This window comes from Phalaenopsis equestris, unplaced genomic scaffold, assembly GCF_001263595.1.
Source record: "Phalaenopsis equestris unplaced genomic scaffold, ASM126359v1 Scaffold000002, whole genome shotgun sequence".
NCBI lineage: Eukaryota > Viridiplantae > Streptophyta > Magnoliopsida > Asparagales > Orchidaceae > Phalaenopsis > Phalaenopsis equestris.
Genome location: NW_018164444.1, coordinates 74,658,346 through 74,730,434, shown reverse-complemented (window position 1 = coordinate 74,730,434; position 72,089 = coordinate 74,658,346). Strand labels below are relative to the sequence as shown.

At 33.3% G+C, this 72,089-nt stretch overlaps 3 protein-coding genes across 3 annotated transcripts in view; all 3 read right to left on the bottom strand.

The window, feature by feature from the left end:
* Positions 1 to 2,777: 2,777 nt before the first annotated feature.
* On the bottom strand, positions 2,778 to 7,500 carry LOC110018901 (glutamic acid-rich protein-like). The gene is made up of 3 exons (XM_020716381.1): positions 7,187 to 7,500; positions 3,339 to 3,397; positions 2,778 to 3,245 (listed from the first exon to the last, which is right to left on the bottom strand). The coding sequence occupies exons 1-3, from the start codon at positions 7,313 to 7,315 to the stop codon at positions 2,894 to 2,896; spliced, it is 540 nt and encodes a 179-aa protein (XP_020572040.1). The 5' UTR covers positions 7,316 to 7,500; the 3' UTR covers positions 2,778 to 2,893.
* Positions 7,501 to 14,347: 6,847 nt separating this feature from the next.
* Positions 14,348 to 57,181, bottom strand: LOC110022779 (probable ATP synthase 24 kDa subunit, mitochondrial). The gene is made up of 7 exons (XM_020721923.1): positions 57,050 to 57,181; positions 54,253 to 54,355; positions 32,851 to 32,995; positions 32,129 to 32,239; positions 24,699 to 24,845; positions 24,080 to 24,202; positions 14,348 to 14,703 (listed from the first exon to the last, which is right to left on the bottom strand). Exons 1-7 carry the CDS (start codon positions 57,086 to 57,088, stop codon positions 14,640 to 14,642), a joined length of 732 nt encoding a protein of 243 aa, XP_020577582.1. The 5' UTR covers positions 57,089 to 57,181; the 3' UTR covers positions 14,348 to 14,639.
* A 9,606-nt stretch (positions 57,182 to 66,787) lies between these two features.
* LOC110017990 (calcium uptake protein, mitochondrial) overlaps positions 66,788 to 72,089 on the bottom strand; it is a 14,851-nt gene continuing 9,549 nt past the window's right edge. Inside the window, exons 3-9 of the mRNA XM_020715191.1 lie at positions 69,653 to 69,876; positions 69,444 to 69,527; positions 68,317 to 68,530; positions 67,813 to 67,989; positions 67,611 to 67,730; positions 67,208 to 67,519; positions 66,788 to 67,129 (exon numbers count right to left, since the gene is read on the bottom strand). Of these exons, the coding sequence (XP_020570850.1) occupies positions 67,343 to 67,519; positions 67,611 to 67,730; positions 67,813 to 67,989; positions 68,317 to 68,530; positions 69,444 to 69,527; positions 69,653 to 69,876 (996 nt within the window). The 3' untranslated portion in view covers positions 66,788 to 67,129; positions 67,208 to 67,342. The remainder of the gene's footprint in view (positions 67,130 to 67,207; positions 67,520 to 67,610; positions 67,731 to 67,812; positions 67,990 to 68,316; positions 68,531 to 69,443; positions 69,528 to 69,652; positions 69,877 to 72,089) is intronic.

Here is a 72,089-nt window from a genome sequence, read left to right as displayed (position 1 = left end):
AGGCTGTCCAAAAAACTTTTAATCTGGCTCATCTTAACTTTTAACACTGCTAAATCCCTCTGTCTCTTTGTATGTGTTCTAAAATAAATAAGAACTCTGTTGCATCATAGAGAGATTAACATAATTGTTTTTCTTGTGTTGGTATATATATGAAAATGTGATATTTGTTTGGTCTTCACTGATCTTTAGCTGGATTCTGTTCACCTTCAATTACTGTGATAATTGCATTATAGGGTGAGCTTTATTTTTTATGAGTATGAATCATGTATGACCTTCTAAGTTGTTTGTTTGCATCACCAACATGTTACATTGATGCAACTATTTTCTTATTTATGAAAACCAAATCTATAACCATTTGAATTTTATTTTCAATGAAGTTAAAGTTAAAATTGTATCCATTGGTCAACTAAAATGATCACCCATTGGTCAACTAATATTTCAAATGTTATCTCATAATTTTCAAAAATATATTTCAATTTTTTAGAATTATTTATTTCAATAAATATAAAATTACAAAGAAAATTTATTTAAGTAACTAAAATATCTTTTCTACTCATGAGAAAATCACAGAGTTCACATGGCCAAGAAGTTCAATCAGATATGATTTCATTTTATTTTGATTTTTTTATTTTGAATTTTATGAATTATCGTTGCTTTAATGGTTTAGAAATTATTTAAAATTTATTTGATGTTAATATATTCTGATTTTATTTCATTAACTATTCTTAGTTTCCTGAATCCAACACATTTTATTTTATATTTTGATCATTTTCTTTAATTTCCTATGTTTTTTTGAAGTTCTTTATTATTTTATATTTTCTTTAATTTCATATGACTCTTGTAAACATCAATGCTCTTCATTATTGTCAAGATTAACGCTCAACTTCTTATGGGCGTGCCTTTCAGGAGTATGATTAGAAACTTTGTGCGTCACTTGCTCTCAAAGAGTCTTTTGAGTGATGATTATATCCATTATTAGTTTCCATGGAGCATATCTCTTAGGGTGCGCCTTTTAGGAGTATTATAAAATGTAATAATTCATAGCATGTAATAGCATAATAAATAGTCACATGTGTCAACAATGTATATTTGTGAATTTGAGTGTTAATGGCATGCATTAGTTGTACGAATGTGTAGAACTAGCAATGTCTAAGAGATTAGCTTCTTGGCCTAGTTGTGGATGAACTCCAGATGAGGAGGGGAGGTTGGAGGAGCATTCTCTAATTAGCATCTCTGATTGGTATTTATTTATTGGGTCAAAAAAAAATATCTATGTGCACTAAAACTTGTTCTCAATCTTCATGTATAAACTAAAGAATCTCATTTTCCTCTATTTTATGCATGCGGCCTTCAAGGGACAAAAAAGAGACACGTTCACCAATAAGATGATGTATGTCATGAGAACAAAGTAGAGGCTTGGCGTCCTTGAATTTTAGATTATTTCCTATAATGGTGAGCATTGGAATAGGATATTGTATTGTTGGAGCATTACACTTATTAGTCATTTTATTCATACTTCTACAAATGTAAGATTTTTTTTTCTTATAGACCGCGCCAAATTGCTGCGTATTAGAAATTTCTCAGCAGTAGAGAAATCTTATGTCTTAATTCAATATAATTTTACTCCACACACAGATAGAGATATAAGAGAACTATATTTTTTATGAGAAAAAAACTTGGAAAAGAAAACCACATGATCTTAAAATTAAATGATTTCAGGCTCATTGGATTTCTCTCGTCGAGACACTCAATTTGACTATAAAAATGAAATAAGTTTAGAAATTATTTAGCCTTCTGATTGATTATTTGATAACATTGTATGTGTTTGGTCGGGACTTAATTAGCCTTAGATATGATTACTTTTAGTGTTATTGGGCCGTATTCTCGAGACAATCAGTGTAATTATAAACTTCTTGAAATAGGATCTTGGATAATTTGAATTTGATATGCTTCTTGCTCAAAATACATGTAGATTCACCCCTATAGATAATTATTTTATGACAAACTAATAGTTATATTTTTTATGTAATATTAAATATTTAAATGTTATATATATATATATATATAATATCGACTGTCAGATATATAAATAAATAGTGAATTGTGTTGCATGCATGTAAATGCCTCAATTTACTGCAAGAGAATAAGCTCTTAATTTTGGGTTATTTATAGATGCATACATTAAAAGTTATATGCTTAACAAACCTCTTTTAAGTAAATATCTTACATGTGATAATTTTGTACATTCCAATCAAAGTCCTCATAAAAAAATATCATATACTAAAATAAAATAAAATGTACAGACTTGCCACATAATTCTCATGTATTTACATATCAAATATATAATGTTTGATACTTACATTAATAACCCTATGTTGCCATAAACTTATGTATATATTTCACTTTTAAAATTTAATAATAATAACATTTTTTATGTGATTTAAAATTTGTATTTTATTTACTCAAATATAAAAATAAAAAAAAATCATAAAAAATGTAAAAAATATATAAATATATATATAAATTTCAAAATTAAATAGATAAATAATTAAGAATTATGTGAAATGTATGTAAGCGCAGCTAAAATAGAACACATTTACTTATATTCTAACAAGTCACATGCATGCATCACCCAACAGTACTATAAATTCATCAAGATAAACTTGAAAAAAGGGCAAAAACTACCCAAAAAATAAAAAAAAAAAGAGTCAGATAATGAAAGCAAAGTCAGATAGATAATAAAAGGATCTCCCAAAATGCCAATCTCTTTTCTTAATCTAAGGAAATACCCAAAAAAAAAATAAAAAACTTAATTTAAAATCAACCACAATGACACAATCCTTGCACATTGGGAAAACCAATGACAATGAAAACATTTAACATGAACAACAGATCACTTCCTCCTCTTAGGAGGTGGTTGGTCTTCTTCATCCTCTTCATCCTCGTCCTCATCTTCCCCATCCTCATCATCATCCTCATCATCATCCTCCTCCTCCTCATCATCATCATCATCATCGCTTCCACCTCCAGCACCTCCACCATTTGCCTCAAGCTCATCCTCTTCATCATCCTCTTCGTTCCCTTCATCCCCCGAGTAATCTTCTTCGCCTTTATCATCATCTTGCTCGCCTCCATCATCATCATCATCCTCATCCTCCTCATCATCATCCTCGTCAGAGCCGCCATCATCCTTGTTCTCGGGCATGGATTCACCTCTGGTCATCCTTAGAGATGATAGAAGAAACCTACAAAGCAGAGAAACAGAATAAAAGTATCAGACGAGCATAGGAACGTTGATTTACCTCTCAACAATATAATTTGGCATCGGAAAAGCTTACTGTTTAATTATCTCACAGTTTTCAGTTAAAAAATCTGTTCCACTAGGTGCAGATCCAATCTGCATCAAGAAAAAAACTAAGCTTATTGATAAAGTTTAGAATAATTAACAACATAATTCAATTGAAATACATGCAACATTATGTAATTGAGAGGAAAAAGGTGTTGCTAAACAAAGCTGAACAAAACCAAACCAAACCAAAAAAAAAAAGAAGCAAAACTAGACAGACGCAATGGACAATAAAATAGTAGGTTTCAACAATCATGAAAACAATATAAAAAATAAAATATTCACCCATTTACTCATTTAGAGATCAATGACTCCAAGAAATAGTTCTACAGTAAATAATTTTCTTGCAGGCTCGCAATCCCCTCTCTCCACTTTATTTCATTAACATTTTACTAATGGATTCCCTGTTCATGTTTATGGTTAAGATGAACAAGCTATTAAACCTTCATTTTGCTGTGCAAAACAAGTCCTCGCTACACCCACAGAGGCCATTGAGCTTCTCCGCAATTACTTAATGTGAAACCATGGTGTAGTTGTTCAAGCAATATATCACAATTCATATTAAATCAAAAGTGTGAAATGTAGAATTCTTAGAACCAATAACAAAAGAAATCCCTAGTAAAGATCATAATATCAGTTAGCTCAAATGACAATAACTACATACGATTAATGTATTTCTTTAAATGTTGCGCTATCTATATTTATAAATAGGGAAAAATAAAGCCTGCAAGGCATTACATTACCATCTATTTACTTCACCAATCGATTTCGGGAAATGAAAAACAATGATAACAGTTTATAATTACAAAATGCTGCTCAATTTACAAGAGAGCAAGATCTCAGCGCTTCATTTTATATGAGAACTTTTAATGTTATAGGTTTTTTTCAAGTTGCTTAGGTCTTTTGGAGGCGGCAATATTTTTTAAGAAAATCAAGGAAAATCGTTTCCTCCATGAAGTTGGTTTGGTTATCTAATCATATATTTATTTTTACTTTTCTAACGATGTGTTTGGGGCACGCAATAAGGTGTCTGTTTCATCACACCATGGTTTTTCCTATTTAGCAAAACTGCATTTTGCCTGCGTTTTCAAAAAGCTATATTTTGCCCCGGTGGCTGCTAGAAACCTGTTGTCTGACTTTTTAAGAAAAAAGATTTGTAATAACCACCACAGGTTTTTGAACAGCAGCTTCTTATGCAGCAACTTCACAACTTCTTCAAACAGTTGCAGCCCCCCCAAACATATCCTAAGTTGATGATTTTCTTGCAAGTGGCATTTTAGTAGTTCTTTCTCCTTCAATAACCATTATTCCTTTTCTTTAAATCTACCTCCAATATTGTACATTTTTTAAAAGCATGAAAAATATTTTTTGGTTCAATTCTTTATGATTTCTATCATGTGCTCGCAAAAGTAATTGAAATCATTAAAAAAGAGGTTTCACATAAGTTTAGAAAGCTCAGCTTGCATTCATTTTATTTTTTTAACTAGTTATGTAGTTTATCAATTCCATTAATCTGGATTTTATATGCCTTGTAACGCTTAAAGTTCCATGCAAGTTGAACACCCTTATGTTCTCTGTTGTTATGTCAATTTGGTTTTCAAAACATGTTTTCTAGAATATTATTTCAATGTAAAAATTTCATCATAATTTTAAATTTGTACTTTCATAAAAAACTACCGGCTATGGGCCACAAGCCAGCCATACATCACTAGTAAAAAAATCCTTAAGACATAAAGTACATTCGCCATTAACAGAAGCCAGCCTTCATATCTACATGGATAGAAAAGCTAAAGGACCTATCAAGGGATTGCAAAACCAAAAAACCAAGCTGAACATAGTAGGAAAATTAATGTAGCAAACAAAGTAATTACCCAAAAATATAAATAACTAATTGCATTTAATTTTACATTTTTTGCTTTAGTTTTTTTTTTTTTTCTGTTTTGAAATTCTTATAAGTGACATGTGAAGAAATCAAAGACAAAGTTCTGGAGCAATCCAATAGAAGAGTTGTTATTTACATAAACAGCAGCTCAAAAAGAATGAGCTTGCTTAACTTCTCTTTCACGGACTAAAAATTATATAAAAATATATATTTTACCTAAACAATTATTTAAAAAAAAGGATTTTAGACAATTCACCCCAATCTTCATCATTCCAATAATTAACATTATCACATTTCAATTAAGAGGCTCGGTTTGAAAACAAAAACAACTGCTTTTCAATCTGGCATTCATAGAATTGAATGCCCCCAATGTTTATCTAAAACAGCACAACACTACAAAGTTGCCCAGTATGATCATAGGTTAGAAAGTAACTCGAGCTTTAGATATGCCTTAAACTTAAGCAAGTACATTTCAGAATACCTAATAACAAAAAAAATTCTATTATATAAATACTACTAGGTTAAAAATTAAACAAATTTTTATGTGTTTAATAACATTTATAGACAGCTTTCGAAGTAATTAAGTAATTTCATGTTCTGAATGAAAAATAATCATGATACACAATCCATTACATGGAGAATTACAAATGAGTACAAAACTTTCTGATATCCTACATTGAGAACAATTGGATTTTAAAAAATATACATATAAGGAATAAAATAGGAAAATTTTAAGCAAGTTTAAACATATTTAATAGAAAAGGCAGAAACATAACAAAATCAAAGAGAACACATGCTACTATCTTAAAATCTATTCATGAGATGAACACTAAAAATATGTACAATTAAGACAATCTTAAATTAGTTTGAAGTACTCAAGTGGCAAACCATGATTTCCAGATGTTCTATTACAAGAACAAGGCAATAAACCTTGTCTAGTTACAGGAATCCATAGCACGCCATTCAGTGTCAAAGTAGCCAGATTTCTAATTTTCTAATTGGAAAGTGGTTAATAGCTTGTCATAGATGTTTTAACCAGTACTAAAATGTAAAATCTGCAGCTGCTTTACTGCAGCGAGCCAAATGTATACGCACATTCATCATGAGCTTTAGTATAAAATGCATTTTCAATGCCCCTTCAACAATAAAATGGTCAAAAAACTGACTTGAGACAATTTTGCACCCCAAGAAGCAGTAAACTACAGGCTATACCAGATTTACAGCTTGAAATAAGGGAGAATACAATCAGTTTTCCATAACCCAACTATCCAAGAATCCAACCAATAGTTCCCAAGGTTTTTGCACTATATTAAAAATGAGCACCAATGTTGCTACAGTTATGTGAAATTAAACGCATTAGGGGAAAAAAATCCGTAACTGGTAAACAAGATAGGCAGGAGAAGTGGAACCTCAAAGTAAAAACATTAGAATTTTTTTTTTTCCAACCCAAACATATGGTAGGATTCAAGCCTACAAAAGTGAAGATACAACATATGAGAAGTCAAATGGGCAATCTTTTGATCCATAACTAAAATGAAGAAAAGGAAGTCATAAAAATGTATAAGAAAATATCAAAATATGTAAATCTTACACCCTAAATACAAGCCCTATCATCTATTAATAGAAAGTTAAACCATACATTTTAGAAGGCAATGATACATCCATCAGGTCCACAATCAAAACCAGTAAAGAAAAAGAAACATTAAATTTCTCACGTCGCATTCATATTGATCTTTATATTTTCGTAAGTTAGTTAACGCTACCATAAACAGGGAATCCTAGAATTCATTGACAACCAAAAAAAAAAAAAGAGACAACTTGCAGAGAGAAACTTATTTAAACACAAAAACTATGCATCTAACCTCGATTTATCAAAAGATTACAACTTTAATCTAACTTCAAAACAGTGCGCAAATTCTCCAAACAACCAGAGAAAAAAGAAAGACAGAAACTGATACCACGCATAGAAGCCAAAAAAGAGACTTCCCAGCATCCAAAATCACTTCCAGCGCAGCAGATTCCATCAGACGCATCAAAACTAAATCAAGAGCAGCTCTGTTGCTCTCGTGGCTGCAGACGGTTTCCATTTCTGGAAGCTATGGAGAGAGAGAAAGAAAAAGGGAAAACTAGAGAAGAAGAAGAAGAAGAAGAGAAGGAAACCCTAAATTACGGTCACCCAACAAATCGAATGCCCAAACAAACGGGATCTGTCGGAACGACTCGGGAGGGTTTTACGGGAAATGTTAGGGTTTTGAAAGAATGGGATCTTCTCCCATCACCTCGGTACTCATCAGAGCCATGTATGCTGCTTTGGATGGATAGGATTAAGCTCATGCTTTTTGGAGCGATCATAACCCTCCAAAGCAAACCTTGTTCAAGATACCACAAAAAAAGGCTATATTGGAACCTTTTGTTTCACCAAATGCTTCTTAGTCCTTAGTTAAAAAGGTTGTATTAGATGGGGTTTCTCTTAAAGACCATTTTGATGATTTTATTTTTATGAGGTTTAATTTTCCTCTTAATATGAAAGTTGAAGATATTATTCATTATACCAGTCGGAGTTACCCCAAAATTTTAATAGTCTTGATTTTTGTATTGAAGCTATTTGTAAGATATATATATATTACCAATGGCTTTATATGTCCTTGAAATAAGAGTTTTATTTTTTCTCATAAATTTTTAATATTTTTCTTTAACTCTTATCCTTCTGTTAATTGGTTTAATTTGATTTGATTTAAAGAGCTTTCTTTGAAGTATGTTCTTTATATGTGGAAAATTATTATAAAGGGCCTCAAAACTCGTGATATTACCTCTTTAAGAGGGATGGATGTTAATTCTATTCGTGTTTTGTGTTCAAATGATTTTGAAATTATTCGGTATGAGAGGAATTCTAGGATTTCTAGAAATAAATATATATCTCTTGAATCTAATATTTGTTATATTCTTTGGATGTTATTATTAAGAGTTGGTAATAAAAATTTAAAAATTATATTCTCAACTCTATCAGAAATTTCTACAATTTTTAACAACTTTCTCTGTTTTTTTATTATTATTTTGCTCGCTAGATTTGGTTTTGGGGCTCTATTTTATTTTTTTCTCTGTTTAGCTTGGGAGTTTTCATTTTTTTTTCTTTTTGAAATCTCGCTCGTTCAATTATGTATATTTAGTTTCTAAATATATATTTATTGTTCTTGGTTAGAGATTTTCTTTATGATAAATACTATATGGATTTTAATCTTTTTCATTTTTTTTTTTGTCTTGATTGATTGATGATTACTTTACTTAGATCTTATGACAGATTTGATACACCCATATGGTTTTTGCTTAAAGATTTGGTTTTCGCAGTATGATGATAGCCAACCTTACTTTAAAGCTTAACTGTTTTTTTTACATTTATTGATTTTTTTTTTAATTTATATACCTTGTTCTTGAATGGAGGTTAAAGTTTTACTTTGGGCAAGTAAAGTTTGAGCTCTTTTATTTTTTTCCCCCTTACTTCCATTTCTTTATCTATTTTAATTATTTGTTTTCTCCTTTGTTGGGTTTCCTTTCTTTCCCATGTTTATCTTTATTTACAGGTGACTTTGATGATCATGTAATTGTTTGGGGAGTTTGGCTTGGCTGATACTGCATACTTATTGTCTTCTTCCCTTTTTTTTTTTTGTTTCTTAGCTAGTTTATAATCTCTTTTCTTGGTCTTCTGTCAGATTAGATACTGCATCTGGTTTTTGGTCGAGATTTGGCTTTTGTGATATGATGATAGTCTGCCTTGCATTAAAATTTAATTGTTCTTTTGTATATATTGATTTTTTTTATTTATATACATTGTTCATGGATAGAGGTTTAATGTATTACTTTGGGTGTGTGATGTTTGAGCTCATTTATTTCGTCCTTCCCTCTCCTTTTTCTCAATCTGTTTCAAGACCTTTATTTCTTTATGTTGCTGATCTCTTAACTTCCATTTTTTCCTGCTTTGTTCTTGTTTCTTATTTCCTTTTGGTTGATATATGTTTTATCCTTTGATGGGAATCCTTTTCAGGTGACTTAGATGATCTTATAGCTGTTTGTGGAGTTTGGCTTAGCTGGTACTGTACACTTATAAAGACTCTTCACTTCCTAGTTGGTGTTCTTACAAATATTTTGGAGTTTTATATTGGTTGTTGCTTTGCTTGCTTGCTGATGTTGGGGAAATTTCGCTTATTTATGTGCTCTACTTTGTTAGATTGTTGTGTTTGTTATTCTTAAGTGTGTGTAGTTGCTTTAGTGTTGTAGGTGTTGTTGTCGTTATTTCTTAGTAGTTTATTTATTTTGTGTTCGTTGTAATTTCTTTCTTTGTATTTTACCTTTTTTTTTTTAATAAAGCTGGGCGTAGCTAGTCATTTGAGATTGTTTTTGTATTAAATTTTATTTTTTTTACATTTAATTTAAAATAAAAAAATGTTTGGCTTATTTGATTATGATGTGATTGTTTTAAAAAAAACTTAACACACCTAAACTTTATTTTGAGTATTTTCAAAAACATATTAATTTATTTTTTAACATAAAAAAATAAAAATACATTAAATAATTATGTTTAAAAAATAAAAAAAACAAAAAAAAAATTAATCCCAAATAACTCTTTAAAGAGCAATATCCTTCTTTCAATTTCAAATTTAACCCAAGATGCTCTTTCATATAATTTTAATTTAATCATCCATTCAAATAAGAAAAGTTAATCAAAAGTGCATCAACATTTGACTAATTTTAGAATAAGCATCAAAATAAAAAATATCAATAGATCAATCCAAAAATTAGATTGATTGTTGGTAATGTTCCGGCAACCTGTAAAACAGTCTCTGCAAAGTGGAAGTATGTAAGCTTGATTGGCATATAAAAAAGGTAGAAATTAACTTTCTATTTCAAATTTAGATATCATACCACGAACTCCATAAAATACATATCCCGAGTGGCAATCAAAATCTATATCCATGAGAGATATGGCTGTTTATTTTTGCTCCAAATGATCTCCATGATTCACATCATGTGTAGACTGGAGTAGTAGAACCTGCAAATGATCCATTAGGTATAGTATAAAATTGAATGAAAAATTGAAATTACTATACTATAAAAAAGAAAGTTGACTTATGAATCACCCTCCGACTCAATATAGACTTTGTTGGCAGTGTAAGCCATCTCAGGTGTTGGACTCATGGGACCTGGCTCATCGGATGAGGATGGTGGACCGAAATAAGCTAGAGTGAGACGTGGTGCCTGCGAGGGACCCGAAGCAGGAAGAGGAGCAATAAAAGGGATCATCAGAGTGGTCGCATGAGTGTCATACTTATCAGCGAAAATAACAGCTATCTTCAGCGTCTGATACGTGTTCTCCAAAATACTCTAAATGTTGGGCCTCTCGGGAGGCTGAGAACCTGTCATCTACAATAGAAAAAAAAATAGAGTTAATAAACATGGTTAGTATGTAATATAAGATAGAAAATTAAAAGCACAAAAGTGAAACATGTCGTGTTCATGCATAAAATCAAGAAAATTAAGCACGACAACTACAGTGTAAGAAGCAAAAATAATGACAAAAAGATGCAAAAAAGTAATCATCTAAGTATACATACCATTTTTAATATGTCTCTTTCGATGATCTCGATGTTGAAGAACTTAATTTTTTTTGTCAATTTCATCATCATTTCCATCCATATATGGAAGGACGTCTTCATAAATTCTCAATGTATCCTCTAAGGGTAATTCCTCATTGATTGAGCTAAGCTGAACACAAAAATTAAACACAACTTACTCTTTGTGAATAGGTTCGATAGCATTCAACATCTCAAAAAATTTGTGGTCTATTGATCAATACAATGGCCCAATCAAGTTTATCCCTTGCTCATCTAAGATATCGAACATAATAAACCGGACTCGCCTGACTTGCCAGAATTAATGGGTCATACTTTGCATATGTTCAACTCATCTTAACTTTGGTAATATCATACGGGTCGAGTGTTTGAGTTCCTCGATCAGGAACGTGATCAAACTACTCACAGTTGAACATGTAGACAGTATGTTCAACATGGATATTGTAATTGAACTACTTCATTTATTATGTTGTAATAGTTGATCTCGTTATCTGTGTGTGTTGTTTTCTCTAACATAACACCATAGTTATGAGTTTGTTTTCCTTCATACTAGTAGCTCATATGAAATTTGTAGCCAATAACTTCAAATCTACTTCATGTCTTCACACTATGATTAGACCCCCAAGCAAGATCTAATAAACCTTAGAATATGACTCTACTACTTGTATCACAGACCTAGTAGAACAACCATGACATAAGTAAATTAACATCGTATAGTATAATTACACAACATACTGGTGAATTTAAAAGTTATTTCAATGTACGTGTAATTTGAAACATTTTGGAAATTCTTTTTTCGATTTTCTTGCTTACAAGAGAGTCATCATCTACGTTCAAAATCTTCGTAACTAACCTGCAGAAATCATTGTAAATTATATGTCTGAATGGTAAAGCATCATGTAAAAAATATTTGATTACGTTTAATCTTACTGTAGAAAGGTTGTACTCCATCGTTGGTCAGTAAAACATACAAAGTAGCTTCTTGAAGCTCTACATCTTTTATGTAGCGCGTACTATGTCTGCCTAATGGTTCGTTAGATATTTCGAATACCGATAATTTTGTTTGCAAGGGCATCAGACCAACAGTTTCATACTTATGTTGCCCTTGATCGAAGTAATAAGAAAAGAAAGTGATTGTCTCTTATAATATGTATGTCTCACACATCAGACTCTCAAAACTTTATTCTTAACAATATTTTTTTTTATTTTATTCATAAATTTGCAGAGTTTAGTCATTTTAAAAAAATAAGACAATATTTCACTTCAAAAATAAAAGACGTATCTCTCAAAGGGATACATCCATCTATACTACATCGGTCCCCTCAATATTGTCTTATGACAAAGATGAATAGGCAGATGCTCTGTAGAGTAAAAAACGCAGGGAGGAAAAATCTGTTCAAACTTACATAACACTAATGGAATACTTGCATCAAAACTTCACAAAGAATGAACATCCAAAGTGCCTGCGCGCAACTCTTTGAAGAATGAACTGAGTTTGATCAATGGATCTAGCATCGACTTTAACAAAGAATTTAATACAATTGATAATAAACACTGCATGAAAATATGACAATCGTGACTCTTCATGTCAAATACTTTCCCCGTTACCCAAATCAACACATCGGTCTATGTTAAAGGCACAACCACTTGGAAACTTCAAGGAATGCAACCACTCAAATATTGCTTTGCATTGATCTGATGTGAGACAATATGTTACTTTGGGCTTATTACTTTACCTACATTTATCTCTTGTAGTTCTAACCCCCTCCTCTTGCAATACTCTTTAATTTTCATTCTTGCTTTGACATTGTCCTTTGTTTTTCTCTTGATATCAAGAATAGTGTTAAATATATTATAAAAAAAAAAATTCAATATGAATAACATCCAGATAATGCCTACACGGATTGGTTTTCCAGTGTGGAAGATACCAAAAAATAGTTTGTTTCATCCAATTATGTGTAACACAATAATCTACAAGATGACTTGAGGCTAATTATGTTCTCTCATTGATCTTTGGCACTTCACTGATTAACTGCAATATATCACTTCCACTAATCCTTGGGGTGGACTTGATCTTCACTCTATTTCTGAAAAATGTATCTTTATCTCTCGGGTTTCTTGTCGTTGAACAGTCAAATGAACTACATGTAAAATTCTTGATCTTTGCCTAACTTTTCCTTCATAAAAATTTCTGTTAAAAATATCACAATCAGTAATGATAAATATGCAACAGAATTTATTATTATTATTATTATTTAATTCACTTATCTCATTCAATAATGCTCTCACCCAATCACCATTACAATCTCTTAGGAACACAATACAACAATGGTTTTCTAATAAACTCATCATTGTAGTAAATACTGAAATTATTTTTTTTTTATAAAAAATAAACTCATCATTGTAGTAAATACTGAAATTATTATTTTTTTTTTTAAAGTACTTAATGATAATGTTAACAATAATTTTTAAAGCTTATTACGATAATCCGCCTCCACGCATTTTCCAAAAGCTTCGAGAGGTGTTTTCAAAACTCAATGCACCTATTAAGCTGCCCCAAACAGGCCCCCTAACTGTACAAAAATTTAATATGATGAGCATCTCGTGCAAATATGTATTGATTGCAGCACAGGAACATGCTGCAGAACAACCTCCAAAATGTTTTTTTTTTTTTTTTTTCACACAAGAAACATTATTGGATGCAAATGTATTAAATATATATTTATTTGAAAATGAGGTGAGGACACAAAATGTTTCAAATAAAATAAAATGCGTTACCATGCTACCCCTCAATTTTGATGTTGGAAGAATAGCCATCTAGGAACAATTGAATCTTTCAAAGGGGTAGAATGATATGGCGCAACATAATAGGAGAAAATATTATGTATGGATATTATAATTACAGATTGGTGGTATTATCGTGAATTCGAACACAATACCTTTCTTCCACAGAGAGGCATGATATGCTTTAATCATTCGTTCAACATCACATCGACGAGCAAATATTACAACCAGATTCCGGACGCAATTTACATCCGGGCATCACGTGTTAAGTGGGCCCGCCGCAATATATTGAGATTAGTCAGTGTTAAAATTTATGAGGCACACGTGACACATGACTCCCCACCATTGAACTCCGAATGCATCCGTCATGCCCGCATAGCATAACTCTAAACAATCAAAAAAAATTTTGAGGCCACGACCAAATGTATGACAGAATCATCTTCTTAGATGTAATCAACTGTAAATGACACAAAATTAGGAAGGACTCTCATGTTAATGAACTGCATCCACTTTATCACCAATTCATAGTTGTCGATCTTCACATTCCTAATTCAGTGGAGAATCAGAAAGGTATTAAAACAACCATGGAATTTTATTCAAATATCTTACATATTTTACCTACTCTGCCTTAAAATCATGCATTCCCAAAGCTTACGAGCAAAGCTAAAAATGATGAAAATCATTGGCAAACATCAAACCAAAGGAATAAAATGGAAGGACAAAAGTTTTGACTAATCTCGGCGATAATTTTAGAACCTTTTGGCAGTCTCCAAGATTCAATTAAATTTTCCCTCTGTAGAACTGTATAATAGACTCAACAAGTGAGAAATGTTTCACACAAACATTGTATTAGAAACATTTGTTTGGACACATTATTTTCAGGAATTTGACCAGAAACATTAAAATCCGTGCCTGCTGTTCAAGAGACAAGGTGAGAGACGTTGATGCAGCAAAGAGAACCACGTTCATGGCAACATGCAAAAATTTAGGTAAACTCAATTCTTCAGAGGAAGTTTCTGATATCCAATGATCTAACATCAGGCATCTTCTCGTCCTTAAATTCTGCCCTGAACAAACCAAAAAAAAAAAAAATGTACATTTCATTAGATATATATTCTGAAAAGTTTGCAGTGTGAAAAAGACATGATGCATGATCGTGTTCGTATGCCCGGCGAAATTCAAATGCCAATGAGAAATTTTGATGAAAAAACAATTGGTTAGTTTAAAGCATCTTTGATATATATATGTTTAAATCAACAAGGTATTTGGATTTATGAAGCAGAGATATGAAGCATACGAAAACATTAAGTAAACCTGAGTTCGCGAAAACTGTAACAGTTTGTTTTACCATATTTAAAGTATACTGCATCAGTCAGTTATTCTTCAAAGTTTGATATAAAACCCTGCACCAAATGCCTCAAGCCTGTTACGAGAATGGTTCAAGGTTGATATTTGTTAAATTCATGTCATAATTAATGAACAAAAATCATTTTGGTTTGGGTGCTCCCCCTATAAGCTATGACTGTGATCTAACCCGATTATGGTAAGAGTTTACTTGGTACATCACCTCTAAGTGACATCCTATAATTTAAACTGATTGCAGTGAAAAATAGGTAATGGTTGGCTAAGATGTCACAGCTAAGGGATGTGCCACACCTTAACCCAACTATGATGAGAAGAAACAAGCCTTATGTAGATCTAAATATATGATAAGATTATTAAATCTTGATATTTAGAGATTTTGAATGAGAAGAAAGAACAATTGGTGTATAGATTAATTTCAACATGAATAAATATTGCTTGAGAAAAATATCAAGAATATTAGATAAAAGTTATTGTATCTTGGCAAGGTTAAATGGGGGTAGTGATAGGTAGACATTTAAAAAATAAAATTATCAAAGAAAATATGGACAGTAATAAGATGAATCTTATTGAAATATTAATAAATGAGGCTAATATAAATATGGCTACTTTATACTGCAAAAAATAGTTTAAAAATCAATTTTATGAGAGATGATAAACTATTACAATATATAAAGTAATAAAAAAAGATATTCAATGCATGACTAAGTAGGTATATGTCCTAGTAAAATAGGCTCTGCGGTTCACAATATGAATGAAAAAAAATAGAAATTTGGTCCGAAAGTATATTTTGTTTGTTGTTGTTTATGATTAGATCTAAATGTATGATTATATTTTTTTTTAGGATTTAGAATACACTAGCTCAATTTCATTGATAGGAGGTAGGGTATTTACATTAGGCATAATTAAAAAAAGCAATAAAAACAAAATAAAATAACTAGGAAATAAATAAAAATAAAATAAATCAAAAAGAGAAATACATAATCAGGGATTAAAATCAAATAATAAGTAATAATGACATAGGGATAGCTGTTATAATCTAATACTCCCCCTCAAGTTGAGGCGTAGATGTAAATCAAGTTTTACTTGGATTTGAAGTCATCGAACAAAAGGCGAGACAAAATCTTGGTGAGGATGCTCGCTAGTTGACCATTGGATGACACATATAGAACACAAATATCCCCACTCAATCTTTTCCTTGATGATGATCTAATGCTCCCACTCAAGTTGAAGTGTCTATCGATCTCCACGTGGTTGGTATGATCATGCAGGACTGGGTTATAAGCAATGCTGATTATGGTCTTATTATCACAGAATAGTTGCGGTGGAACAGATATTGGCATACGGAGTTCACGGAGCAAGATGCGTAACCCGAGAGCTTCACAGATTCCTAAGGACATGGAACAAAATTCAGTTTCAACACTGCTTCGGGCAATCACTGACTATTTTTTGCTTTTCCACTTGACAAGATTGCCCCATACAAATGAATAATACCGCGATGTGGAATGCCGATCATGAACTGATCCAACCCAATCAGCATCTGTGTACACAACAATAGACTCGGGTGTGACAGGAAAAAAAATACATAAGCTTGGTGTATCTTTTAAGTAATGAAGAATTTAGTGGACAGCTTGGAGGTGGTGCTCATAGGGATGATGCATGAATTGACTCACTATATCAACCGCGCGACATACGTAGGGGCGAGTATGGGCAATGTAGATGAATTTCCCCAAAGGCGTTGATAGTGAGTCTTATTGACAAACACAGTCATAGGAATGTCAGATATTTTTTCATTCAGATCCATAGAGACAACCACTGGTTTGCACAGAAGAAGGTTGTTCTTTTTCAAGAGGTTAATCACATATTTGCGTTGAAATAGGCTCAAGATGACCAAGCCACATTCATGCCTAAAAAGTACAAGAGAGATCTGAAATCCTTCATTTTAAAGGATTTCGAGAGTGTCTTTCAAGGACTCCAGTGTTGGGAGATCATTACTTATAAAACAATAGTGTCAACATAGACAATAAAGATAGCTACATGGCCATTGAAGGAATGTCAAAAGAAGAGATTGTGATCCGATTGAGCCTGAGTAAAATCATGGCCCACAACCACCTTTAAGAACTTGTCAAACTAGGCCCTTAGGGACTACTTTGGTCCATAAAGGGACTTTCGTAACCTGCATACTTGTCCATTGTAGGCAATAGAATCAAAACTCGGAGGGAGAGACATGTACACGTCTTCTATCAGCTCACCATTTAAGAATGTACTTTTGACATGTAGTTAGAATAAAGACCAATTCATATTCACTGCAAGTGACAACAGGACCCAAATAGTGTTGAACTTAGCAACTAGAGCAAATATCTCTTCATAGTCAACTCAGTAGATCTGTAAATATCCTTTGGCGACCAATTTTGTCTTATTGCGTTCAAAGAACCCGTCAGAGTTGAACTTGGTGCTAAAACTCCATCGACACCCTACAGTTGTCTTACCCCGAGGAGGGTCCACGATGTCCCACATATGATTCTGCTGAAGGGCACTCATCTTCTCCATTATTGTCGTTTTCCATGCTGGATCAACAAGAGCAACCTCAAAAGTAGCAGGGATTTGATGGTCCGTCAGAGCAGTAGCAAATACTTTGTACGTCAGCGATACACTGTGAAAAGACACATTTTTTTTCATAAAATAGAGGAAGCACGTCTGATTGCAGACCTTACTTAAAGAGCTCATCTCCTCATTCGGAGGAGGGGTTGTGCTGAGAATGTCGCCCAGAGTGGAGTCAATATCCTGTAAGACAGTAGCGGACTCCTAAGTTGGAGCATTGGGACAGGTGTGTCGAGTGTACACACGGACAGTAGGAGGAGATGATGGAGCACTGAACGGGACAGTGGACTCTTCAGTAGTGGGAACAATGAGAGGACAATCCATAAGAGTAGAATAAGTGATAGTGACTCCCTCACTTGGGGCCGAGCTAGAAAAGTAAGGAACCCTTTCAAAGAAAAAGACATCAGCACTCACATAGATTTTGTTAGTAGTAGAATCAAGGCACTAAAACCCTTTTGAGCGGTGAAGTACCCAAGAAAGATACATTTTATGGATCTATGATTAAGTTTACTCCGATTGGGGGCATTGTATCCAAAAATCTTGGGGTCTAATGTGGAGAAAATCATATTGGCAGAAAAACATGACATCATAACAGCTAAGGAGGATCAGAACTTGTGCATTTTGGACGGGATTCTATTTATAAGATAGGTGGTAGTTAGAATGACATCGTTTCAAAAATGTTTCAAGATATTGGATGGAAACATAATAGAGCGAGCAACGTCGAGGAGGTGATATTTTTTCTCTCGGTTATCCCATTTTGTTGAAGAGTGCCCGTGCAAGAGATATGGTGGAGATGTCTTTACTTACCAAGAATTCACTCAAAACAGAATTGAAAAACTCACGGTCATTGTCAGTCTGAAGGATCTGATTATAAGTTTTGAATTGAGTTAAGACAAAGGTGTAGAAGTTTTGGATGGTCACAACGACTTCCGATTTGTCTTTCAAAATGTAGAACTGCGTCATTCGAGAGTTGTCATGAATTAAGGTCAAGAACCACCGTTTATTGGTGTAGCTCGGAGTGAAAAAAAGTCTCCATATGTCACTGTGAATAAGGGAGAAAGAAGCGGAAGGTGTGTATGAGTGAGGTACGTAAAGGGATGTTTAGCTAACTGAAAAGTCTCACAAATGAAATTATAAAGATTTTTATTAGAAAACATCAGAGGATACAAAGTTTTCAAATATTGAAAGCTAAGTTGACCTAAACGAAAATATAATAACATAATGGGATATTCAATGGCTCGAGATACGCTGCAACTTTTGAGTATCATGTTTTCACTCTCCGTGTTGTCCTCTTGGAAGTAGTAGAGTCCAGCCACCCACCTAACAATTCCAATAATCCTTCCTGAACGACAATCCTAAAAAACACAACTATCAAAAGAGAAACTAACGACGTAATCAATATCATTTGTCAACTTGTTGGCTGATAATAAGTTACATTGCAATCGAGAAATATGTAAAACAGACTCCAGAGTTAAATCAGTCATTAGTAGAATCAACCCTTTACCAGTAATGGAGCTACAAGATCCATTGACAATTATGATGGTATTCTTTCCAGAACATGGGTAGTAAATCGAGGAAGTTTGTGAGCAGCGAGTCATGTGATTCATGACACTTGAATCAATAATTCATAGGAAGGATACCTTATCAGACATGGAAGATCGATAGATCCGCAGAGACTTATTGGCTCCAAAAAACTTGATCAATTGCTCCATCTGACTCTTTAGGGATTCAGAGGAATCTGGAATGTTCTAGGAAGAAGTCAGTTGAGCCGTGTCATGTCCGATTGTTGTCATGAGTCCCTTGACAACAAAGGATTTGGCTAAAGGTTTGTATATTGTCTTACTGTGAAATTTCCAACACTTATCTCGAGTGTGGTTGGGTTGGGTTTGTGACAGTATTCACAAGTGGGGTGACCGTTCCGAGGTGGTATGGAAGAGGGCTGACCAATATTTGAGGTTAAGGTGGACAACTCAGTTGAAGAAGTAGAAGTGTCGAACATGAGAAGCCTTCTACTTTCTTCCCGATAAATGTAAAAGCAGCTCAAGTGGAAGAAAGAGGGTCCCGATCAAGAATACAACCCCGGACTTCATCAAGTCTTCGTTAAGACCAACAAGGAATTAGAACATACGATCATTTTCTACGATATTCTAGAAGAGGGATAAGTTGGTCGGAGAAGTATAGTCGTAGTACAAGTCGAATTTTATCCATTATGCAACCAGGTCATTATAATACTGGGTCACGGTCCTTAACTACTGTTTTGCCTCCCAGGTCTTCTTAAATACCTCATAGAGTTGGCCAAAATTTCCTACATCTTAGCAGATATCACGGACAACCGTCTAAACATCACTAGCTAAAGGAACATGCATGAACGACCAATTGGAGTCTCCATGGAGTTGATCAGCCAAGACATGACCATGGAGTTCTCCACTTCCCAATCTTCATATGACGGGTCAGTCTTTGGAGGCTCATGAATCATACCTGTGAGATGACCAAACTTCCTATATCCTTTCATGAATAACGATTCCACTTAGAATCATTGGAGGAAGTTACTGTTATTCAATTTATGAGATGAGATTAAGAAATTCATATTGACATCCAGTCCTCCGGTCTGCAAGAAAGTGAAGGTTGGAGTCAATCCTCCGGTGGAGTCAAGAACGCCTTCTAAGGGTGATTCATTGAAAGAATCAGTCATAAATTCGACTGAGCCAAAGGATATTTTCTTGTAGTTCTAAGCCATCGAATTTTTTTAGAATCACAACAAATGGATACGGCTGTAGGAATTCTTTCTGCAGAAAAGCGGAGGTATCTGACAAACAAGAGCCTGCGGGAGGAGCGACAGAGGAGAAATTTTGCGGACAGGAACAATCTGCCCTGCTGCAAGTAGAAGACAATGACTGGGAAAGCTCCTTGGCTTCCCACGAGAACTGGAATCTCACTGGAACAGGGAATTGGAAGCCGGCTGGGATGATTGGAATCTCAAAAGCGCTAGAGGTTCTCACGGCTAGGAAAGCTCCTTGGATTCACAATAGGATTCCCAACACTGATGGTTTCTCACGGGAGACAGAAAAAATACTGCTTTCACACTGGAGGTTTCTCACGGGATTTCTGCAGGGAAAGGAAATCAGGTGGAGGCAGCAGCAGCTGCTGGAACTGATAGAACAGGTCATGAGCTGCTGGATCTAGGTTTGGCTCTGATACCATGTTAAAATTTGGAATAGACCAGCTCAATTTTATTGATAGGAGGTGGGGTATTTAAACTCAATAATAATAGACATAAAAATGGAAAGTAATAAAAATAGAATAAAATAACTATGAAGGAAATAAAAACAAAATAAAGAAAAAAGGGGAAATACATAATCAGGGAATAAAATAAAAAAATAAGTAATAATGGCATAGGAATAGTCATTATACTCTAATATTTTTATTATATGAAATTTAGGAATTTTTAATGAGAAGAAAAAACAATTGACGTATAGAATGATTAAAACATGAATAAACATTGTTTGTGAAAAATATTAAGAAAAATAGAGAAAAGCTATTGTGTCTTCGCAAGATTAACATTGGGGTAGTGATAGAAATTTAAAAAATAAAATTGTCAAAGAAAATATGGACGGTAATAAGATTAATCTTTAAAATATTAATCAATGAGGCTAATATAACTATGGCTATTTTATACAGTAAAATTTTTTTTAAAAATCAATTTATGAGAGAAAGATAAAGAATTACAATATAAAAATTAGGGGAAAAAAGGATATTCAATGCATATGACTAAATAGGCACATGTCCTAGTAAAATAGGCTCTGCGATCCACAATATGAATAAGAAAAGAAATATAGAAATTCAATCCGAAGGTATACTTTGTTAGTAGTTGTTTATGATATTACAATAATAAATACATAGTTCAAGAAACGGGAAAAATAAATTACATACAGTGGTGGACTAACTAAATCATAAATAGAAACAGTGGTCATTTTACAAAGAATTATAGTGACTTCATGAGTTTTATTATTATTATTATTATTATTATTATTATTATTATTATTATTTATTTATGGTGACTTCATGAGTTGGAATTCCACAATATATAGCAGTTACGAATGTGTATTTTAGAAGTACAAAGATACCAATATAAAGTCTAAAATTTACATGCATGCCACTCAATTCTTATGTATTTACATATCTACCACCTAAACTTCAATTTATGCATACATGACATCTTACCCATGCAGGAAAAGGTATATTTCATTATTTAAAAGTAAAAAATGGTGGTTTTTTTTTTGTGATTTGAAAGATTTTGGTTATATTAATGTAAAAGTAAAGATTTGGTGTTTGATATATAAATACAGAGTAACTGGACGGTCTGTATGTAAATACTCCAAAATTTAATTTTCTTGATATAAAGTGATAGAATTTAAAAGGCGATAAGCTTACTGAGAGATACAAATTAAACAGATACCACTAAATTGACTGTGGATTGAGGATGTAAAAATTTTACTGAAAAAAGAAAATGTACTTTAAAGAGTGAAAAAAAATACTAATGAAACTTATAATGATATTAAAATTGCACATCTCATAGAGAATGTAGTGAGCACAACTAAACCTATATCTTTCTAAAATTTATATAATAGACTTGGCACTAAAAATAACAAAGAAGATACATAGAAGGACAATGGCAATTAGATATAAAAGACCTAGAAACTTCAACCAAGTTAGATGCAAAGAGTAAGAATAATAAAATTTTGGTTAAAGAAGAAAGCATCTCAGAAAAATGAAAATACAAATAATTAAATGAGAGTTTTAAGAAATGAATTATTTTGAAAGAGCATAATGAACAAAACATATCCAAAAAAATTGAGTGGAGCTCTAAAAAAGCTGTAAAGCTGAAGTTATAGATCTAAATGAAACACTAATTGAGATTTATAGTCATAAAAAATAACGTAACAATTAGTTAACAGAGAGGATGCCAATGTTTACAGGCAAAAGAAATGCTCATAGTTTTCATATAAATATATAATAAAGAATGAAAGAGCGTGATGGAATATAAATCTGCTAAAATTACACTAATTTTAGAAGATTAATATGATTGCATGCTAAAAATATATTATGAATATTAAAACAATTACTAGAAAAGTAGAAAGAGAAGAAAAGAATCTTCATAAGATTTCATATTGATAATGAGAAGGGATATAATAGAGCACGACAAGTTATTTGAAGTGTGCATTAAGGATAAAAAGTGCGAGTTAAATGTATGTTAAATTACTAAGGATATAATGCTGGAACATTGACTGGTACTAACAATTATATAATGATAAAAAGAATTCTAAATACAATAGAATACGTTCAAGAACAGTATCAACCCTATTTACTTTTGTATCAAAAAATATATTCAAAATGAGGCAAATTGGTGTGTTTAAGGAAATAAAAATAGTGTTTAAGAAGCAGAAGGCATAAAATTAGTAATGCAAGTATATAATATGCACTTTTAGTAGTGTGAAATAAACAATTATCAATCAAATTGGTTATACATGGTAAAAAAAGGTGAAAACTGAGTACAATAGTTTTAAGATTGATGGGTATTAGTAAAAAAAGTATTTAAATAAGATTATTAAATTTAGAGTAGAAGCTGGGTAATTAAAATAGAAATTGCTTCAAGAGCATCAAATGATAAGAGGATATTATACTTAAAAGGTAAAGTTTATAAAACTAAAAATAAGAAGGCAAGATATGAATTTGAGTATTAGGCAATTACAAAGGTCAGTAATAGCAAACTTAAAACAGACAGAAGTGAAAATATTAAGCTATAACTGTGACAAAATTGAGGATGAATTATATTATATGATCTCTTAGAGTGAGAACTATTGAAAATAAATATATGGAAATAAATGTAAATGAATAATGAAGAATAAAAAATACACCTATCAGACAGATATATAAAATTAGAGTTGAAGAATTAGGAAGAAGTGGTAAACTCACAGTAACATGAATAGAAGTTGTTAAAAATTATTTATAAAAATTAAGTATTGTATCCCAGGTAACACTCAACAAAATGAATCGAACAAGAGAACTCATAAACTCAATAAGAGTAAGAATGAAGATGATGACATCAAATTTGCAGTGTCTACGATACATGTCTCTTCTATTTTTTGTGAATTCAGATGTCCAATAGAATTGTTGACTTATTTCCCCTTCTCAGGAAAATCATCCAAAAATTACATTTAAGAAAATGGACATGATTATTCCTCACCATGCCTATAAATATTCCATACAGAAGAAACTAAACACAACAATAATCAGGCCCAATTTGGCATTAAAGATGGCAAAGACATTGTCCTAATGACATAGCAGATGCAACGCTATTACTGCTAACTGAGATAGAAGAAAAAAAAACAAATTTAAAAATTCTCAAAACTAACAATCATGTGATTAAAACAGAAAATGAGCACCTAAAAGGATTAATTAAAATGTTTAAAATTCACAAACCTCTTTAACTGGGTTTCCATTGCCTCTACTGCATCCTTCTTTATTTCTTGCAATTCCGCTTTGGCAATCTTGAGTTCCAGGTCTGCCTCATATTTAGGTAGATCTTCCTTTCTAATCCCAAGCCTGGAGAAGTATTCAGTAAAAGAGACAAAAGAGGATAGATTTCATTTACGTCATGCTTGTTGTCAACCAGAAGAATGCAAAGATTAAGCTGTGTTTAATTAAAGTATGGTAAAATCTAATGGCTAGCACAAATGTGCAAATGACGTTGGAGACATGAATAACAAAAGATACATTATATTAACCTGCAGCCGTATTAAATTATTATTGTAAACATATGATGAACAACAAGCTTGATTTATGAAACTTTTGCTGGTAACAATGAAAGTATTTGGCATAATGCTGTTAAAAGAAACAGTTTCCAATAAGATTGTAAGGTGGTTCCATGAATAGTTAAATTCAAGCAATGTAGATAAAGGCATCCCATATGTCTAGGAGAAAAACAAATGTTTATTTCGGATTTAAAATAGAAAAGAACTAAAAATAAAATTATATGCAAGAATAAAGTAGCATAAATGCAAATGATGACATGGTTTAATGTCGAATTGGTAACCCATACTTTTTGTTCACTTTGTCAAACTCTGCTTGGAGAAGAGCCATGTTCTTTTTGTCAGACCTTAGAAGAGGCTTCTTAATCTCATTTTCAACCTTATCCAATGCTTCCATCATCATTGCCTCAGCACCCACTTCATCAACGAGATCACTCCTAAAGACCATAAAAAGGTTAAAATTACGAGAAATAGTATCTATAAGAAAAAAAAGGCCTAAAAAGATTGGTTTAAAGGCTTAAAATTCTCAACAGAAGGTATTATACTAGACTGAATCTACATGGGGCGATTGCATAAAAATTATTAAATCACAAGAACAAGGATCAAATAAGAAGACACCTTCAAAGCCAAAATTAGATGAACATCAAAGTAAACAAACCAAATCAATCAGTGGATTTTAATTGGTTTTGGCATTTTAGTTCAACCAGCATTTTTCCCTGCCCTAACCATTAAACCTACCCACTTATCCATCTTTTCAAGCACTGAATCCTACAATACTAACGGTATGTATAAGAATCTTGATTTGCCTTCAAGCCAAAAACTTCTTCAGAACACCTAACCAAGTAAAGCTTGTAAACACAAGATAATCCTGCTAGGCAAAAGAAATTTTATTGAAATAATAAAATATTGTAAGGGGCTGTTTGTATGCAAGTATTATTAATTTTGTCAAAAGCAATACATGAGTTTTAAAATTTTCATTGTTTGGCCAATACATAAAATAAATGCAATGTAAATTTTCAACATTTTTTTTAATTCTTTTGAGTTATTTTCAATATATTTGGAATTTTCCTGATTTGAACAAATTTCAAATACACCGCATGTGTGAGGTGTGACCCCTGCCGTAAAAATTGCCGCCCACCCTCGCCGCTGCAGCTAGGGTTGCAAAAGAGCTGAGTATTAGACAAATTATTCATGGCTCAACTCAATAAGAGCTCATTAACACTTTTAGAAATGCTCAATTGTTAAATGAACAAGCTTGAATAACTTATTGCTCGATTTCATTTATGATCATAAACAAAATTGATTATTACACCTAAATATGATTGTTTAAAAGCTCGATATACAGGTCAATTGAGGCAAGACTAGATGCTAGAACGTCCTCTTTTATTTGGGCATTAAATCCCACAACATTTAAATATTTTACAATATGTTTATATGTTATAAATGCTTTTTTAAATTTCTAAGCTTATTAATATTAAAATTGCTTTTTAAGCTTATAAGATTTGTTCATTAACCTCAATAGGCTTAAGCTTGACAAGACTCATTTTTATTTTCAAGCAAGATGCTCTTTTAAAGCTGATTAATTACAAAATGAATTAAGCTCAAGCATAGCTCAAACAAAACTCAAAAGAATATAAATTTAAATGAACCGGGCTCAAACACTATCACAAATGCACAAATCTAGCTCAAGCATATCTTGAACATGCTTTTGATAAACAAATTCAAGCTCGAACGACCTCTCTCAAGCAGTTCCACTAGCCACCACCTCCATTGCCAGCACCAAAATCGTTGACTCCAATCATCCTCCACCAGCGTTTGTTGCCTCTTGCCTTTGCCGCAATTAATTGAAATACTTTACAAGCTACTAAACATAGAAAGTAAACTTCTAAATATGTTTACAAAAAAACAAAAACCAACAAGTATTTCAAATACATTATTTTGAGTTAATTGCATTTAGAGTTACTTTAGAATTCAAAATACTTGCAAAGATAAAACCCCGAAGTAAAAAACCACCATGATAAGAGTATCTTTAAACAACATATATGACCATTTTTAATGTATATTACATTAGGTGGGACTATAGAGGTAAAAGATTTCCTCTTCAACAACTAATTGCACCAAAAACAATGGATGAACCAGCTAACCAAAATAATCAGTTATTTATGCTTGGTCTGAGTCAGAACCAAGAAATATGGGTGAACTCTCAGTTTAAGGAGTACGGTAAAATAAACAAAACCACATTTGGATGTGTATGCATAAAAATATAGAACTTAATATGACAAAATATACTAAGTAATACAATTTAAATTATGGTTTAGAAATTACGATCAAATTGGCTGCCTGGGCCTACAACTGTGGATTGTTCCCAATCAGTTCTATTCACAGCAAAAATATTGGTTTGAACCGACGATCTAATAGTCAAACCAATAAATCAGTTATAAATTGGTTGAACTGCCCAATTTATTCAACGATCAACTTATCACCATTCATTTTAATCAATTGATTAGAAGACAATCTGAAAAAAAATTTTAAACCTAAATTTAATAAATAGGAATCCTAGCCCCTCAAATGTCTTTTTTTAGATCTATGCCATCAAGAAATGAACATATAAAAGTGATCGAGCTCCACAAACCATTCGGCCACTTGATTGCCCTAGTGATTGAGGATTTTGCTCTTCTTCATAAGGGCACAAATTCAAAACCATATGATGGTGAATTCTTCATAAAATATTCCCCCAAAAAAAGCTCCACAAACCTTCAATAAAATGTTGCTCTAGGGCTAATAGAGCTAGGCTATTCATAATAATAGACACTAAAAATTTGTTCACCCCTCAAACTTTCTTATGCAGTTGGTTTTCACTGAAAAATAAACTCAAGCAAACTATTATTTTTTAGGCGTGGGGGTTCCACTCCTCCATGCAAGTAAAATGTTTTATGAGTATTGCCTAAAGTTTGAGAACATTATTTTTTTCATTTATTGAGTTTTTCAATTAATTCCAACAGGCGTTCAAAAAAAAACATTAAACATACTTAAAATTTTATCACATCTAATCAATAAAAATACTAAAAATACTGCATTGAAATTACTCACATCTAATCAATAAAAATACTAAAAATACAATTACTAGCATATTGGAAATAATAAAATTGCTTGAATACTGCATATAATAGAACTACTAGAATACTGCATTAAACAAAAAAGTACTTCAGCAAAAGAAAAACTATAAACTTATCAATGACACTTTTTAAAATTCAAATATTCCAAATATTTAAAAACAATTTAGCATAATGGCTAGAAGAATTTCATCGCATTGCCGAGAGCGGTTATAAAACATGACTGGTAGTTGTGCACCTATGCATCCCTGGCAAGCACCTCAGGCATTGTCCAGAAAGTTAAATTTCATGAGCTCTTGATGGCAGTGGAAGACAAGGATGCCAAATGTCACCCACGTGGTGCAGAATTACACATTGTCCTAGATTCATGTTATCAACACCCAAGTATTTGAGCAAAAAACTAGAGCATTCGAGCCATAATAAGAGAGGATTGAATCCTCTCGCCGAGTAGACCAATTGGGTTTAAGCCAGCCAAATACTAGAAAGAGTATTCAAATGGTTTAAACCCAAGTCAATCCAACACAACCACAAAATAGCTAGAAAATAGGAACAATGATCCCAGAAATGGTGGTTTTGAATTGAAAGTAGACTAATAATTCTGCATAGAAAATGCAATTGAATGGTACGCACAATCTTGATAAGAGCTGCATAACAGCTTCATGGAAATCCTATCAACTTCAAGGCCCAACACAGTAACTGAGCAGACATGACTCTGGCCTGAAATCAGACATGACTAACCTTTTAAAAAACCCACTCCATCCATACCACAATGAATTACGTAGCAATTGATATCAATAGTACGCCAGCCAAAAACAGCATAAGAAACTATATTGAACCAACATCAATGTCAGTTAAAGAAAAAAAAAACACATTCGTAATACAGTCATCATCAAAGGCATGTTCCAAACAAATTAAAAACTACAAAATGAAATAAATCATATTTATCAAAGAATAAAGCGAAAAAAATTATCTCAGACCATCCTTTGATGCAATGCTTCTGATGAGAATAAACATGCAGACTTTTACCAAATGAGTGTTTGATTGGAGCCTGAATGAACACACCCCTTGCACAGTCTATAATAGATCCACAGACGTGGAGGAAAGATTAAAAGCTTCAAGCTTTACTGTTTTGCTATTTCTAGCATTTTATTTACACCTTTAGGTATATGTCAAGCAAAAAGAGCTTCAAATCAACTCCTAGTCCATTCATTTTGAGAATCACTTAAAATCACATCAAAACTTCTTATTTTTGTCAAAACATATACAAATTTTCTCACAATTGTTCGAAGTCAATTAATTTGTTCAATTGCGCAATTAAAAACTATCTGTGTAAAATTCAGCAACACAGACCATCCATTTATCTCTATCCTACTTAAACATGTTGGTTAGCCGACTTTATACTACCAAAAATCAACAAAACTAGGCTTTCTAAAAGTTAACATCAATTTGAACAGCCAGATTAAAGCCAAAATTAACCAGTAAACCTGTTTGAAACTAGCCACTGTTTTCAATCCATTTTCCAGCAAATTTGATTAGCCATTAAGCCTTGTTGCATTTTGAAACCTCATCCTTGCTACTACGTGATTGGAGAAGTCAAACAATTCTTGCAAATCATTTTGTCATGTTACATTATGTCTCACTTTTCCATTATAATCCTTTTGACACTACTTTTATGTTCATCTAAAGTGGGCATTTTCTACCCTTTAATGTGTATATCAAATTAATTAAGTCTAATTTCAACTGGCTAAACCTTGACAAATTCTCACAATTGATTATAGTTAATTAATATGTTCAATTGCATTAAAAAAAACAATCTATGACGAAGTCAGCAATACAAACCATCCAATTATCTTTATCATGTCTTAGCCATGTTGGCTGGCCAACTTGGCGTTGAAAAAGACCAAAAACCAGTACGACAAAGCCTTCTGGAAATTACTGTCAATCTGACAACCGTTTTTAAAACCCAGATCAACAAGTAAACCTGCTTAAAATAAGCTAAAGCTTTCAATCCATTCTCCAACTAATTTGGTTAGCCAATTTTGCAGGCTAATCAACATTATCACTGTTGACTTATCCCATTATTTAGGGCTGCATTATGAATCCTCGTTCTTGCTATTGAGTGCTGTTGGAAATGTTAAACCTACTTTTTGCAAATCATTTTATTGATTTACATTAAATTCACTTACATCATAAACCTTTAACATTAATATTATTTAATTATCTAATAAGTTCATTTTCTATCCTTCATCTTACTACCCGACCAACTAAATCTAATTTCAACTTGCTTATCGATTAATGGATTTAAATCATTCCAAATTTATTCTTCTTAGTTTGGCCACATCCATCTTAAAATTCTGCCACCACACTCAACTAGCTCATCATAGTCTTTTGGCATCCTAATTTAGTGCGTTGTTTTTACTCTCATTTATCTTCAATTAAGTCTTTGCTAAGCTTATCAGGCACTTTCACCAATTGACTGATACATTTTATGATTCAGCCTTTAAACTCTAAAAGAATTGTGAGGGCCTCCCTAGAATGTGAAAAGGATTAAAATATGGATGATCTTAAGCAAGTGCAGAAACTATCTCATTCGTGAACTTCAACAGGGAAAATGAAACGTTGTGAATATGTTGGTACCTTACCAACAAAGAAGTAGAAGAAGACGGAAATTCACGAGGGACTTGGGGTATTGATAAAAGTTTAGAGAGGTGCTGCATAACTATAATTTTTTGTTTCCCATTTTTGTTACCCAACCCTCTATTTATTGTCACTTCTGCGTTGTAGATAATGTATAATCTAGTCTCTAACATGCATTCAACCAAACACATGCTATTGAAAAATATTATTTCAAAGTGTTTTGGTTTCTTTCAGAGATAAAACCCCAAACTCCACTTTGAAGGCAATACCTCTTTAAATATAGTTTTAAAATATGATACACCTATATTTAACAAAAGTATGCAATGTCTGAAAAAGGTGGGACATGACACATGCTGAACACACCATTGAAATGTCCAATTGATAAAAAAATAAATAAATAAAAGACACGTGCCCCGTGCTTAAGATACATAGTGGTGATGGAAATGATAGAGCTGCAAAAATGATGAAAACTCCCCAAGGCTAGGGATGGATATAAGCTCATAGAGGAACCACACAACAATAATTTGTCTCATTTTTTGCTTTCCTACCCTCTATTTGTTCTCTCTGTGTTTTTTATAACATATGATTTCTCTAACATGCAGTCATCCAAGCCTATATTTGTGAAGTAATTTTTTTTAGAAACTAAACCTCAGACCTCCACTTTGGATATCATACCACTAAATTACACGCACAGTATCTTCTTTATCCGAAGATATGTTATGATCTTTCATCATAGTATCAACTTTATAAGGTCAGAATATATCTCATCAGATCAAGCGATGCATGACACTCAAAGATATGCCTCTGACACAATACATCAAGGACATTTGTTATTGCCTTTGAGTGAAAAATTAATGATGGTGATAACAAAGTTACGGTATAGTCCATAACTAATAAAGGACATTTAACTCTAAAAAAAGAATGCCTTAAACATTCATTAACAATTAATTTAGTGGATGGCCTCTTTTCTGGAAAAACGACAAGCACAAATAAGTTTCCAATAACCCCCACACCATACACTCGGGGTATGGAGATGATCAAACACTCGGTTCCTCATAGATATGAATTGAAGTTGACATTACTATGTCCTTTTAGAAGCTTATACTTGTTCAGCAGATTTATTCTCTCTTCCAAATTAGGTCTTATTATTTCGCGCCTGCCATAAATTCTTTTCTAATACATCTAATAATCAACTTTACATCAAAAAAGGGGTAGCTACACTTAGTGCAGGCATCACTATTTCTTGCATTTAGGTACTATTTTAACTACCATATTTTCTTATTGTGACCTGATGTCATTGTCTATAAAGAATAAATATGAGCATACTTAAAGCGTCCATGCTGCCTATGCATTTGTATGCATTATTTTTATCTGCCATTCATTTCCCCAATTTGGTTTAACACGTGATTGTTTCAATCACTTAATTTTGTTTTAAAAAAATGAATGATATTGATTTTATAGATAGATTTTCAACATTGTTCAATATGTATTAATGCTTTGAATCAGTAAAACAAAACTTGCACATTGCCTTCTGAATTGTGCTTTAAAGCACATGTAAAAATCAGAGCGTTTATTTAATGAAAATCAATAAAACCAAATCTTCCATGACACAAACAAAATTAGTTAGAAAAGAGAGCCTGCATATAATCAAAAGCACATCGTTACTTTCTCTGAAGTAAACATACAACCAAAGTAGGGAACAATCAAACATCAATGAGCATAATGTATCCAAGAAAAAACCTGCCTTTAGAGCTTCTCTTCTTAGAGATCCTAAACAACGACCTCCAGAAACTAAAAGATTTGGCAAGTCTTTTTTATAGTATGATGATCTTAGCTTAGCAACATAGTGAAAACAACAAGCAAAACAAAAAACTATAGACTACATATAATATAATATAATATAATATAATATAATATATATGTATATCTATATATATATTGAGAACAGTAAAAAAATGGATATCACATACTTCGAACGTATCTCTTGCAAAGCCAGCAAATATGTCCGTGCATCTGGTATATCTCGGGTCCTTTGTTCAATTGTGTACTTTATTCTCTGAGAATCCGAAAATAAATCTGCCCTATACGACATATGACACAAAAGCTGCAAATAATTAATATCAAGTGGGGAAAAAAAATATTATAAAGAAATTCAACATCAAAAGTTTGAAAGTAAAATATCTGCGCTGTATATTTAAATTTTAACAAGAGGGTACCTAGGGAATAAAATGACAAGACAAATGTCAACCACCTACATACTTGAGATGAAGAAGTTTGCTCTTGAAATAAAAAAAAATCAATGATTGGGATAAAATGTTGACAAACTAATCAAGGAAGGAACCAAATATGGTCCACTAATTATTTGAACGTGTCCTAGACAGAACCAATAGATCAATGCTTAAGCAAAGCTTTACAAAGCAAATTAAAGAAATAAACTACTAATAACCCTCATTATCCTCCTCCCAAGTATTTGGAATCAGCATTATATATCCTCATGAATCATTCTTTTCCAATTGACTGCTAAAAGAGGTGTTAAATCTATTCTTCACCAATCATCTTGAACAATTTGTACCCATCTTAGGAGAGAGTTTTATCCAATAATAAGATTTTGTCACAACAATAAAACATTTCCCAGCAGGTGAAGCATGAAGTAGCTAACATGTTGACTAAATGAAGGATTAAAAGCTCTTACTTTTCTCTTACAGTCCTCATGACTTTTGCATACTGAGATACTGCAGCGGAATCATCAGGATCAATTGTGATCTTTTCCTTTGAAAAAATCCCAAGGGCAGTATCAAATTTATTCTTCACCTCATAAAATATGTTCTTCAACATTTCTTCCAGCATAAATATGAAACCATGGTTAGTGAATCAAATCATTAAAGGTGGGCAACTTCTTAATGAAATGAAGTTATATCAGTTTTCAAAAGTGTAAAAAAAACTATAGAAAAAAATTACTACTTTATCAACCTTTGAAAAAGCTAAAATAAGCAAGAAAAAATGACAGAACAAATTTTGAAAGGAAGAATTGGCAACACTTAGGTTTACATGGCAAGATATTTTGTTGCTAATTCAGGCATTAGAATTGATGAGAATCATAAACTTTAAGGTACAGAAAGAGGGAGAGGATAAGATTGAGAACGTACACAAGTGAAATAAAGAGAAACAGAATATTCACATTTAATAATAGGTCATAGTTCTATTTTAACTCACACATAATGTTGTTTGTTTGCTGTATTAGTATTTTATAGATGACTTTTACAATCATACCAAGATTCCAGTAGCTTTTTCATTGAAGTATTCCGTGGAAAAATTTCCGATATCATGAGTTCTTCCAATCAAGCATAATCATGTATTTCAAACAGAAAAACAAACAGAACAAATAATAGCCCAAGGGGAAAAAAACTGTTAATCAGAAAAGTTGAACAATGAGAAAGCTGTTGCCCTCCATTACAATTCAAAAGGCAATCTGATCTACCAATCACCAGTGAAAGGCAAAAGTGCAGTGAGAATCTGATCCTAAATTGACAGGTTTATAAGTCGTCAGTGTATTAGTCTGTTAGGGGCAGCTGCAGCTGTTTGAACAAGCAGCAGCGAAGTTGTTCAAGAAGTTGCGGTGACATTTATAAAAAAAAGATTATTAGAATATTTTAATGACCAGTAATAACCATTATTTATTTTGATTAATCTGTGTTATTTCCTTTGATTTCTTTCCTTTCTCTATTATATTCTGTTTCATTTCTTTCCCTTTTCTATCATATCATGAGTTTATTCTTTTTCTTTATAGTTGATCCCGTAATGGGTATATAAACCCCTCTTTGTATCAATAAGAAGTATGTTGGTTTCCATTCTAACATAGTATTAGAGCCATGGCTTTAACCCTAGAGTTTTCACCCTAGTCTGTCAGCAACCACCTTTCAGCACCTATTGGTATCTTCTGTTTTTCATATCTGCCGCAAAACATCTTTTGTTTCCTTTCAATCATAACATCCCTTCAGCCGCAGTTCCCAGCATGGTATCTGCACTCCTTGTGCTCAGTCGTGACATAGTATATGCTCCCTTCAACTACAACATGACATGCTCCCTTCAACCGTAATATGGCATCTGCTCCATTCACCCGCAGTTCCTAATCTGTCGGTAGCCTCCTTGCCCAGCATTTGCCGCCAAGCCCTAAACTCCAGTAATCCAGCTTCCGACAGATTTCCTTCATTAAATTAGTTGGCCAGCATTATTTCTCGAAATACCAACCAAATCTCTTTTGGCTCAGTCGGAATCATGGCGGATTCCTCCAACGCTAAGCCACCTTCAAACAATGTTCCTGATTCCACCGGAAGATCGAATCCAACATTCCTTCCACTACTAACCAAAGGACCGAAAACCAATATGAATTTTCTTCACAACTCATAAACTGAACGACAACAACTTTTTCCAGTAGTCTCAAGCGGTGTCTTTGTTCATCAAAGGACATGGGAAGTTTGGTCACCTCACATGTATGATTTGTGAGCCTCCAAAGACTGACCCGACATATGGAGCCTGAGAAGTGGAGAATTTCATGGTCATGTCGTGGTTGATCAACTCCATGAAGACTTCGATTGGTCGATCATATATGTTCCTTCCTTCCACTAGTGCCCTTTGAACAACAGTTTGTGATACCTACTCAGATGTAAGAAACTCCAGGCAACTCTATGAGGTGTCCAGGAGAATCTGTGAAGCAAAACAAGGATCCAGGGTTGTAACCTAGTACTACAATGACCTAGCTGCACTATAGATGGAATGTGGTCTATATTATGACTACACGTGGGAGTCTCTAGCCGGCCTATCTCTTCCAAAAAATTATAGAAAAGAACTGCACGTTCCAATTTCTGGCAGGCCTCAACAAAGATTTTGACTAAGTCCAAGGATGTATCCTTGGTCGAGATGCTCTTCCTTCTACTCATTCCGCTTTCACTGAGATTCATCACGAACAGAGCCAGAGAATTGTTATGCTTGGTGGTTCTACTTCGTCTGTCGAAGCATCCGCCTTGGTTTCTAATAATTCTCAACCTCAGCCTAGTCACCCTACGTGTGATTATTGCCGCAAGCCCAACCACACTCATGATAAGTGTTTGAAGCTCCATGGGAAACATGCATCCAAACATTCAACTAAATCTTCCGTTGTCAGGGGTCTCACTACGGCATTTGAATCCAACACGATACAACCGACCTCTACCCAGAACATCTAGAATCCTCCAATTCTTTTACTATTCAAATGGAGCGACCGATCAAGATCCTTGGATTCAACATGCTCTCTTCCGGCATGTCAGCCTCCCACGTTCGTCAATGTATCAATCCTATGACACTCATTTCTTTTGTCTTTTCTAGTTCATGGATCATTGACTCAGGTGTCACGGGCCACATTGCTGGAAGCTCTCAAGGCTTCTCAGCATGCTATCCTTATTCTGGAAAAGATGTTAAAATTGTTGATAGGTGTCAAAATTCTATTGTTGCTGGTAAAGGGTTTGTTTTTTTAACAACTGATCTAACTCTAGAATCAGTGTTAAATATACATATGTTGAAATGTAACATTTTATCTATCAGTAAGTTGACATATGACGTTGATTGTGTTGTTCATTTTTCTTCTGATGTCTGTCATTCAGGATCGTTGTTCGGGGAGGATGATTGGAACTACTAAGCAAGTTGGCGAGCTCTACTTCTTCCAAGAAAAAAACACGAAGAATGAGAACACTCCACCCAGTATATGCAGTTTATCTTAGTCCACTGAATGTCCTGTTATGTTGTTACACGGTCGTTAGGGTCATCCTAGTTTCTAATATTTAAAGCAATTAAATTCATTGATGCTTACTAATAAAAATTCTTCTAATTTCAAATGTGAAACCTGTCACTTAGCTAAACATCATCATGTCCATTATCCACCCCACAATTACACACCTTCCGCCTCATATTCACGATGACTTATGAGACCCTCTCGCACCCCTAGCTACACCAATAAACGATAGTTCTTTTGATTAATTACCACACCCGGATGACATAAATTTATATTTTAAAAGATAAATTTGAAGTTGTTATTACTTTTAAAATCTTATATACCTTCATTTTGACCCAATTCAAAACTCTTATTCAAATCCTTCGGACTAACAATGGTCATGAATTTATTAACTCTATATTAAGAAAATTTTTGGTAAGTAAAAGCATCCTCTATCATAACTCTTGTCCTGACACTCAACAACATGGGGTAGCCGAGAGAAAAACCGACATTTCCTCAACTTTACTCGCTCCATTATGTTTCACTTTCATGTCCAAAAATTATTCTGAAACGATGTCATTCATATCACCACTTATCTCATCAATAGAGCTCCCTAAAAAAATCACTTTTGTATCTCTTTATCTATCTTGAGATCGTGTTTTCGAAACAATCGGGTCTTATCGACTTTAGACCCCAAAATTTTTTGGTGTACAACCTTTGTTTTCAACACAGTCCCAACTCAAAGTAAACTTGATCTCAAGTCCATAAAATATATTTTTTAAGGATATCCTGCCAGTCAAAAGAGGTATCGGTGTCTTGACCCTACCACAAATAAGGTCTATGTGAGTGTTGATGTCTCCTTTACTGAAAGTGTTCTTTATTTTCCTAACTCGGTCTTCAGTGAGGGGGAGCTAGAGTTCTTGGACACAATTCCTTACCCTACTCCTATGGATGTTCCCCCCATACCATCTACAATCGAGGAAACATTGGTTCCTTTGGTTCCACCTACCTCTCCTACCACCAAAGAGCCCTCTGTCCTTTTCGTTCCACTGCTCACCCTCCCACCCCGTGCTTACACTCGACACACTCATTCTGATGCACCTACTTAGGAGCTTGCTAACCCCTTGCTAAACCCGAATCCCTTCCGGACGACATCCCCAGCACTGCTCCTACTCAAAATGAGGAAGTCAGTTCCTCTAGTAAGGTATGCAATCAGACATGCTCTCTTTATCCAGTGTCAAACTATGTTTCTTTTGGCAGATTATCGCCAACCTACAGAGCATTTGCTACGGCCCTGACAAATCATAAACTTCCATCTACTATTGAGGCTGCTTTAGCAAACCCATCCTGGAAAATTGTTGCCATGGAAGAGATGGATGCCTTAAACGAAACCATACTTTGAATATTGTTGATCTTCCTCAGAGCAAGAAAGAAATGGGATATCGATGGATTTTTAGCATCAAGTTTAAATCTGATGGGCCCTTCGAACGTAACAAGGCACGGTCGGTCGCCAAAGGGTACTCATAAACCTACGGAGTTCACTACGATGAGAAACACCATTCGAGAATATCCCTGGCATTGAATTTGTATTGGCTATTATTCCAGCTTGATGTCAAGAATGCATTCCTGAACGGTGATCTTACAGATGAGGTTTATGACCCTTCCTCTAGGCTCTCCACTACCTCCAAGGGACAAATATGTAGATTGTGAAAGTCCCTCTATGGACTAAAACAATCACCACGAGCATGGTTCGGGAAGTTCACAAAGGTGGTGGTAGACCATGGATTCTCTTAAGCTCAATCAGACCACACACTCTTCTTCCGACATTCCTCCAACAACCAAGTAGCTATCCTTATCGTTTATGTCAATGATATCGTCCTTATAGGAAATGATCTACCAACATTGGAATCTCTCAAAGACATTCTTGTTGTCTCCTTCGAGATAAAGAACTTTGGATCTCTCTGGTATTGCTCAGTCATCTTAGGGCATTTGTTTATCTCAACGGAAATATGTCATTGACCTTTTGACAAAGAATAACTTTCTTCCGTGCAAATCAATAGTTATCCCGATGGATCCAAATGAAAAACTTCTTGATGTTCCCAGAACAGATATTGTAAACAAGACTCGCTACTAGCACCTTATGGGAAAACTCATATACCTTGCCCATACAAGTCCCGACATATGCCACGCAATTGGGATAGTAAGTCAATTCACGCATGACCTCTATGAGCATCATCTACAAGCTGTCCACCGGATTCTCCACTATTTAAAAGGCACATCGGACTAAGGTTTATGTTTTTCCCGCCACACCTCTCGTAATATTGTTATTTTCACAGATGTTGATTGGGTTAGATTCATCCATGATCGACAATCTACCTTAAGGTACTGCTCAGTTGTATGGGGAAACCTGATTACGTGAAAAAGCAAAAAATTATCCGAGGTTGCCCGAAGCAATACTGAAGCTGACTTTCGATCCATGTCGTTAGGAATTTGTGAGGTTCTCTGGTTACACAACATACTATGTGAACTACATGTCAATCTTTGTTCCCCTACAGTTGTTTTGTGATAATAAGGCAGTACAACATGATCGCACCAAGCAAGTTGAGATGGGCCGACACTTCATTAAGGAAAAACTCGAATCTGGAGAAATTTGTGTTTTGTCTGTCATCCAGTAGCAAGTTGGCGGATATCCTCACAAAGAACATTTTTCGGCCACTGTTCGATGATTTCAAGTCCAAGTTAAACATGACAGACATCTCTGCTTCAACTTGAGGTAGAGTACTAGAATATTTTAATCGTCAGTAATAGCCATTATTTATTTCTGATTATTCTGAACTATTTCCTTTAGTTTCTTTCTTTTTTTCTATTATATTCCATTTTATTACTTTCCCTTTTCTATTATGTCCTGAGTTTATTCCTTTCATTTCTAGTTGATCTTGTATTGAGTATATATACCCCTCTTTGTATCAATAAGAAGTATGTTGATTTCTATTCTAACAAATTTGATTTTGAAAAAGTCAAAACGCAGTTTTTTAGCAGCCACAGCAGGAATTCTTTTAATTGTTTATAAACCTTTGTAGCCTTGTAGTCAATTAAATTTTTTAAAATACTACTCATATATATATATATATATATATGAGTAGTATTTTAAAAAATTTAATTGACTACAAGGCTACAAAGGTTTATAAACAATTAAAAGTATTAACTAAAAAAATAAAATACAAATTATTAAATTAGATTCAAATCATGCTCTAATATAAACAATAATTTTTAGATCTTGCCCCAAACTTTAACATCTTATGACTACGTGAATAGAATTGTCAAAATGACTCTTTGTTCGTGAACGGCTCGTGTTCGGCTGGATAAGCAAATGAGCTGAACATGAACACACTTTTTGAGCTAGAAATATAAACGAGCCGAACACGAGCTCAGTCTAGGCTCGCTCGTGTTCGACTCGTTTACACCTCTAACAGCATGTAGTCAGATCTGGTGGGAAAACACAGTTTTTCAGGTGCAGTTTTTTGACAACGCAACAACACGCATTTTTAGCATACAAAAAAATACTGCGGTGCGGCACTACACTGCCACCGCTGTCCCAAACACATCCTTAGATATGCCTACTATTAGATCTAGTAAAATAATACGAAAACAAAAGCCGTATTTATTTCTAAATTATCAATCTCTAAAGCATAGAAAAGTAAATTAGGAGTAGGCTTCATTAAAGTGTCTTTAACCTGCCATGGCCGCAACCTACACTCATCTAAAAACCCAAATTATGTGAAATTTAAGAAACAAATTATTTTATCAAAGAAAATGAAGTTTAAAGAACCAAGATCAGTAGTAAGCTGACTCAAGAAGGTAACTCTAAAGTTAACATTTCAAGATCACTGCTGGAACAGAACTTCTCGAAGGTGGAAACAACTAGAAAACATAATGTTACATTTAAGCAATTTAAATGATAAAAAAAGCATTATTAATTCTGACAATTAGCATCCAAATGAAGATGACTGAAATGGCGTTAAGCCTGAGACAGGAAACATAGGGACTAACAAACTCACCAGCTACCCAATCCAAAAAATTTGGCATAAAAACACTGCAACTTAAAAACTAAAAAGATGTTAGCTAAGGTTGACTAGCAACTTTGATTAAAAAAATTGGGTTAGATGGTACAAAATATGATTGTACAATCACAGCTTTAGATTGATATAAGAAACGCATAGCCATTCATGTTTTCATGGAATCACTGATATCTTGTAGCTTGCAGATTTGCCCAATTTGGTCCACTCTGGAAATGCAAAACCAAAACTACTAAATTTTACAATGCTGCCCCAATTAAGGTTCATTACTACCACATCGTTACCCAACCACAGGTTTCATCCCTCCAAAGTATTGAGTATGTGACGTAACGGTCATAATATGTGTTCCATTAAATAGCAGCCAGCCACTAAAAACATGGGTTTCTCTAAGCATTCTTAGAGAGAATTTCCCTATCAATTTTACTATTCTGACAATCTCAAATAGTATTAACCACATCACTATCTACCATTGAATTTTCAGCATGAAGTTCACAGATAAATTCAACACAATTGTAGCCTGGCATTCAAAATTGTAAATTTATGGTAACAATATTTGGGTGTGTAATCTACTACTACGACTACAATAGAACCAAATTGATTTCATTGCTTTAGAAGTGTTGGGGTTCAACCCAACCGCTGACCCACCACCTATGAGTATGGAAAGATGTTACTGCCACTGAAACTTAAAATGGGACCCTTGTTATCATTTTTCTGGAATGTTTATTAATATAATTTACCAAAAGTTCAAATTAGTAAACTCAAGGCAATAACGTGACAATGAATTTTAAGCGTCCAATCTTGACATTTCATAAATTTACAAGACCAAACTATAACTTCACCTTTAAATTTCATGTATTATATGCAATACCAAAGTTTTGATCAAGCCATAATTGAAAATTAGAAAAGAAATTTTTAGCATTTCAATTTATTTATTAAAAATTATTGAGACAAACGATTGTACCACAGTTGTTTGCAACTTTATTACTAAATTCCAGGAATCAAAAATAACAGCAACATCATCTTTAACATGATCAACAACTTTATCCCAACTCTTAGGGTTTGTTTTATCAAATCCTCAATTTGCATTCCTATTGAATGCCATACAAGGCAGTAAGGCAATAAACTTGGTATGCAATATTGCTTTACAGAAACACTATCCATGTTACCTCGGTTCCATAATTTCATACAAATCTGTGAATACAAATTTCAGCCGCCTCCTTATGAGTGCGCAATTATAGACTCCATTCTAGATCATCCAGTTATTTGAATCAGTTTTTCAGTCTTTAATAAGTGGTACTCAAATTATCCATCAAATATAATCATTCTTAATCTATCAATCTAAATATTATGATTTTGTCTTGCTCATCTGAGCTATCAATAAATTTTTAAATGGCTACATTGGAATTCATACAACATAACTAGCCCAATTGCAATTTTATAAAATTTATCCTAAACAGTCCATTTTATTATTTATCACATAAGATTCTTGAGGCATTTCACCATTTAAATCATATATTTGATTTTTACAATTATCACAGTTGTGAAAATCCCATGTGTTCTTAAATATTAGATCCAAAATGCTTTTTTATGGTCACCATAGAAGATTCCCATTTATTTTAAGGAGATATGTGACTGGAACCATATTAGCTACAAAAATCCTGTAACAAAACAACTCGATTTAAATGTCTTTCATAAGCATCAGAATAACTAAAATAAACTATACCAGTATAAAAAAATAAATAATTAATGTCAATGCTTTACATAATCCCATCGTAATTGGACTTCTTGTTCACTTTACAATTACTTCCAATAATACAAATATCTCTAACAGCTTAAACATACATTTGGTAATTTTTCCCTTATATGTGACAAATCAATTAAAATAACACTCAACCATTACAAAAAACATATAAATATCTTTTCTCTACACTACAACTTGCAATCATTCTCTTAGCATAATGACTGCTCTCAAAGCAGATCTTCTTGGCATAAAACCAAATGGATCATCTAATATCGAAATGATTTTTTTAACTTCATCTTTCATAACTCTATCCCATAATTTAATCGTATGACTAATAAATTTAACTTATCCAAAATTATTAAAATTCTTAACATCATCTACGCTATTAAATAATAGCATACATGTCAATGATGAATGGCGCACTATCGCGCAAAGGTCTCGAAATAATTTTTCTAACTTCATCTTTCATAACTCTATACCATAGTTTTATTGTATGACTAACAAATTTGACTTATCCAAAATTATTAAAATTCTTAAAGTCTTTGTTGCTATTAAATAATAGCATAATTGTCAATGATGGATGGCGCACTTTTGCGCAAAGGCCCCCATATAAACATAGCACAGCGTATAGCACAACACACCATTTTAAATATAGCAAAATTAATAAAAAATCTAAATAAATATAAAAGAATATTAAATCAAAAGATAAAATGACATAATAATAGAAACATTATAATACTTAAATTCAAGCGCTAAATATCTCAATTACTTAAAATTCAAAATACTATAATTTTTTTAACAAGTTTAATACTTTTATATGCAATTAAATTGATCATCCAAAAAAGTATTATCATCATCATAAGTTAAATAAACCTTACTTTTTTCATCAGCATAATTATAACTTCGCAAAGCATAATTTACATCATCATCCTCATCCCCATAAAGCGAACAAAGCTTATTATCGTGCGAACATCACAATGTAGACAAATTTTCGCCCCAAATATGTACATATGTGTATGTGTGTACATTGCAAAATTTGCATACACTCAACACAATTATTATAAATTTACATATTCAACTAAGATTATATATATATATATATATACAAATATGTAAGGTTTTAGCATCTGTGCGATGAGGCTGCTGCCCTGAATTATGATATGATGGTTGAGAGGGTTCCATAATATCACAGTGAATATACATACTCAACTAAGAATATATATATATATATATATATATATATATATATATATTTATTTATTTATTTCAAATACCAAAATGGCTTCGTCGACCTCGCTCTCGCTCTACCAGGGTTCGCCTAACCCTGGTTTTCTGCTTAACTGCATCTTCGTCGATCAAGCACTATTTCGTCTTTCGTCCTTTTCGTCTTCGTAGTCAATTTTGTCGTCGCGTCACAGCGGCTCTTTCTGTTCGTCGTCTCAAGAATCAGCGGCTCTCATGTGAAGTCATCGAGCTTGGGGGCGTCGTTTCAGCTGCCTATCGCAATCCTTCAGCTTTTAAAGGACGTCTAGGCACGGACTTCTTCAGCGGCTCGTCGTCATTCCGAGAAGTTGTCGGGCTCGGGGGCTTCTCTTTGTTGTCGCTCGCAGTCCTTCCTCTCTGTCTGCTGCTGCGGCGACTACTCGAATCGTTGCTCCCTATTCTGGAATCGTAATATGCTCTCTACTTTCTTCACTGTTCTTAATGTGACGCCTCCATCTATTGGGGATGACTTCGGACAGATCCTATGTTGTTGCCCTTGCACGTGTCCACGCCTCGGGTACTCCTAAATTGTGTTATTTCCCTCCTTCGTTTGAGTGGGCGAAGGACATCAAGAAACCTGATAGAAAGAATGAGAAATCTGTCATCTTTTTTACATAAGCTGAAGATATTCAACTTGCTTCCTCCTATCGTCTGAATTTGGTGGGAAATTTCTGTATAGACATCCCAAAATGAAGCTTATTCGTAAGAAATTTGAGTTTATGCACCTTATTGGGAGTAAAAATTTGAACTTTAGATGGAAGACACATTTTTATTCAACTTAATAATGAAGAGAATTACCGCAATTATTTGTTAAAAGGATAATCTGGATTGAAAATAGAACAATGAAGATTCTGAAATGGTCTGTGAATTTTGAACCAAAGACGAAACCACCAATCATTCCAGTTTGGATTCGCTTCTCTGATCTGAAATTTCATTATTTTATTCAAAAAGTGTTGTACTCTATTACCTCAGCTTATGGTAAGCCACTCAAAACGGGCATTTTTAATTTTAATATTTTCCGTCAATCTGAAGCCGAAGCACTTGTTGAAAGAAACATCACTTCAACCGCTTCTGAGGAAATTTGGTTGGGCACACATCACCATAGATATTGACAAAAAGTATTGATTGAGTCTTTTCCTTCGTATTGTTTGAATTGTCGTATGCTCGGTCACTCCAGTTCTCAATACCACCATCTATACCCCCACCTTAGACCAAAAAAGCAAAGTGTTATGCCAGAGGCAATGAATCCATCACCTTCTGATCAACTCCAAGCTATTGACACTATTGATTATCAAAATAATACCCCTGAAGACGTCAATATCATCGCAGGCAATATGTCAACCATTCAGTCTCCACACAATGTTGTAGCTCCCCCGTCTTTGGAACCTCCTATCGTAGGGGCGAGGGAGATTCTTCAGACCCCACCTACTCTAGAATCTATCATTAATATTACAGGTGACGATACTTCTACTGCTTCACTACCGCCTCATCAGGTCGAGCAAGATGTTAATGTTACTCAGTCTCATAGGGATCATGATGTGCAACAGCCTACACCTGTCTGCCACCTTTGGACCAATCTATTGATCAGATGAGTCAATCCTCGGATGAAGAATGACAATTACACATCCAGGAGGAAGAAAAAGAAAGGAGACCTGGATTTACTCGAGCTCAGGAGTCTTATGGATGATATTTTGGCTACTTTGAGTAATGGTACGCACCTTACCAATTTGTTAGTTGGCTCCCTTCTGAGAACTAAAGACAAAGGAATGATTATAGTGGGACGTTCCTAGCGCTTTTGCGCCCACTGGTGGTTTTTAGTTTTTTATATTTAATCTTATATGTATCTTTTCTTTTTGGGGATTTTGAGTGTGGTTGTATTGTGTGAGTTGGGCTTTCTTTTAGGCCCACTCATACAACCTATTTGTATTTTTTCCCATTTAATATATTGTGTGCAAATTATAAAGGAATTAAGTTGATGTGTCAAACTTTAAGATTATGGGAGAGGGTAATTGATCATAGGTTAAGACGTATTACAAAGATTTCTTATAATCAATTTGGATTTATGCCAGGCACGTCTACTATGAAAATTATATATTTATTGAGAGGTTAGATAGAGAAGTTTAGAGATAATAAGAAGGATCTGCATTTGATTTTTATTGATTTAGAAAAAGCTTACCATAAGGCTCCAAGAGATATCCTTTGGAGAGTTCTTGATAAGAAAGGTGTTGATATGACTTATATTCAAGTCATTAAAATAGAGTTGTTACTTATGTTCGAACTGAAGGAGGATTGACTAATTATTTTCCATTGGATTACATCAGGAATCGGCTTTAATCCCATATCCTTTTGCTTTAGTTATGGATGGTCTTACTGGACATTTACAGGAGGATATACCTTGGCGTATGCTTTTAGCTGATGACATTCTTCTCGTGGATAAGGATAGAGAAAAAGACCTGGAAAAACTTGAATTATGGAGGTCTACATTAGAGTCTAAAGGCCTTCATTTGGGTAGAACTAAAACTGAATACATGGAATGTAATTTTAGTAGTAGTAGCTCTAGTGACAGAAGTATAACTTTGGGGGATCAAATTATTAAAAGGTGAGAACGATTTAGATATCTCGGGTCTGTTATTTAAAGCGATGGTGATATGGATGAGGATGTTAATAGTAGAATTCAAGTTGATTGGTTGAAGAGGAGGAATGGTTCGGGCCTTTTGTGTGATACAAAAGTACCGCTTAAACTGAAAGGAAAATCTTATAAGAAAGTGGTGAGACATGTGATGCTCTATGGCGCAGAATGTTGGTCTTTAAAAGAGAAACATAAGACAAAGTTAAGTGTTGCTGAGATGAGAATGCTTAGGTGGATGAGTGGCTTGACACTTAGAGACAAAATGCGAGATGAATATATCTGTGATAGGGTTGGTGTAGCTCCAGTGGCGGTCAAGATTAGAGAGTCGTTTTAGATGGTTTGGTCACATTAAACGTCCTTAGATGGTTTGGTCATATTAAACGTCGACCATTAGATGATCCGATTAGGAGAGTAGATGTTTTAAATTCGACTTGTGTTAAGAAAGGCAGAGGTAGACCTAGGAAGACTTGGGCTTATTGTATTAAAAATGATCTTAATTTAATAGAACTAAATGAAAATATGACACTAAATAGAACGCAATGGAGAAAAAGGATTCATGTAGCCGACCTCATGTAGTGGGATTAAGGCTTTGTTATTGTTGTTGTTGTTGTGGTATGTGTGTGTGTGTATTTAAAAAAAAAAACCCAAGGGCTAAATATTAGAAGGAATGGTACAAAATAGATTGGATGAGTGGGCCTAAGTAAAAACCCAAAGCACCCGCTATACAACACACACCAAAATTTTCAAAAAAGTACATGTATACCCAAAACCATAATACTATAATCTCTAATTCAAAATCTCTAGACATAGCAAAATTCACAAGCCATTTGGAAGTAATAGTTGGATCAGTGAGGGCTATATATGCCAAACAGATGAAGAAAATAGTTGTTAAGATCTTCAAACTCTAATAGGGAGTCTTCTTCCAACGCAAAATTCACAATTCGTTTCAGTTGGGTCACCCCCCAAATGCGTGTGTAGGCTGGCCAAAAGACGACATCGCAGAACCAAAACAGATGGAAGATAAACTTGTTGCACCAAGGACTGGACGAAAGGGAAAACGAAAAGCTAGAGTAATTGATCTACCAAAAAAAGGACCCGTGAAAACCCTTTACACAGGTAATAGGAGCATTAGTGCGATAAAATGTACCCTTACTTCTTACCTCTGGTTCTAGGTAGGGAGTTTGCTAACAAATGGTTAAGTTTTATGTCATTACCCGAAGCAACTAAGGTATCAACCATTAAGTTATTGAGTTTTAGTAGATTTTTATTCTTCTTCCTAGATGTGTAAACCTTTCCATTGTCATCCGAAGACTGCCTGAACTGATCAATGTATTGATCCAAAAATTGTCTAGCAGTTGTAGGCTGTTGCACAACAAGATCTCATTGTGTCTGATTGGCATTAAAAACTTGTTTAATTTGATCAGATGGTAGGGCTGTAGTAGAAAGCTCACCTAGGATATATATATATATATATATATATATATTTGGGGGAAAGAGCAGTGGTGACTCCCTACGTGTTACGTTAATATAAAAAAAGAGTACAGAGAAGGGGGGGAGGATCCCCGTCTAAGAAATCCAAAAATAACACACCCCTAGGGGTTCCTCTCCCCGCATTACAACTCACACAAAAAATTGTCCCAAAAATTACAGGTATACCCAAAAAACCATATAACCAAAAATAAGTAAACCTGTGAACGTGTAAGACTTGGTAAGCCAAAAAGAAAACATGTACAAAAGGCGTCTTCATAAAAGAATAGTCCTCCATCAGCGTTATCCCAAAATGCCATCCAACACAAAATCGTGAGATGAAATCTGCAAATGGAAAGTGCAAACCCGAAACAGGAAAACCGAAAACCTGTCATCCAGAATGCCAATAAACAAGAAGAATTAAAATCGGACATAAAGCAGGTTTAAATTGTCTCCAATGATGAGTCTTTTAAGATGAGCAAGAGGGTGAATCCCAACGTGACAAACCTCCCAAGCACCTTTGGCAAGTCAGTCAGCTGGTGAGTTGTCCTCTCAATGAATGAAACTCCAATTTACATCTAGATGCTTCTCAGCCATTACATTCATGATACATTTAAAAGTGCATAAAGTATCCCACATGGGTGGAGAAATACCCAATAGAGTATCAAAGAGCAATTTAGAATTCATTTCCACCTCTAATTTATGAAAATTGAAAACACTAGCCACCGTTAAAGCCAGAAATACCCCCCAGCATTCTGTTGTCAAAGGGTTATCAGCCGCAACAGGGGAGTAGAAAACGCAGAAACATCTATCTTCAAAATCCCTAAAGATTCCCCCAACCGCAACATAATCTGGATGCCAACAGCCATCCACATTTAATTTAACATAATTTGGTGGGGGAGGAGTCCACCTAACAAGCCGAGGAGGCTTTAAAACGGTAACATCAGTGGAAACAGCTCTTAAGACTTTGTTATAATAGGCAATCACATATGCAACCGTCATAGAAACTGGGTGGGGGGGGGGGAAGTATGGTATTTAAAACTATTTCTTGCATTCCAAAGAAACCAAAGAACCAATAAAGGTAGGGGAAACCCCCCTTTACTATCATCAAAATCTTTCCAACGCCATAGATAATTGCTTAAAGAGCCTCTATGCATCCACGAAAAACCAAAATAAGAAGCAATCATATCCCAAACTTTTAAGGAAAAGGCACATTCGAAAAAAAATGTGTCTTGTGTCTTCCTCCTCCATTTTGCACATACTACATCTGGAGGCCATTTTTAAACCTTTAAGCTTGAGAATATCATCAATAGGAATTAAAAATGTGAGATAACGCCAAAAGAAAAAGGAGATAGAGGGAGTAAACAATTTATGCCAAATCCACTTCCCCCAAAACCAATCACGATGTGAGTATGTATTTTTTTTGTCATAATAATGTGAGATATTACATATAACATTTTTTGTCATAATAACATTAAAACATGTTCATGAAAAAAGGATGTTTTTCACTTTAAAAAAATTAGTATGTATTTTTATGTACTATATAAATAAATATTAAATTTAAAATGTTAGATGTGTTAATATATAAGATTTGCATTGTATGTATGTAATTTAATTTTATTTTATATTTCTGAAAAATCAACTTAGCACGCGACATAGGAGCATTGCGCCATGCACCATTGACCATGCATGGTAAAAATAGCGTGCGCCATCTTATGCACTATGTCGTGCCATGTAAATCGCATCAAGGCCAGCCGCATCGTACCATTTAGCACCATTGACATATATGAATAATAGATTGCTTCTTTTATAATTAGTTGGCACCAATAGTTGAAATGGGGATGGCTAAGGGTGACCCTCACCCTTACTAAATTTGCAATGACCCTTTTTGTATCTATAAATAATATCAAAGCTTCATACAAGCCTCTTAGAAGCTATGCATGGAAGCCTTTTACAATATCTTCATGAACGGTTAGAGTGCATAACTTCATATTGTGAGTGTCATATATAAATACGCTCTAACATAGCCAATTGGTTGCATATGCAATGAACGACAAAGAAATCAAAATGATATATATTGTACATTAACATATGTAGAATATCAAGATGATCAAAATATTCAAGCTAGTAGAGGTCTAACTATAAAAACCCAGCAAAAGGTCAGTCATATCAAAATACTCGAACAAGGTGAGTATGAATTATAGGAGCCTAACTTAAAAACCAAGCAAGAGCTCAGAAAATAAGAAATTTACATATTCTAAAGTTTCAATTTTAGATATTGTATTTAATAATTTTTGTAGTTTTATGTTACCTCTGGAAAAAATCTTAACTTGCTACTTCATAGACTTTTATAATGGTGAGTGAATTAATGCATATGGTTGTCATATTCCTCCATTAGTGGCCACATTTCCATCCAAAAAATTTTCTTTTTTTGAGTAATAGTAATTGAAGAGTCATTATAACATCAATCTATAGTGATAATATTTATTAATAAAAATTTAAATTAAACGTTACAAAAATTTGGAAAAAATTATTCTCTTATTAATCAGGGCTTGGTCGCTAGCCATTGATCTAATTTTGTTAGAAAGATTCGTAATCTCCTTGCTAATTCTCCTCACAATCTCACTTCAAACCTCTCCTACATCTTAGTCATCTCCTAAGATCAAGCATCATCAACCCAAGCCATTAAAATAATTTTTACTCCATCTAGCTCTCAGCCTAGACTAGGTTCACCCATATCTAGTCTTTTTCTTCATTCTCTCACAAGCCCTTAAACCTCTTGAAACTCCAACAAAAGCTTTGGATCACAACAACATATCCTAAGCTGGCCTTGCACAATCACATTCCATCATTTCTCCACTTTTAAACTCATTCCTAATAAATTTAAACAAAATTAGCCCAAAAATTAAGAATAATTGATCCAGTCTTTATTTCCCATCATCATACCACCCAAAAGGCCACCCCATACTATCATTAAATCCATATCACACTTCCTCATCATAAGCCAACAATTCAAAAGCATCTTCAACCATCATTTCTCCACTCTTAAACTCATTCCTAATAAATTTAAACAAAATTAGCCCAAAAATTAAGGACAATTGATCAAGTCTTTATTTTCCATCATCATACCACCCAAAAGGCCACCCCATACTATCATTAAATCCATATCACACTTCCTCATCATAAGCCAACAATTCACAAGCATCTTCAACCATTACTACACATCTAAAGCCTCTAACCATCATTAACTTTAGTACCACAACAAAGCCTAATAGGTTCTCAAAAAAGCAAAACTAGTCAGAACTATTTTAAAATAAAAGGAGCCCTATTTGTGTTTGATTTGCATTTATTTTAATTAATCCAAAATATTTGAGATAAATTAATTACTTTTTTATGATAGTATAACTTCGTATAAAAAAATTAAGTCCATTAAATAGATTGGTTGCAAGTCTATCATGAATGCCAAACATACCAATTAGATAACTCTCACCATAAAACTTAGCCTATCTTGTTTTGTGTGAACTTATAATTAGCCTTTTAATGAAGTGAAAACCTAAGTGAGATGGTGCTCAGCTCATAAAATAGCCTCAACACTGATGCAAAATTAATTTTAAATGATAATCGTCAAGGATAAATCTAGAAGACTGTTTTAAATAACTTATGCTAACTTGCTTTCTTAAAAAACAAAAGAGTAGGGCTTAACAATTTAAAAATTTCTTTGCTCTAAAATTACATACATAACGACGCATGTGCGTGAAGTTTTTTATTATTTGCAAACAAATAGAATTCTATGAAAAAAATATCTAAACTATAAAATGGAAGACTTGAGATATAAGCGGTGTAACACCCCCACCTCAATTGAAAGTTACCGTAGCCTAAAAATCACTTTGATTACATGTTTATATTTTATTTTTTCTTTTTCTTATCTTAAACCATTTCCCTCTCATCAACCTTTCTACACATCATTTTCCAAAAAATAATCAAATTCAAAATAGCCAGGCACCCAAATCAGTTTCCATATACCAAGTTGAAAACTTACAATGAGAGATGCATTAGAAATTAGGATTCATAACAAAGTTATGAAAATTAGAAAATGATTAAATAAAAGTAATGCCTAAATGAAATAATTAAAAAGATGCAAGCCTTTATAGCTCACCTACAAAACAATACAATTACAAACCCACCTCATAAATACACATAAGAGCATAAAACTCATCGAATTGAAATCAAAAGTGCAAAGCTATAATTTATTATCATACGATCCCCTATTGAGAGTGGCAGTGATGTTTCTGATCGTAATACGTGTGAGCCTATTGTATCTAGATTTTAAAAAGAAACAATAAATTAAAGCAAAAGTATGTTGAAAGAATAAACCATAATAATTCTACCAAGAAATATAAGAAGATAGTTATGTGTTGGTTCACATTAGACCTGAGGGACATAAATCCACTAAATTCAAGAAAATACAATCTGCTAGTTCTTGTGAACCAATCAAAATGATTAAAAAAATTGGAAATAATGCATACCAAATTGATATGTTTATCAACATGCTTATCAATATAACTTTTAATAGTGACAACACCTTATCATATGATGTAGTTAGTCAACCTAAAATATTCCATAGAACAATTCAGCAAAATACAATGCCCACAACTGCATACTCTCATAGATAACTTTCATGGAAGTAGAGTCACATCATTACTGAAGAAATTCATATAGACTTATAGTTAGTTGTAGATTGCAGGTATCTAGATAGATCGAAAACCAAACCCCAACTATGGATATTTGGATTACAAGAGTAAATTTAGACAAACTTACAATTCAGCTTGTAGAGGATTACTTGAATTTCAACTCCAAGGAGCAAAATTTAAAGGGGCTTTTACATACAAAGCACCCAAACTTTTCATATTTACATATCTCATACCAAAGCTTTCATAATTACAAGCATCATATGAAAAGTAGCACTCATTATCAGCTTTTAATAGTTAAATCCATCCTTTCGTCCATAGGTAAAGTGCTATTTGTGTAAAAATGAAACTATAGGTGTGAGATAGGTAAATTCATAAGAATTGGATGCTATGTATGTAATTTTCCCAAATTTAAATTGAGTCTGGAGGTGTTGATGTAGAACAGCAAGATGATCAAAATAATCAAGATAAGAGAGACCCAATTACAAGAATCGAAGTAAGAGCCCAAGCATATCATGCAGCTCAAACTAAAAGATACCAATTATAAAGCCAAAGAACAAGCCTAAGCAAGAACAAAAGTATGAAAAACAATTTGCATTTTAAAATTTTAAAGTTTAGAACTTGTACTTAATCATTTTTGCACTTTTATTTTAATTTAGGACAAGGTTTTTGGCCGCCATTTGATGAATTTTTGAAATGCTGAATAACTTGATGCATTGCACATTACGTCATTAATAGCTCTCTTTCCTTCCAAAAAGTTCATTCCATTTGAGTAATGATAGCCTAAGAGTTTTTATCAACCCTAACATAGTGTTGATAAGTACTAAAATCTTTCAATCTAAATAATATAAAAATTTGGAGTGAAGTATTCTCTAGTTGCTTGAAGCTTGACGGTCCTCCATTCACCTTTCTTGGGAAAAGATAAATTATCACTTTATGCTTGCTATTCTCCTCAAAACATCTCCAACATCTTCCCCTGCATCTTAGACATCTAAGACTACTCATCAGTCAAAGCTATCAAAATAATTTTAACCAAAGCCATCAAAATAATTTTAAAAACCTATTAGAAGGTCTCAGCCTAGACTAGGTTTACCCTAATTTTATTTCCTCTCCTTTCAGACTCACTTAAGCCCTTTGTAACTCCACCAAATCAGAAATACTCCAAATCAGAAATACATATCCTAAGCTAGCCCTCAACAATCATTCCCATTATTTGGCAGCCTTAAATCCATTCCTAAAAAACATAAATCAAATCAGCCCAAAGGACGTTCAACTAAGCTACTCTAAGAGCATGTCTGGGGTGGCTAAAACTTTTTGTAAGGTATTTATAGAAATGTTATGGGGAAAGCAACTTTTTAGAATACTGTTGTGGGTATTATAAATAGTTTATTTGTCCAAAAAGTCAGCAGCTTGCCATCATATTTTAATAGAATCGGTTGCAAAAAACAACTTTCCACCACAAAAAAAAAATTTTAAAAAGTGCCAAGAAATCAAATCCCCAACTAGAGTTATGGTGGCGGTGTAAAACGCAACAAAGATAGAAATTTATCCCAAACATACCCTAAATTTTCCCACCTCTATACAACCCAACAGATCACCCCTTACACCATCAACAGTAAATCACATCTCCACATCATAAGCCAATAATTCATAGCCATCTCTAAGCATTACTTCACTTATAAAGCCTCCCATTACTATTATTAGCAAAAAAGGGGCAAAAATATGAACAAATGCAATTATAAACCCTCAAAATATAGAATATGAAACTATAAATATGCATTTAAAAAATTTGAGATAATGAGTAGAGTAAAAAATATTGAACCAATTCTTTCAATAAATAAACAAATTATATCACTAAATTAAGCAAATTGCTTAGAGGTAAGCCAAATAAAGTTATAATGGAGTTGAAATATTGTGAGAATAGAGAAGTAATAAAGCCAAAACAATAAATGAAAGATTAATTAAGGAATTAAAGAATAAGTGGCAATCATTGTTTCTACTTTGTGCTCTATTCATGCATTATTCATGTATGAGATGTGTTCAATAAATGTCCACATATTCTTTAAAAGAAAATTGATGCATGCTAAATGGCCTACACAACATGGTTCCTTGTCAAATATTTGTATGCATGTGCAAGAAAATCATACTGTTTGTGCTTGCTAGTTCAATATTAAGTTGGATAATTGTCAAATAAAGTGAACAAACAAAGAAAAATGTGTGAAATCATTAAAACTGTTGAGAGAATAAATATGCCACTGAAATCTACCCTATTAAGAAAATTAGCACATCAATAAACTAACAAACTCATGTATTTGCATGACAAAATCAACATATTGGAGATTTGACCGGGGAGGGGCTCTTAGTTTTTATATAGAAAAAAAATATATGTCGAGTGAAAATTTTCTCCCTAAGCCTTTCACCATCTTTAGCTATAAATGTACATGCTTTAGCTAAATTACTTGAAATTAAACAAACTGGTTTACTTACCATCTCCTTTAAGCTTAGGCAACGCAGGAGGCGCAGCTTCTTTTGCAAACGAACGAACTATTGCTAAACGCTCATGTGGCATTACAATAGGAACAACTGATAACTGTCAATAAAAATAGAAGGGCTAGTTTATAAATGTAGAGTAATATTAAAAAGAAAACTTTCTACTGTGCTTTATACAAGTAGATCAAGCATGTAAGTACAAAGTGGTGGCATACAAAAAGCGTCTATTAAACTACAATCACATTCGTAAAGTGTGAAGATCTTCATACATAAGCATATTAGTAAAAAAGATAAAACATGTGGAAAAACAAATTAAAAAAAATCCCAATTTTGATGATGCTTATGAGCTTTTGAGGATTTGTAGGCTGCTAAAGGAGAAGAGAGAGTATAGATAGAAGTATGAGAGAGCGGAAGAGAGATGAGGAGGGAGAGGGAGGGAGGGAGGGAGGGAGGGAGGGAGCACATAACAAAAAAGGAGAAAGTGAAGAAAGAGAGAGAGAGAGAGAGAGAGAGAGAGAGGGAGCACATAACAAAAAAGGAGAAAGTGAAGAAGACTTAAGCTTCCATTTTTCTATTTAAAAATCTTTAAAAGTTGCATATCATCCTAAGACACCCTTTCTATAAAAGAGAAACCACGATGCAAACAAAAAAACACTTAATGCTAATAAAGCAACATAAATTAAATCCTTTTTATACATTTTTGCACGAAACATAAATAAAGCATCTTAAAAATAGATAAACGGTGCAGGTTTGTAAGAAAAATAATGGATGACTGAGATGATCTTGTATCATTTCATATAATCCAAGAGAAACTCTTCTCCGAGGTGTTGAAAGTTGGAAGCTATGGTAGTCGCAGAGGCACAACATGAAAATGGGAACTGCTTAAGGTAGCAGCAAAAGAAAATTGTATGCCTGCAGAAGTATCTAGTGGCTTTGACTGAAAGCATCGATAGTTATCACACCATTATGTATAAAGAGTAATATAAACTAGAAACGCGTGATGGTATATCAATGAGAAATGGGGTTAAAAAAAAGACAACGTGAACAGGAACTGGGATAGAGTAGGCATTAATACAATAAGTTCTGGAAAATCTCCATCTCAACATGCCAGAGAACAACAATAACTGAAGTACCACGTGATCAATGTGAACATCATGTATCTCTTACAGAGGATCAACATCAACAATTAAAATAGATTCAATAGGAGGCACCATCTCACGCTGCAGCTCAATCGCTGGGTCAAAGTCCAGAATGTAATCTAAATCAGACTTTGAATATGGTAATTGAAAATGGTCTTAGTGATCACATTCATCATTAGATATTAGCTCATCATCATAGTCAGCATCAATCAATCTAATCCAAAGAGCAAATGTATCCAAAAAAATGAATTCTGAAGTTTCTAGTTTAATCCTAAGCACAAAATCAAGATCAATCTCAATAGCATGAAAACCCGTGAATAGTGGAGAAGATGTCTTTAAAAGATAACAGTAAATAATATATGTGCATACATTGAGTCTACCACCATAAATTAGATGTTTGTTAGTCACTTGATGAGATATAAGAGTTGATTGATAGAGGTGATTCGGCATAGGATGATTATCATAATAGCAATGAAAGTGTGCGAATTTTTCCTGATGTGTTATATCATGATCATGCCATCAATGATGAGAAGATGTATTGTTATCATGATATCAATAATAAGATTATGCATGATCAGTATGATATAATCCATAATAACTGTAATATGAATGACTACTCCATCCAGTAATATGAAGGGCAGCAATCATAAGTATTGTGATAGGAAGTGCATGATCTTTTCTACATGTATCATAACATCAATAAAACCCTAGACGGCACTATAATTCATTACATAAATATATATTTCATGTTCATCTTCAATATAGCCCTCTAAAGAAAAACATATATAAGATGAAAACCCTTCCAAATTCAAATTCTAGACATCCAATACCAGTCAATACAACCTGAGATCAGCACTCAAAGCTCACAGTTAACAGTAAGGACCCAGTAAGCTTATGGTTGGAAGTGCTCATCATGCAGACATCCGGTTTTAAAATATCATTCAACGTACAATCAAGTATAAATTGCGCTTAGGCCAAGGTATAAGAACAATGACCAGTCCAATCACTATAATATATTTTTAGTGAAATGTATATAACATCAAATCTACACTTGGAGGAATGTGTCAAGATTTTAATCATCAATGACAGAAGGAAGGAAGAAAAAACCATCCAAAGCCAAAACTTTGATTCATTTTTTGAATTCAGGCCTAATTGGGTGCCGTTTTAACAACCCGCTATGCCAAAATTTTGATTCATTCTTTGAATTCAGGCCTCGTTGGTGCCGTTCTAACGACCTACTGTGCCGCAAGGGAAAACTTATTCCAACGATTTGAGCTTAGCAGACAACACGGTTGAGAAGGTAGGGCGAACGCAATCATAATTATCAAATCACAACTCATTATAAGACGTTATTGGTGGCGGCTAAGTGAACCGAACCCTATAATTAAAACCTTACTATACAAACTCGATGCAGAATCGATCAGGGAAATCCAACCAACATTTGCCCAAACCTTCAATCCAGTGCTTGCTTGAAAATTAAAATTATTTCGATCCAGATTGAAAATAAAAATAGATTACAGAATCCAAAGGATCAAGATTGCACGATATCGTTGGTTGAGATACGAAATTAAAACCAAAACCCTATTTCTCGTGCAAAGAAGATTAAGAGATTGTATAAAGTGATATCATGTCTATCATCCTAAGCTCCGCTATACCTGTCGGGATCGCGAGAGGAGGCGAGAAGCCAAAGCCATGGCTGGAGATCTTCTCTCGGTTCGCTCGAGACTGCGGGTTCCGACTCAACGCAAGCCTTCTTACCTAAATACTTAATATTACAATCACTCTTGCAGAAAAGAACTACCACTGCCATAAATGGATCTTTAAAATCCTCCTCAAACAACATATGTTCATTTAAGATTCAAATCATATCTAAATAAACTTGATCTAAGACTTATTCAAATTGGGTTTGAACTAGATTAAAATATGGTTAAAGACCTTTCCAAATAAAGTTCGGGCTATAAATAAAAATTGACCCTTGTTGAAATATGACTAAACAAGATGTAAATATAATTCACCTACAACAAATAAACAAAAAAAACGTATTCCAATAACTTGAACTCGGTTGACAACACCGTCGAAAAGGTAGGGTGAACGCAATCATACTTATCATATCATTATAAGAAAGGTAAAATAGAGTGTGGTCGTTGGGCAATAACCCAACATAAGGCAATCTATTGTCTATAGCACTATCAATTTAAGCGGTTAACATAGCAATAAGTAATTTTGAAGCTATAATATAATAAAGTGTAGATACATTTACAGCAATATGTAATTTGAGAAATTAAGATTGGATTAATGAAATAAGTAATACACATGTTGGAACATAATTTGTCTGTGAGAATACTATATAGGCAAGAGCATTTGTGAACTCATGACGTGAGAGGGCGAAGAGAGTGGAGAATAACCTTACTCCTTTGTGGGTCCTTGAAAAATTTGTGGGACGAAGAAAAAGGGAGCCCATATGGGTACCATCACCTCCCTTATATAGTTCAAGACTAATGCATTTTTCATAGTATGTATGTTGTAGGACAGAAAATAAATTATTTTACGTGAGAATTTAAGGAAGTGTCGACCCCACGGTTCTAGGGTACAAACTTCTCTCTAGTGTACTGTCATATGTCATTTAGGTTAGGCTACTTCATGCAGTTATATTTAGATGCACGCTTGCCTCGGGATTAGCGAAGGAAGTTGTCGTGCTTGTAAACGAGCTATGAGTTGAAATCAGCAGCCAAATTATAAAAAACGAGGCAGTTAATTAACTATAATAGTATCAGGAGCCTAATGATAAAAATAAAAAAGAGCAAAAACACCTCGATGAAGGGTGTTTTTTTTTTTAAATATTATTAAAGAAACACCCTTAGTAAAGGCATTTTTTTATTAATATATATGTTTATTTTTATTATTAAATTTTAAATTTAAGTAAAATAAAAATAAATCAAATTACCAAGTGAATTGTGCAGGTACATATGAAATCTAAATTACTTATATAGCTTCCACAATGCCAAGTATGTGATGAATAGGATTTGGATTGATCATATTATAAATTGTTCACGTTTTCCTATTGTTCTAATTGAGATTTGATATATATGTTTAGGTTTGAGATGTTTAAATTTATTTTGTAATTTGTAAGTATTTTATATACTTTCATTTTCATGTCTCAAGCCCGAAATGCAAAAAAAGGAGGGTTGTGTTAGGTGGTAGGCATCCAGCATAAATTTTTTTATCAAAAAATCATGACATGAATTCTATAAATTATTGTGTTAATGTCAGGGCATCCTTGGAACTAGAAAAAATATTGCATATGTTGTCTAGACGCAAGTTGTATCAGGGCAACGACTGCAATACACGAAGGAGAAAAAAAAAACGGACCTTCGTTGTATCATAGTCGTTGTCCGGACGCAGCTTACATCTGGTCAACTAACGCAATTTTTTCTCCTGGAACTGACGTGTTGTATGGCTTGAATACAATAAAAAGTTTGCAATGACTGTTGTACCAAATTAAAGTGTAAATCAACAATATTTTCTATTTTATGGATGGTTGCTAGCAAAAATGTTAGTCCATGAAATTAATATTATGATAGAAAGTTGGAATATTCATAATCTCACAAGAAGAATTAGTAAATATTATGGTTAATAAGAAGATAAATTTGTTATGCATTTAAGAAACTAATTGAATAAAGAGATTAATAGCTCATGTTTTAAGCTTTAGTATTTAGGCAGGAGTCATACTAGAAGTAGTGTAGGTGTTATTACAACTAAAAGTTTAAAAGAAAATGTTGCAAAAATTTATGTATTGGAGATAGAATTATAGCCATAAAAATCATAGTTTAAACTAAGATTTTTGATGTTATAACTGTGTATGTTTCTCAAGTAGGTTTAAATATATGTTTAAAAAAATTTTTTTTGAATAACGTTACTTTCTCAAGTAGGTTTAAATATATGTTTAAAAGAAATTTTTTTGAATAACGTTAAGGAATTAACACAAATAATAACCCTTAAAAAAGGAATTTTTATGGAGGATATTTAAATGGACATGGTAGAGTGGTGCAAAATTTTATAAATTATCATGGTAGCTACAAATTTGGAGTGATTAATGAAGAAAATAAAGTCATATTAGATTTTTAGTTAGTTTATGAATTTTTTTCTTGCTAATATTTTATCTAAGAAAAGAGAAAAAAATATTATCACTTACAAAAATGGATCTAATAAAACACAGATTAATTTTTTTCTTTATTGGAAAAAATAGATCATTGAATTTAAGTGCTCAAACTCGATTATTAATTTTGAATTTTAAGATAAAGGATTGTAAGAGAAAAAATATATAATATGAATTAGATGAGAGCACTTAAAAGACACAAATAAAATTAATTTTATGAGTAAACTTTAAAATCTTAAGATTTGGGATATTCATGAAGAGGCTAATGTTATTAGGATAAAGTAATGAATATTATTAAGCAAATTGCAAAAGTTGTACTTAGAGAATCAAAAGGAAAAACACCTATAAATAAGAATAGTTGGTGGTAGAATAATGTGTAAGAAAAAATAAAATCTAAGAAGTTTTCTTATAAAAATTTGTTTAAATATAAAAGTTTAGTGAATTGAGAAAAATATAAGGTGGCACATGGTGAGTAAGAATTCTACTTTTAGTGGTCTTTATAATAAATTAAATACAAAATAGGATGAAAGATGTCTATATAAATTAGCCAAACAAAGAGATAAAAAAAATCAAGATTAATTTCAATTAAAATGTATTAATGATGATAATAAAAAAATACTTTTTCTTAGATAAGATTATTCAATATTGGTGGGTGGGATATTTTTATAAAATTTTAATGAAAATTTTTTGAAAATATGATTAACTATATTGATTGTAATATTTTTAATAATAATAAAAAATTTTATTTTTACCATCGCATTAATAAAATGAAATAAGGAGGCTTTAAAGAAAATGAATTAGTCTATGAGTTGATTCTAGATAGGTTTGGAAACTGAGTTGTCTATTAGCCATGTAAGCCTCCTCTCTCTTTAACTTGATCTTTAAGTATTTATGCTCGGTGACCTTCACCATCAAATCTATGACCTGGAATAATAACTTGGCCTTCATCATAACTGAGGTTGACTTTATGTGGCCCAACTCAAAAGAAAATTATTTAATTCTTATCCCACTTTTAGTATTCACACACATCTATGAAGACACCAAGGTTGCTATATAGTCATTTTTTACAACCACAGCTAGCAAAAAAGTTTTGGACATTTCAACATTACGTATTCCTACAACTATCATGCTCTTCTCACTCTCTTCTTAAACTTGCACATCATGAAGGATGCCAACCTCAAACAAAGCACAAATATAAGTACCTCCACTATCTGAATTCTTATAAGGAAAATACAAAAGATTTATACTCTTTCCAAGAATGTCCTCACTCATAGTTGTAGGAGCATTCCTCATAGGTAACTTAGCAAAAGTGGAGAATGACCTCCTTAGAACAAGTTCTTTGAATTCACTCTCCACATGTGTATGCTTCTATTCTTAAGGAGCATTTACTTTATTCAAGTCTAGTTCACTGGTTGGCCTCATCTGAGAACAATGATTGATAAAGTGCTCTTCACTTAGGAGCTCATTAAATATGTGCTAATTGTGGAAAGATTTTAAAATTCATTAAAATTTTATAAATTTACCTTTATAAGCAAAAAATAATAATTACACACTGTCTTATGACCGAAGTTTGATTTGAGCACTCAACTCATCTAATGCCAAAATAATAGAAATTGATTTCACCCAATATCGAACCTCTGCGACAAATTGTAGTCGCATGGCAAGGAAAATCACCCTATTAGATGATGCCTCCGCTTAAGGGAGTTAATAGGACGATGGCTTACCACTAACAATGCCTCCACTTGAGATGGAGGATCATATGTAGGAAGGATTGAAGATAGCCCTTCTTAGGGAATCATTATGAATTCCTCCTTAACCCTTAATCTCTTCTTATTCCTTTTTGAATGCCCATCCTTCAGGTGTTTCCCAAATAATTCTTCAATGAACTCTACTTTAGGAATACATACTTTCTCTTCAGAGGCATTTTCCATCATCATTTGTAAATGAAGAAGTGAGGAAAGAGTATGCAAGTTGAAAGAATAAGGATTTAAGAATGATGGTTTAACACAACTTCTTGACTCTTATTTATAAAAGCAAGGGGCATGAATGTTAAAGGATCTTAAATAATTTGTTTTTTACATTTATTATGAGATTCAATAGTAATTATTGTTCTCTTTTTCTATTCATAGGTCACAATTAAAAAGATAAAAGGATTAGAAAACTAAACATCTACTATAAAAATATCTTAAATTTAGTTCATGTCAAACTATTCAATGATCACTTGATCTATTAGCATGTTGAATTTTATTTACCCCCTCAACCAAGTTTAGGCCTTAAAACACTAGATCACACTTATCTATTGTTGCCCTGTTTCTCTCTGTTAAGGGATGAGATGGATTTACGGGGCTGAGGAGAAATATGGATGTTATCCCATCCTTTGTTAAGGGGAATCCTTTAGTTTGGAGAGTTTACTCATCCTTCCATCTTTTCATAAATAATTTTAGAATAACACTTTATATTATAATTAGTTTAAAATTACTCTTCGGTTATAAGAAAACCTTATTTACTTCATGAAATGTGTACTCTTGAATTCTAAAATCTCCAGCATTGCTCTCTTCTTTCCTCATTCTTTTCAAGAAAAGTTCTTAAGAAGAACATTCAGATTTTCGTTCCAAGTGTTCCTCATTCTTTCAAGATTGCATTCCTTGGTTTGGATCCTTCACACATTCAATCAAGGAAATTTTTCTTGAAGTTTTGGTATTTTTTTCCTTCTTTTTATCATTTTGTTGCTCCTCAATTTTTTAACATTTATATCTCTTGAAAATTATTATTTATGAAATACTATTTGAGCATTGTAGATTAAGTTTCTTGTGTTATATTTTTTAATACATGAAGTTAACAAGCAAGTTATTTAATTTTAATATAGATCTACTTTCAAAACTTAATAAATATTAAGAAACATCTTTAAAATCAAAGAGTTTATTTATTTCAATTTAAAATCATAATAATTTATTTACATTTGCTAAAATATAAATTTGTTTTAAAATGAATAAAATTTACATTCCATTTGCAAGTTGTGAGGTGATTACAAATACTTTGTATAAACCCATCTCAAATTATTGTTAGGTCATTGTATTGTAAGATTATTTGAGCTTGTATAACTATAAAATTTTGTATACTTCTTTTTCCTCATCAAAGTTATTTAGCTTAGTGAAAATCATATCATATGTAGATTATATTGTACTCGCTCGTATAAGTGAGTACTTAGGTTGTAAGTAACCTCTTTGGTTCAATAAAGTGAAGTTTGTTGATAAACCTCAAATTTTGTGAATTTTTAGCCCGAGAGTTGACTAGGATGGATGTATGCTTTTGTTGTGTCTGCTATTTATTTTACTTGCACTTATGATATCTTATTATTTACTTACTTGCAAGTACTTAAATTTTGTGCTAATTAATATTTTTATAAATATCATTAAAATAGTATTAAATATTTTTATTAGGCAACACTCTTTTAAAATCTCAATTCACCCCCCTCTTAGGTATCATAGTCATTAAGTTTAATTAAAACCCAAAAAACTTCATAATGAAAAACAAGTTCAAACTAGAACAACAAAGGGATTTCAATCAAACTAATTGCATAATAAGTTATATTAACCTCTTAAATTTTCTAGTCTCATTCTAAATCCTTGGAGCCTCCGAATGAAAGGGGATCCCATCTTCACTTTTTGAAAATAAGCTAACCACTGTCAAAAAAGCCATCAAGAAATCCAGTTGGAATTCCTCCTAGCATATTTCTACCATCATTGATGGGATAAAAAATGTGCAAAGACAAATTATGATGCACAACGTGTGAAAATACATGAATGAAATAGAGAGCCAAATGTGCCTAACTCACTAAGGGGTAGGATTATATTAGTTCCTATATCAAGGATTAAAGTTAGAAATAACATAAATCACATCACAGATCTTAACACCAACTCCATATGCATTACTTCTCGATTTGATATTTTTGAGGAAGTTGTCACTTATTTCTCCTCCACTCTTAACTATTTGGCTTCACCTACCAATCATTCCTCACTAGATATACAATCAACTCACACCTTTTCTCTATATAAAGGGACTTACCTTACTTCAAAATTTTTGGATGAAGATGCTTTCTTTAACATTTGCTCTGAGCAAGCTGTAGGTCATGACGCCTTCACCTCTAAGTTTTTCAAATATACTTGGGATGTGACTAGCCTGTTATGTATACACACCATTCTCAACATCTATATTACCCAACAAAGAAAGGTATTATGCTATCACTTTAATTTAAAAGAAAGAACAAGCAATTTATTCCAATGAATTTAGGCCTACATTACTTTGCAATGCAACATAAAAGGTTATTACAAAGCTTATTGCTAGCCATCTTAAGCACATCTACCCTACCATTATATGTTCTATTTTATTCAGATTGATTGTTGTTCTCTTTGGTAGGGATATTACTAATAATATAATTTTTTCCAATGAGCTTCTTCATGGTTTCAAGAGATCTAATCTCCCAAAGATATTTTACTTTATTAAATTGTTAATGAGTTAAAAAATTCATAAACTTACTAGTTTTATAACATTCATGTTAGGCAATTTCTGGAACCTAGTCCACATTAGAATCAAGAGTTCTTCACAAACATTTCGAGTTGACAGAAATTTGATCAACTAAGTTTTGAGTCGACTAATAGTAACAAATGATTTGTAGGGAAATAATTTATGATACATTTTAAGGCCCTCCAAATCATGATCCCAGGCATCAATGTGAACCGTTTTAGCATAGCCAACATGTCAAACAATTAATGCTTGAATAACCTATTTTGCTTTTACTTTTCCTTTAGAGGTTCTCAAGGAGATTCATGTTTTGGTTTATCATCTTTAAAATAAAAAATTTTTGAGCTCTATGGAACATAATATTCGATCAATGTGAACTCATTTAGTCGAGCAGGACTGTGTTTAAAATTAAGCTCGTTGCATCTAAAAGGATATTAAATTCAGTATTTTTTAGTGACAAAACAATCTATACTTTCCTTAAGAAACTAGTTTGATTCAGCTTAAACTTGACATGAATTTTTTATTTTTTTCATTTAAATTAATTGAAACTAGATCCGAATATTACACAGATTAACTTGGATTATAATTTTGTATGGCAGATTTGAGTCAATCTTTGACATCATATCTAATATTAACACCACTAAAAATAGTTAAATGATCGAAAGAATCAATTATTGCGGCATCATGTTTGAGGAGTATTATTGGGTATTTAATAAATTTGTGTGGGGTTAAAATTTCTTTTTTTCATGGTTTACTCCCTCTTTTACTTGATACACTAGTAACCACAAATCAAAATAAATAGTGAGGCAACATTGATATGCCACCAACAAATTTTCATCATCCGACACAAATCTCGGTGTAATTTTTTGAACAAGAAACATTCAAACTTCAATTAAGAGTCATCCAGAGCTCCAATTTTAGCAAACTTATAGTCAAACTAATCAGATCGATGAGACAGACCTAATGCTATGAAAGTCAGTTCAATCTGAGTCAAATCAAGCCGGATCAAATCATTAAACCACTATTGGAGGATTTCCGGAGGAATTTAAAATGTTAAACGGATGTCGAATCTAGCGAGTTCATAGCCGAATCGAGCGTCTCGACAAGAAAAATCCAACGAATTCAAGATTGCTAAATTCCAATTCAAGATTGCTGAATTCCAACATCGTTAAGACACTCAAATGTCTATCAAACGTCATCTGATCAAAGGAAGCTCTCCGGACCGTCCGATCAAAATGATTCACATTTCTGCATTAATTGCACTTAAAACACTATAAATAGAGTCTCACCACTCACATGAAGAGGAGGAGACTTAAGAGAGAACTTGATGCTTTGAGAAGAAGCTTGTCCAAGATCATCCTCGCCATCGTCGATTTTCGTCGATGCCGTAGACCACCACTTACCTTCGACAACCACCGCTGACCTCCGTCGATCACCGCTGGCCTCCGTCGACCATCACCGACCGTCATCGACTGTTGTCAGCCACCGCTGATCTCCGTCGACCACCGCCGACTGTCATCAATTATCGTCAACTACCGTCGATCACCGCCGATCTCCGTCAACCACCGCTGACTAGACGTCATTAGTCGACATTATAACTTGGAAAACTAATAAACCATTCCCGCCTGAATTTTTACAACTGGGCCAGACCGCGTTATTTTTCCCCTTTACGGGTTTTCCACGTAAAAACTTTTGGTGTTACCACAGCTTGATTCATTTTCATTTGAGTGTGTGTTGAATTCTCGCACAACGCTAATACGATAATCCATTACTCTGTCGCCATAAATTTTCTAGCACGCATCAAATATAACAACAAATATTACGTCCAGACACTGCACGTTCGGACTGCTAATCACTGACGGTCACATCATCATACACGTCATCGACATATGACGTGGCCATTGGTGGTTTACCGTCTAGACATATGGACATCCAAACAACAAATATTACGTCCAGACACTGCACGTTCGGACGGCTAATCACCAACGGTGACATCGTCATGCTCTTCATCAGTGGACGACATGGGCGTTGGTGATTTACTGTCCAGAAATACAGACATCCAAACAAAATATTTTTTTCCAACATAACACACTTCTCCCTTTCCATCAAAAGAACCCTTCTCATTGACTTATGAAAAGGAAGGCTACCAACTTAGGCTACAAATAAACTAAAATTTTAACAAACTCGCAGCTCTAATCACTAAATACTGAGTCTCATTGACTTATGAAAAGGAAGGCTACCAACTTACAAATAAACTAAAATTTTAACAAACAACTTGCAGCTTCAATCTCTAAGTACTGACTTATTTTCATTTGATTAACTAATTAAATAAATTTAAACTCTTTTATACAAGCTTGATTAATCAAATGAACATACTTGAATAATTTTTTATTTGATTCATTCATGTTAACAATAGCATTTAAAGATCATTAAATAAAACTGTGAATAATTTTATTTAAAATTTATGAACTAACTTGAATGCTTGATTTAATGCTTATAAATGAGAACAAATAAAAACAAATTTAAATCTTATGAATAAGCTCAATTAAACTTTAATTTAAAAATCATTTATATTAAATTAATTTAAAATTTATAATTCATAATATACAAAATAAAATAAAAAACATCCTTGTTTGTATGCTTCTTTTAATTATTAATTTAATAGCTTGTTCATTTAAAAGTCAATTATTTTTGTAAGATTAACGAGTAATTCCCGCATAAACACGATAAGCTCATTTGATTAAAAATATGCACATGAAGTCAAAAGCTCGATTTGAGCACGAGCTAAACTTTGAACTCAGACCTGCTCGACTCGGTTCGTTTATAAACAAGCTCAATTTTAAACACAAACTTGCCCGACCTACTACCCACTATTAGCAGCCATAATATAGAAAGCCTTCCACACATCCTAAGAGAATTAAAATAACATTTTATATACATAACAGAGAAGAAATATAACAGCAGCAAAGAGAATTGTGGGAAAAAAGAGAAACATAGCAGAAGCAATTGGTTGCCATTGACTCATCCCTCACCTGACATTCAAGCCGCGCATTCTTGCCTACAAATCAACATAAACACGCTTAAATAAGAAACAATATCTGGTTTAAAAACAGGAAATGTGCTTAGCCTTTTGTACCTTTTGATTAGTTGTTAAATTAAAAGCTCCATTTCCTTCATTATAACATGCTGTCAAGAAATATGCTGACAATAAGGTGGCTGGTGCCGGCAGAGTTTAGTCCAATTAAACACATCATGTTAGGCTCAGGACTGATCAAGGCAGCATGAAGGAATGCCTGAAACGGCTGGCTGACGTCGGCTGCCGGACATCAATTTCCCTTTTCTGCATCACTCTCAAGAACTCCTCTGAGCTCAGATGTCCGTCGTTGTTCGAATCAAATACGTGGAAGACAACATCCACCACATTATCGCTCAGAGACACCCCACAAACCTACCAGGTCAAAATAAAAAAAAAATTACTCTGAAAAGAACTAATAATTTGATCTTCCCTTGAGAAAAAAAATGAAACTATAGAATCATACATGAGAAGCTGCTCTATTAAAATCTTCCTTTGCAAAGAAGCCATTAACTTTTCCATAACTAAAAATAGCGAATGACAGTAGGTCCAGTCTCTTCCGTAAATCTGCAAAGGCTTTGAATTCCTGGGAGTTTAGACAAGAAGATGTCACAATAAAGAATTATCCTGTGGTGCATTATGTTAAGTGGTTATTGATACATGCTAACCTCGAAGGTAATACGCATATCCTTCAGATGCAAGTCCTTATCTAACACATCAACTCTATCGAGAAATTTGTTTATATGATTAATGTCTGCAGCTGCAACCATTGATAAAGCGAAATCTTTCGCGGAAATCGTTCCTTCTGATTTAACATCATAATGATCAAACTCCAACCGCAAGATCTGAAAGAAAATAGAAACTAAAGCAATAAATATTTTATCACTTTTAAGAACTAACTATCATTTTGAAGTCCGTTATCATACAAAATGTTTAAAGTATCAGTTAAATTATTTGGAGTATTGGCAAAAGTTTCACTAAGCACCTTCTAAACCAATAATATCTGTTTAGCCCTTAGAATCCTTGGATTGTGCTTCTGGCAAAGAGCAGAACCAAGGACAGAGAATAAAGCTCACACCCAAATGATAATGTGATACCGATAATAAAATAAAAGGCAAGATTGATGAGGTGCCCAAATGTAATTTGAGCAAAAGTTGGAGAGTAATTAATACCTCGTCATGCAAATCCCTCAGAAATTTTACAAACTTGTCATGTTGGAGGCGATCATTTCCATCTTTACCAAAGAAATACTCGACTAGGCCTGCATTTTCCACAGAGCCTCGAATTTTAAGACCAATGCGCAGCCCATTTCTATGGCATGCCCCCTGTCTATTATAGGATCGCATCAATGCCATCACTTTTTTAAACTCATCCCTTTCAATTGATCTGCAAATGGAGCAGCCAATCAATATTCATAATCTAAGGATAAAACTCCATAGAGAAGCTTTAATGAAAAATTTATGAGCAAGGTTACTCACTAAGTGAGGGTATTAATCTGCACTTGAACAAGAATATTTCAACTGCATGTGAATTTTCCAAGTAAATAACAAACAATACATACTCCAAGGGGAAATTTACAATTGAAAAACAAGCTTATGAAGAAAATAATACTGAAATTAACTATTAAGACAAATGTAAGTGATGGACGCCATGAATTCAGAGAAACTGTAATGATACAGAGCACTAGTTGAAACAAGTTCTTTTTAAGCATGAGGAAAGACCAAATTTACCGCAGAATGAAAAGGTGACAAATTCGACAGATAACTTCTGACAAACTGCATAAAATATCTTTTTATACCGAGCTAGATGTTATAAAGCTTAGCATAAACTACCATGACATGTATCTAACGAATGAACCCCTTTGATCCTTCACACTGTTTCATGCTTTCACATCAAATGTCAAATAGCCCATTTCCTTCCTCTGTGAAGTAACCAAATTACATTACAGTACACATTACAATTAGGAAACCAAATATCCAATCCTTGCTTGTGACGTTCGCAAGTTAGGAGTTTATGACTAACCACATCCCAAACAAGCACAGCCACCAGACAAAGTATGTTTTTTGAGAGATGGATGTCTGCAGCCTTAAACTAGCACTATAAACAAGAATTACCACAAAAAATTCAACCCAACCATTGCTTCAGGCCTACCATATAAAAGCTAGTAAATTGGTTATCAGAATGTGTAGGTTCTCACAAACAAAAGACTTGAACTTGTGAAAACTGAATCAATATTTAGCCAGCAAATAAAAATGAACATTTACCATTGAATTTAAGGTTTGGCCATAAAAATACATACCCATTGTTGTCAAGGTCGAACATTTTGAAAGCCACACTGAAGCTTGAATCTGGGATGCTAAGCAATGTAACAAAAAAGATGTACCTATCATGAAAAAACAAAGATCACCAAAATAATGAGGCAAAGTTGTCATTTCTATACACATCAGGATTTATAAAGAAATAAGGAGTGTGTATAATATCATAAACAAAAAAATAAAGTTATCTTACTCTGGAAAGGAGATCAATCCATCATTGTTAGTGTCAAATAGTAGAAAAAGCGGGGATGAAGCACAATGTAATACACCAGGTTTCTGCTCCCCTCTAAGACATCCTTCTTTAACAATACTTGACTCGGATGAGGGAAAGACTGGAATCACTGCTCTCATCAAATCAGCAGGAGACATAAATACCTCACCCTCTGGGCTCCGGATGGATGCAAAGTACTCAAAGATCTGGTGACATGAATAAAATTAATCAGCCTTCCAAGAACTAATGAATCAAATCCTAACAGCAGAATAAATACTTTCTTCAATTAAAAATATGATCGTTTCCTGCAGTGACAGACAATTATACAACTGTAGCAAGAAAATGAAACATCTAAAAAGTACACAGTACAAAAACAGCAAGAAACAACGATCTTAAATAAAAATAGGAAGAGATAGTAGCATAAATTATGCTTGACGCAAAGGTTTCATGTAGAAAATCAAACTGATAAAATCTCTGTACCATCCAACAACGCTTTCATTTTTACCGATATCCTACTTCCCGTCAGGATAGGTTCCCATTGAATAACATGAAGTCAATAGCAAGTTTACCATTCGAACACTAAAGTGAGAAAATCATGCACCTCTTATCAATTGGTTACAAACAAGTTTCATGAAACTTGATTTGATTTAGTAATATAATATCTTTAATTTGTCACAATTTTCATCAAATAATGGGGGATTTACATATAAAGCACCCAAAACATTAGGATTTACGAAGTAACCCTGAAACTTCATTGATTGCATATTTGGCATTGAGAACAAACAAACAACAACAAAACCTTTATCCCACTGTGTGGGGTCGGCTACGTGAATCATTTTTCTCCATTGCGTCCTATTTAGTGTCATATTTTCAATTAATTATAATAAATTAAGATCATTTTTTATACAACAAGACCAAGTCATCCTAGGCCTACCTCAATCTTTCTTAACATAAGTCAAATCTAAAACATCTACACGTCTAATCGGATTATCACATGGTTGGCGTTTAATGTAATTGAACCATCTAAGACGACTCTCTAATTTTGTCCATCATTGGAGCTACACCAACCCTATCACGGATATATTCATTTCGCATTTTGTCTTTAAGTGTAAAGCCACTCACCCACCCAATCATTCTCATGTTGGTAGTGTGTAAAGCCACTCACCCACCTAATCATTCTCATCTTGGTAGCACTTAACGTAGTTTCATGCTTCTCTTTTAAAGGCCAACATTCAGCGCCATATAGCATTGCAGGTCTCACCACCATCTTATAAAATTTTCCTTTTAGTCTAAGCGATACTTTTCTATCACACAATAGGCCCGAAGCATTCCTCCACTTCAACCAACCAATTTGAATTCTACTAATAACATCCCCATCAATATCACCATCACTTTGAACAATAGACCCGAGATATCTAAAGCGTTCACACCTTTTAATAATTTGATCACCCATAATTACATTTCTGTCACTAGAGCTACTACTACTAAAATTACATTCCATGTATTCGATTTTCATTCTACTCAAACGAAGATCTTTAGACTCCAAGGTAGACCTCCATAATTCAAATTTTTCGTGAGCTTTTTCTCTTGTCTTATCCATGAATCACACCTTTTAATAATTTGATCACCCATAATTACATTTCTGTCACTAGAGCTACTACTACTAAAATTACATTCCATGTATTCGATTTTCATTCTACTCAAACGAAGATCTTTAGACCTCCATAATTCCAAGGCATCTTTGGTCAATCCTCCTTCTGTTCAAACACAAGTAACAGTTCTTGTATACATATATTTAATGACTTAAATATAAGTCATATCAACACCTTTCTTCTCAAGAACTCTCCAAATGATATCTCTTGGAACCTTATCGTAAGCTTTTTCTAAATCAATAAAAATCATATGCAGAACCTTCTTTGGTCAATCCTCCTTCTGTTCAAACACAAGTAACGGTTCTTGTATACATATATTTAATTACTTAAATATAAGTCATATCAACACCTTTCTTCTCAAGAACTCTCCAAATGATATCTCTTGGAACCTTATCGTAAGCTTTTTCTAAATCAATAAAAATCATATGCAGAACCTTCTTATTATCTCGAAACTTCTCCATCAAACCTCTCAAGACATGTATAGCTTCCATAGTAGACCTGCCCGACATAAATCCAAATTGATTATTTAGCATTGAGAATATCAAAATAAAATTAAAATAATACTTGCACTAAGCCTTTTGTTAGAGTTTCATTCCCGCCCCATCTAGACTGATTATCACCCAAAATCTCGCCGCTAAGTTAAATGCTGACCTTACCACCACAGAATTCACTATCAATCTTGCCATCGCTAAAGAAGTCACTAACCTCGCCACATCACCCCACCTTCAAAATCACAGCCAACGTCCCCAACTGGCCACCAATGAAGT

Excerpts from the sequence above, each read along its gene's own strand:
- LOC110018901 (XM_020716381.1), bottom strand. The coding sequence starts at position 7,315 with ATGGAAACCGTCTGCAGCCACGAGAGCAACAGAGCTGCTCTTGATTTA. Across the intron at positions 3,398-7,186 it reads TTTTTTGGCTTCTATGCGTG|ATTGGATCTGCACCTAGTGG; the intron begins GTATCAGTTTCT and ends TTCTTGATGCAG. Across the intron at positions 3,246-3,338 it reads AACTGTGAGATAATTAAACA|GTTTCTTCTATCATCTCTAA; the intron begins GTAAGCTTTTCC and ends TCTGCTTTGTAG.
- LOC110022779 (XM_020721923.1), bottom strand. The coding sequence starts at position 57,088 with ATGGCTTTGGCTTCTCGCCTCCTCTCGCGATCCCGACAG. Across the intron at positions 24,203-24,698 it reads TTTGACAAAGTGAACAAAAA|GCTTGGGATTAGAAAGGAAG; the intron begins GTATGGGTTACC and ends ATACTTCTCCAG. Across the intron at positions 14,704-24,079 it reads ATGGAAACCCAGTTAAAGAG|GGCAGAATTTAAGGACGAGA; the intron begins GTTTGTGAATTT and ends TGGTTTGTTCAG.